The 70325-nt window shown below is 41.2% G+C and overlaps 6 protein-coding genes and 1 long non-coding RNA gene across 29 annotated transcripts in view; 2 read left to right on the top strand and 5 right to left on the bottom strand.

The window, feature by feature from the left end:
- The window catches only part of ptpro (protein tyrosine phosphatase receptor type O), a 29750-nt gene extending 19288 nt beyond the window's left edge, over positions 1 to 10462 (top strand). For 2 of the 5 annotated variants that reach the window (XM_063905950.1, XM_063905951.1), the window contains exons 17-27: positions 2106 to 2189; positions 3735 to 3770; positions 4635 to 4716; positions 6301 to 6391; positions 6479 to 6555; positions 6649 to 6783; positions 7801 to 7923; positions 8786 to 8940; positions 9601 to 9736; positions 9862 to 9983; positions 10171 to 10462. In XM_063905950.1, the coding sequence (XP_063762020.1) occupies positions 2106 to 2189; positions 3735 to 3770; positions 4635 to 4716; positions 6301 to 6391; positions 6479 to 6555; positions 6649 to 6783; positions 7801 to 7923; positions 8786 to 8940; positions 9601 to 9736; positions 9862 to 9966 (1024 nt within the window). In that variant the 3' untranslated portion in view covers positions 9967 to 9983; positions 10171 to 10462. The remainder of the gene's footprint in view (positions 1 to 2105; positions 2190 to 3734; positions 3771 to 4634; positions 4717 to 6300; positions 6392 to 6478; positions 6556 to 6648; positions 6784 to 7800; positions 7924 to 8785; positions 8941 to 9600; positions 9737 to 9861; positions 9984 to 10170) is intronic. The other 3 variants (XM_063905953.1, XM_063905952.1, XM_063905954.1) reach the window with 3 other exon arrangements.
- A 6043-nt stretch (positions 10463 to 16505) lies between these two features.
- Positions 16506 to 45136, bottom strand: eps8a (EGFR pathway substrate 8a, signaling adaptor). Of its 18 annotated transcripts, none has more exons than XM_063905621.1 (25): positions 44970 to 45127; positions 35842 to 35913; positions 34269 to 34336; positions 34078 to 34134; positions 33621 to 33688; positions 33385 to 33546; positions 33087 to 33236; positions 32927 to 33009; positions 32343 to 32479; positions 32065 to 32138; positions 30196 to 30322; positions 28655 to 28743; positions 28462 to 28536; positions 28152 to 28300; positions 27309 to 27531; positions 26654 to 26778; positions 25841 to 25952; positions 24767 to 24907; positions 24241 to 24276; positions 23870 to 23893; positions 23335 to 23548; positions 22812 to 23013; positions 22571 to 22703; positions 21398 to 21450; positions 16506 to 18434 (listed from the first exon to the last, which is right to left on the bottom strand). In XM_063905621.1, exons 2-24 carry the CDS (start codon positions 35904 to 35906, stop codon positions 21439 to 21441), a joined length of 2526 nt encoding a protein of 841 aa, XP_063761691.1. In that variant the 5' UTR covers positions 35907 to 35913; positions 44970 to 45127; the 3' UTR covers positions 16506 to 18434; positions 21398 to 21438. The 18 variants fall into 18 exon arrangements, with proteins under 18 accessions (XP_063761691.1, XP_063761683.1, XP_063761692.1 ...); XM_063905613.1 differs by lacking the exon at positions 21398 to 21450 and having other exon boundaries at positions 27309 to 27401; positions 27432 to 27531; XM_063905622.1 differs by lacking the exon at positions 21398 to 21450 and having other exon boundaries at positions 26744 to 26778; positions 27309 to 27401; positions 27432 to 27531.
- On the top strand, positions 26341 to 27848 carry LOC134879232 (uncharacterized). The gene is made up of 2 exons (XR_010167811.1): positions 26341 to 26753; positions 27315 to 27848. It is a non-coding gene; the product is annotated as an uncharacterized LOC134879232 (long non-coding RNA).
- Positions 45137 to 46383: 1247 nt separating the features above from the next.
- dusp16 (dual specificity phosphatase 16) lies at positions 46384 to 53372 on the bottom strand. The gene is given in 9 exon segments (XM_063906045.1): positions 46384 to 47570; positions 47573 to 47629; positions 47855 to 48138; positions 48344 to 48467; positions 48557 to 48716; positions 49823 to 49986; positions 50265 to 50403; positions 50521 to 50944; positions 53190 to 53372. Coding segments are annotated over 8 exon segments (1542 nt in total). The 5' UTR covers positions 50740 to 50944; positions 53190 to 53372; the 3' UTR covers positions 46384 to 47175.
- A 1408-nt stretch (positions 53373 to 54780) lies between these two features.
- Positions 54781 to 57802, bottom strand: crebl2 (cAMP responsive element binding protein-like 2). Its single transcript, XM_063905786.1, has 3 exons — positions 57430 to 57802; positions 56515 to 56712; positions 54781 to 56117 (listed from the first exon to the last, which is right to left on the bottom strand). Exons 1-3 carry the CDS (start codon positions 57442 to 57444, stop codon positions 55995 to 55997), a joined length of 336 nt encoding a protein of 111 aa, XP_063761856.1. The 5' UTR covers positions 57445 to 57802; the 3' UTR covers positions 54781 to 55994.
- Positions 57803 to 58726: 924 nt separating this feature from the next.
- Positions 58727 to 63545, bottom strand: gpr19 (G protein-coupled receptor 19). Of its 2 annotated transcripts, none has more exons than XM_063905867.1 (2): positions 63455 to 63545; positions 58727 to 60671 (listed from the first exon to the last, which is right to left on the bottom strand). In XM_063905867.1, exon 2 carries the CDS (start codon positions 60643 to 60645, stop codon positions 59398 to 59400), a length of 1248 nt encoding a protein of 415 aa, XP_063761937.1. In that variant the 5' UTR covers positions 60646 to 60671; positions 63455 to 63545; the 3' UTR covers positions 58727 to 59397. The 2 variants fall into 2 exon arrangements, with proteins under 2 accessions (XP_063761937.1, XP_063761938.1); XM_063905868.1 differs by lacking the exon at positions 63455 to 63545 and adding an exon at positions 63298 to 63432.
- Positions 63546 to 65359: 1814 nt separating this feature from the next.
- The window catches only part of tbk1 (TANK-binding kinase 1), a 12419-nt gene continuing 7453 nt past the window's right edge, over positions 65360 to 70325 (bottom strand). Inside the window, 7 exon segments of the mRNA XM_063905581.1 lie at positions 65360 to 66432; positions 66914 to 66985; positions 67074 to 67174; positions 67577 to 67673; positions 67768 to 67869; positions 68087 to 68126; positions 68244 to 68320. Of these exon segments, the coding sequence (XP_063761651.1) occupies positions 66393 to 66432; positions 66914 to 66985; positions 67074 to 67174; positions 67577 to 67673; positions 67768 to 67869; positions 68087 to 68126; positions 68244 to 68320 (529 nt within the window). The 3' untranslated portion in view covers positions 65360 to 66392.

The raw sequence follows: 70325 nt of genomic DNA, 5'->3' as shown, positions 1-70325 counted from the left end.
CCTGATGTCCTCATGTCTTCATGTCCTCGTGTCTTCATGTCCTCATGTCCTGGTGTCCCGGTGTCCTCATGTCCTCGTGTCCTTGTGTCTTCATGTCCTCATGTCCTGATGTCCTCATGTCTTCATGTCCTCGTGTCCTCGTGGGACATAATCCCCAATGTTCACAGTACTGGTAGACATTGGACAGATAACGCATGTCCGATGAGTTCAAGGACACTTCTGTGTGAAGGTGAGCTCTGATTTACGTGTACTTTAAGGACCTTGTATTCAGACCTCAGGGTCTGAAAGATGAAAGGTCACATTTAAGGGACATCTTCAATGAATCGCTAAGAGTTGGTAATGGATAAATCAGGAGTTTAAACTCCAGATTTTCCAGTTTGAGACATGTATGTAAAAACACTTGAAGATGAACCAAATATCAGGAAAAGATGTCTGAGTAGAGAAACCTTGTTTCTGTCCTTATAATCTCCCAGATGTTCTAAACATATTGATATAAAGTAGTAAATTAAAGAAATGTCCATGTAAAACTTATCATACAATTCACTTTTATAGCGTCTCATAGTTTGTCTCTACACAATAATGTAAAACATTTGCTTTTATTTTGAAAGAGCAATTGTCCTGTTAAGAGAGCTCAGAAATACTTACATTTTAAGGGATTTTTTGAGTGTTTTGAGCGCTGTATTTCCAACGTAACACCTGGGGGACAATGTGAAGGATGAAGAATGCTAAAGCTACCCTGAAGAGTTTAATGACAGAAGTCCTGAGAGCTGAGCGGAGATCCCCAGGTTCAGAGGGACTGAGGGGTCAGGGGTTTAAACATGAAGCTTTGTTAGAGACGCTCTGAGTCCCCTTCATCTCAGATTAAACAGGCCTCGTGTTTTTAGGAGGAGCGTTGTGTTAAATCCTGCAGGAAGACTGTTTAAAGGACGAGGATAGAGTGGTTAATATCGAGGCTGAGAGACGGTCACTTAACCCCCCATCACTGAGTGTGACGGCATGACAGCGGGGAGACGGACCACTGAAGCAGAGATACGGGTTGTAGTTGGAGCGGGTTTTTATAAAAGAAATAGTTTGAGATCTGCCTCTGAAATGTTGAGGGGTAGAAGTGTGGAGCAGCTTCAAACAGAAAGTGAACATTTCTTCTCAGGAGTCTGACTTTTTCTCTGAAAACCTCAGGAGTCTGACTTTTTCTCTGAAAACCTCAGGAGTCTGACTTTTTCTCTGAAAACCTCAGGAGTCTGACTTTTTCTCTGAAAACCTCAGGAGTCTGACTTTTTCTCTGAAAACCTCAGGAGTCTGACTTTTTCTCTGAAAACCTCAGGAGTCTGACTTTTTCTCTGAAAACCTCAGAAGTCTGACTTTTTCTCTGAAAACCTCAGAAGTCTGACTTTTTCTCTACATTAAAAAAAATCTCAAAATCTCAAAATGTAACATTTTGCTGAAATTCTCAAAATACTGACTTCATTTCTAAATATCTGAGCTTCTCTCAATGTCTTACACTTTTTGACTTTTTCTCCAATTCTGACTTTTTTCTGGAAATCCTGAATTTTCCAAAAAAAATCCGACTTTTTTTTCTCAAAAACTAAAAACTCGTACTTTGTTTTGAGATGGACCCTGGTCTCTGCTCCAGGCAGCGAGGGTAACTGTCCCCCTGAGCTTTGGTATAGTTCACAGAGTGTGTGTTTACAGGCGTGTTACATGTTTCTGTTACATGTTTAATGTCTGCATACAAACACTAGAAACCATCCCAGAGATGAGAATGGTTTCTGCATCAGGGGGGTCGAGCCCCCGCTGTTAACGAGACCAGTGTGACGTCAGTGGCAGCGCCGTGTTTTATACATGCTGAGTGTTGCAGCGTTGCATTGTGGGACTCGGCTGATGCAGCTAGAGGACACAGAGCGGCCTTTGACGCTGGGGAGCGAACAGACCCCCCGTTGTCCTGCAGAGGAACAACGGGGGGTCTGAGCTGCACGAGCATTAACTGTGTGTTCAGCACTAATGTGGAGCTTTACTAATGGGTGTTCTGTCCCCCTGTCGCCCCCTGGTGTCTGTTTTTACTTTATTACGTGTGTGTGTTTATGGTTTTATTTCCCCCCCCCCTTCAGGCGAAGAAGCCTCTTTGCCTTCCTTACCCTCCTGCCATCCTGCCTTTGGACTGACTATCTTTTGGCTTTTTATATTAATCCTTGGTAAGTAAAGCACTAAAGCCCCCCCGTTTTCACACAGAGCCCCCCCCCCCCCACACACAGGATATCAGAGACACCCTTTACTCCAACCTCAGGAATCACATTGAACACTCAGTCTGGTTTAGCTTTACTGATGTCAACAAATCCCAAATTTCAACCAAAAAGAAGAAATCTCAAATTATGGAAAACTATTAAAAAAGAAACAGACATTTTCATAATATAAGTATACGCTTTGAATCACAGAGAAACGTTTATCTTGTTTGTACATGTTTCAGTTTGGTTTCATGTTTTAAGTCAGTGCAGCTGCTTCCACAGACCTGGGGTGCATGCTTTTATTTTGTTGTGGGATTTATTGACGAGAACAAACACAGGGTATCAACAGAGGACTCTTATTTTGAAATTTAAAAAGAGTCATCTTTAAAGTCCAGTTTGATTGACGGGGAAACAGGAAGTCAGCAGACGTTGAACTTTGTCCTGCGATGCTGTGTCTGTGGTCGCTCTCACCCAGGCCCAGTCAGCTGATTAGCACGATGCTAACTGTGGATGCTAACTGTGGATGCTAACTGTGGATGCTAACTGTGGATGCTAACTGTGGATGCTAACTGTGGATGCTAACTACGCTCTGCTCGGGGTCTGCATGCTGCTGTCTTTCTCTTCTTGTTTTAAACTAGAGACCTCCGTATAGATTTGATATTCTGTCTGATGTGCATGCTCCTGGTTAAAGCTTTATATATGCAGGTGTACTCGGGCCACTGTAGGTACCAATAAATCAATTGGAAAACGAATCTGAATTCCCCCAATTAAAGTTTAATATTTAAGGTTAAAAATGTTGTTGTTTTTTTGGTTAAAGACAATTTTATTGGATTAATTAGCACTAAAATAAATGCTAGTTCCATCAAAGTAAAGTCACAAATGTCGAGGAATCGGACCACTGAGATAAAGTCAGAATTCAGAGAGAAAAATATTCTGAATTTTTCTCAAAACTCTGTTTCTCTCAGAATGTTGAATTTTTGGAGAAAAGTCAACATTCTGAGAGAAAGTCTGAATGGTCTTTCATGATTCAGACTTTGTCTCTAAATGAACCCGAACCCCCGGCCCTGAGACACCTGTGAAATCAACCGATGTTCTCCAGAGACAGAAGCATGTATTTTAAAGCTGCATGATGGGTTCAGAGGAAGCCGAGCATGATTCCTCCCCTGTTAGAGGAAGGGGGTTACATATCTGACATCCGTGTGTTCAGAGGGGTCGACCGATGGGGTTTCATAAGCTCAACTTTTTAATAAATATTAATAAATACATTTTTCTAAACCTTCCAAAAATATGAAATTATTATTTTAAAAAATGAAACTAGAAGAGATTTATTTAGTTATTTTAAGAAAGTTTCTCATTTTTGAAATAAAATAAGGTATAAGGTTACTAACCCTACCTCGGTCTCACCCTGACGTCTGCGGGTTTATTTAACGAGCATGATGCAGTCAATTAATCTTCATGATCATATATTTACACTTCTTCATTCTGTTCGATTTGTACATCGTTTGTTTTGTTTAGGAGCAAGACAGCTTTAAAGAAGCGGAAACTAACCAGGTAACATCACTAACGCTCAGCGGCTCTTCATCCTCCTCTTCCTCTGCTTCACATACTGTGTGTGTGTGTGTGTGTGTGTGTGTGTGTGTGTGTGTGTGTGTGTGTGTGTGTGTGTGTGTGGGAGGTTTTTAAAGTGAAACTGAGCCGTCACATTATTTACAGAGAAATATTTTATTATTTTTATTTTCTCATTATTTAATATTTATTATTTTTATTTTCTCATTATTTAATATTTATTATTATTATTTTCTCATTATTTAATATTTATTATTTCTCATTATTTAATATTTATTATTTCTCATTATTTAATATTTATTTTTTCTCATTATTTAATATTTATTATTATTATTTTCTCATTATTTAATATTTATTATTTCTCATTATTTAATATTTATTATTTCTCATTATTTAATATTTATTTTTTCTCATTATTTAATATTTATTATTTCTCATTATTTAATATTTATTATTTCTCATTATTTAATATTTATTATTTCTCATTATTTAATATTTATTTTTTCTCATTATTTAATATTTATTATTTCTCATTATTTAATATTTATTATTTCTCATTATTTAATATTTATTTTTTCTCATTATTTAATATTTATTATTTCTCATTATTTAATATTTATTATTTCTCATTATTTAATATGTATTATTTCTCATTATTTAATATTTATTATTTCTCATTATTTAATATTTATTATTTCTCATTATTTAATATGTATTATTTCTCATTATTTAATATTTATTATTTCTCATTATTTAATATTTATTATTTCTCATTATTTAATATTTATTATTTCTCATTATTTAATATTTATTATTTCCTGACACATTTATCTAACCCTGTATGTTCAGTCCCGTGCAGCTGGACGACTTCGAGGCGTACTTCAGAGAGATGAGCAAAGACTCTGCCTACAAGTTCTCCCTGCAGTTTGAGGTTCGGCTCGTCCTACCGTTCTGTTCCTCATGTTCCTCATGTTCCTGTTCCTCATGTTCCTCACGTTCCTTTTCCTCATGTTCCTGTTCCTCATGTTCCTGTTCCTCATGTTCCTCATGTTCCTGTTCCTCATGTTCCTGTTCCTCATGTTCCTCATGTTTCTGTTCCTCATGTTTCTGATCCTCATGTTCCTCATGTTTCTGATCCTCATGTTCCTCATGTTCCTGTTCCTCATGTTCCTCATGTTTCTGATCCTCATGTTCCTGTTCCTCATGTTCCTGTTCCTCATGTTCCTTTTCCTCATGTTTCTCATGTTCCTCATGTTCCTGTTCCTCATGTTCCTCATGTTCCTGTTCCTCATGTTCCTCATGTTCATGTTTCTGTTCCTCATGTTTCTGTTCCTCATGTTCCTGTTCCTCATGTTCCTCATGTTTCTGATCCTCATGTTCCTCATGTTCCTGTTCCTCATGTTCCTCATGTTTCTGATCCTCATGTTCCTCATGTTCCTCATGTTCCTGTTCCTCATGTTCCTCATGTTCCTGTTCCTCATGTTCCTGTTCCTCATGTTCCTTTTCCTCATGTTCCTCATGTTTCTGATCCTCATGTTCCTCATGTTCCTGTTCCTCATGTTCCTGTTCCTCATGTTCCTGTTCCTCATGTTCCTCATGTTCCTGTTCCTCATGTTCATGTTCCTCATGTTCCTGTTCCTCATGTTCCTGTTCCTCATGTTCCTGTTCCTCATGTTCGTCATGTTCCTGTTCCTCATGTTTCTGTTCCTCATGTTCCTGTTCCTCATGTTCCTCATGTTCCTCATGTTTCTGTTCCTCATGTTCCTCATGTTTCTGTTCCTCATGTTCCTCATGTTCCTGTTCCTCATGTTCCTGTTCCTCGTGTTCCTCATGTTCCTGTTCCTCATGTTTATGTTCCTCATGTTCCTGTTCCTCATGTTCCTCATGTTCCTGTTCCTCATGTTTCTGTTCCTCATGTTCCTATTCCTCATGTTTCTGATCCTCATGTTCCTCATGTTCCTGTTCCTCATGTTCCTGTTCCTCATGTTCCTCATGTTCCTGTTCCTCATGTTTCTGTTCCTCATGTTCCTCATGTTCCTGTTCCTCATGTTTCTTTTCCTCATGTTCCTGTTCCTCATGTTCCTGTTCCTCATGTTCCTCATGTTCCTGTTCCTCATGTTTCTGTTCCTCATGTTCCTCATGTTCCTGTTCCTCATGTTCCTGTTCCTCATGTTTCTGTTCCTCATGTTCCTGTTCCTCATGTTTCTTTTCCTCATGTTCCTCATGTTTCTGTTCCTCATGTTCCTCATGTTCCTGTTCCTCATGTTTCTGTTCCTCATGTTCCTCATGTTTCTGTTCCTCATGTTCCTCATGTTCCTGTTCCTCATGTTTCTGTTCCTCATGTTCCTCATGTTCATGTTCCTGTTCCTCATGTTTATGTTCCTCGTGTTCCTGTTCCTCATGTTCCTCATGTTCCTGTTCCTCATGTTCCTCATGTTCCTCATGTTCCTGTTCCTCATGTTCCTCATGTTTCTGTTCCTCATGTTCCTCATGTTCCGGTGTTCCTGTTCTCCAGGAGCTGAAGAGCGTGGGTCTTGATCTGTCCCATGATGCAGCTGACCTGCCCGTCAACCGTCCGAAGAACCGATACACAAACATCCTGCCCTGTGAGAGCCTCAGTATTAGAACGTTCTGCCGGTGAGAGGACGGGCTCTGGAACATCTGTAATAATGAACCCATGTTCTCCTCCTCAGACGACTTCAGCCGTGTGAAGCTGATCTCGCTGCACAACGACGAAGGGTCGGACTACATCAACGCCAACTACATCCCCGTCAGTCCCTCTTCACTGTTGTTGTTGTTGTTGTTGTTGTTGTTTATCCACACATGTTTTTTTATGATGTATATATTGTATTTCCCCCCTCAGGGCTATAAGACCACCCAGGAGTACATCGCCACGCAGGGGCCGCTGCCGGAGACCCGTAATGATTTCTGGAGGATGGTCCTGCAGCAGAAGAGCGCCATCATCGTGATGCTGACGCAGTGCAGCGAGCGCCGCCGGGTCAGTGCCACAGATCTACTGTGCTGTACATATACACACTGCCCGGCCAAAAAACAGGTCCCCAGCCTGGGGGCGCAGGGCTATGATCTGGGGCTGCTGCAGTTGGTCTGGTCTAGGTTCAGCAACCCAAAGAATGAGGTCAGCTGACTCCCTGAATATCCTGAAGGACAGGTTATTCCATCCATGGATCTCTTCTCCCCTGATGGAGCGGGCATGTTCCAAGAGGACAAGGCCAGGATCCATCGGCTCAGACTGTGAGAGAGTGATTCAGGGAGCATGAGACATCATTTCACACATGGATCGGCCCCCCCAGAGTCCAGACCTGAACCCGATGGAGAATCTTTGGGATGTGCTGGAGAAGACTTTGATCAGTGGTCTGAATCTCCCGTCATCAAAACAAGATCAAAACTAATGCAGGACAGAAATAAATGTTGAGACGTTGCAGAAGCTCGTGGAAACGATGCCTCAGAGAATGCGTGATCAAAGCTGAAGGCGGTCCAACGGATATCAGAGGGGACCTTTTTTTGGCCGGGCAGTGTATATATATATATATACTGTATACATACTACAGAGTCCTATAAGTTTTCACATATTTTCTGTAAATTGGAAACTTTTCAGCACACAGTTAAGATACATAGAATAATTGTAAAAAAAATGACCTAAAAAAAAAGAGATTTGATTTTTGATTTTTTTACCAAAATGGAAAAATAAATACTTAATGTTATTTATTTTTTAAATGTTGCTGTTCGTCACTCTATGTTGCAGCTGGTAAAGGAGGAGCTGATTTTGATCCCTTTAACCTCTGATAAAACTCCATTGTTTGATAGTGTTTTTGTATTTTTAGTAATTTTCTAAAGCACATTTAATAATAGACCCTCTTTCTCCAAGTCTCTGCTGCCCCCTGCTGGACGGCAGCAAGACTGCAGCTTCCTGTCTGCTGAATATGTATTTGTAGAGCTCAAAAAAAGCAGGAGTGTAAATAATACAGGTGTTTTATTAATATTGACCTTGTCTCAGGTGAAGTGCGATCACTACTGGCCGTTCACAGACGAGCCGGTGATGTACGGCGAGGTCAGCGTGGAGATGCTGTCGGAGAGTGAGGCTCCGGAGTGGATCATCCGCAAGTTCAGGCTGGGATACGTGAGTCTCTGGGGGGGGGGGGGTCAGCTCAGAGGTTTAGGAGCCTAATGTGTTTCAGGACTGCAGGGCTTCAGTGAAAACCGTCCTCCAGGGGGCGCCGACCACATAAGATAACATGTTGGTTTAGGTTTATTTACTTTACTTTATATATGTATTTATGACATGATTGCAGCATTTAAAAAGAGAACAATCTTAAGGTGCCTAAACTTAGACATGTTTTGCTTTGCTTTTTTTTGTTAAATGTCATAAAAACTCATATTTTTTAACCATAACCCTTTTTAACCCTAAACCTAACCCTTTTTAACCCTAACCCCGAACCCTTTTTAACCCTAAACCCCGAACCCTAAACCTAACCCTTTTTAACCCTAACCCTTTTTAACCCTAACCCCGAACCCTAAACCCCTAACCCTTTTTAACCCTAACCCTAACCCTTTTTAACCCTAACCCCGAACCCTAAACCCCTAACCCTTTTTAACCCTAACCCTAAACCCCTAACCCCGAACCCTAAACCTAAACCTAACCCCGAACCCTAAACCTAACCCGAACCCGAACCCGAACCTGAACCCGAACCCGAACCCGAACCTGAACCCTAAACCTAACCCTTTTTTCATACTTTTACCAATTGGTATGTTTTTTACTTACTTACACATTCATCTGCACAGGTTTGAGGGATTGAGTTCACTTAAAGATATTCCAAAACATACAACTTAAATAAGCAACAATGACTTCAATGGTACCGCTATGAACTCAAGAGGCAGCAGAACCAAAGCGAGGCACAGGTAGAGAAGAATCAGCCTGTGAATATATATCTACTTATTTCTGAATATTAATCTACCCCCCCCCCACCCCCCCACCCTTGCAGGCGGACGAGTCTCAGGACGTGCTGCACCTGAACTACACCTCGTGGCCGGATCACGGCGTGCCGACGGTGAACGCCATCGAGAGCATCCTGCAGTTCGTGCACATCGTGCGTCAGCAGGCCAACCGCAGCAAGCAGCCCGTCATCGTGCACTGCAGGTACCAGCTGCAGGGTTCTGTGTGTTCTGTGTGTTCTGTGTGTGTTCTGTGTGTTCTGTGTGTGTTCTGTGTGTGTTCTGTGTTCTGTGTGTTCTGTGTTCTGTGTGTTCTGTGTGTTAGGGTCAGTGGTACTGCCGGTCACACAGCTGAATGATGTTGTCTCGGTCTTTGTTCCTGACTCCGTCCTGCAGTTCTACAAAAAAAATCATAAATAAAACAAAAGCAAACGATGAGAGAGAGAGCAAACTCACACACAGAGACACACACATTAAAGTACACACTGCGTCTGTCTGTGGAGGGCTTTAACGGACAGTCCGGACCCTTCAGTCTCTTCAGGGTCCCTGAGTCGTTGAGTCTCTGTTTCTCTCTAAGGTTTCTGGGTAATGAAGGGTCAGGGTTTTACCATCATGTGCACAGCAGTGGAGTTATGGTGATGAACATCTGAGGCGCCGAGCTCCTCCAACACTGCAGCATATTATAAAAGGACATGAGACAATTCCATAAAGACGACAAAGTCGAACTAAAGAAGGGTGCGAAATGAAACGGCCGTTTGAATGAGAGTGTGTTAGTGCAGGTATGTTGTGAGACCGGTCCGGAGTAGTGCAGATGAAGTCTGTACATAATAAAATAGATAAACCCGATGTGTGTTCTGTGTTTCAGTGCAGGGGTGGGCCGGACCGGCACCTTCATGGCTCTGGACCGCCTCATGCAGCACATCAGAGAGCACGAGTTCGCCGACATCCTGGGGATGGTCTCTGAGATGAGGTCGCACCGGCTGTCCATGGTGCAGACCGAGGTACTCCCAGAGGAACGGGTCCTGGAGCAGGCTCTAACTGTCTATAGAGAGGGGTGTTAAACTGTGTGTGTGTGTGTGTGTGTGTGTGTGTGTGTGTGTGTTTGTGTGTGTGTGTGTGCGCGCAGGAGCAGTACGTGTTCATCCATCAGTGTGTGCTGCTGATGTGGCAGAAGAAGAAGCAGCAGAGCCTCACCTCCGACGTGATCTACGAGAACGCCAGCAAGACATAGACCTGGAGCCCTGCAACGTGAGTCCCTGAAGTCTGCCTAGCAACACACGGAAAGTCCGCCTAGCAACACACGGAAAGACCGCCTAGCAACACACGGAAAGACGTTTTTCTTTAAACTGTTTTAACTAAATAGTTTAACTAACTAAAACAGATCCTGCTCTACGTCCCTCCCCCGTGTCTAACATCCCTCCCCCTTGTCTTACAGGCTGCGATCACGCCCCCCCTCCTGAGCTTCAGGCCTCCATCCCTCCATCATCACAGACTCAACGGCCACAAAAAGAAAAAAATAATCCAGTTTTTGGTTTTGGTGTCAGAGCATGGGATGGAATTTTGCCTTAAGGAGCCTGACTGACCGCTGCCGGGGGGGTCAGAGGATAACGAGCTCCGTCCTGTGATTGGATGTTCGTCCTCTCAGCGAGACGAGTCGGTGTGAGTCAGCAGTTTTTCATTCCTACGTCTTTTTTTTGTTGCCCCCCCCCCCCCCTCCAGCTGCAGCCACCCCCCCCCCCCCCCCCCCCCCCCCGCTCCAGCTGCAGCTGTCCTGGCGAGTCGATGCGGTGGATTACGCAACACACTGCCGAGCTACAACACGTGGATCCTTACAGAACCTGCTGACAGACCGCCAGGACCGCTGCACACACCCAGCAAGCATTCAGCCGGGAGGGGGGGTCCGGGGATCTGAGGGTCTGGGGTTTTGCACAACAGTTTGTTGAAGCTGCTTTTTAATGATTGCTGTTTCTTTTATTAAACCCTAAAAACATTCCGTCAGAACTCGTTCTCGCTGCCGGTCTCCGGACGGTTTCTCTCGCCCGGTGAACGCCTGAATGTTTGCTCACTTCCTGTTGGAGCTGCTTTGCAATGATTGGTTCTTTGTTCAAACAATGAAAACATTTCACCGTCAGAGACCATGCCTCATCTCCGCTGCAGGTTCTGAGCTCCTGGACCCCCCCCCCCCCCCCCCCCCCCCCCCCCCCCCCGCTGAACGCTTGAATATTTGCTGGGTCTGCACAAGAACTGGAGGGCACAAACACTGGGAGGTAGGGGTCTCCTTTCCTCATGCTGCGTCCCGTCGCTGTCGGGGGTCAGAGGTCAGAGACTGGGATTCATCGTAGTGCTGTAGTTTGTTTTGGCACTGGAAGCTGAGGAGGACCGGATCTCTGGAGGACTGAGTCTGAGCGTCCTGCTGGGAAACCAGAAGGATCCGACAGTCTGCCAAAACCAACAAGGAGTTATATCAGATTATTTGTCCACGATTTTGGGGAGGAACATATCTGCAGGCCGGCCCGAGCCGTCACCAGTCTCAGACTGGGAACCATCATAACGCTGTGATTCAAGAAGGAACAAATACATAACGTTCAAACCGTTTCCAGTCTCTGCTTTGGTTACAGCGCCAAATCTGTTATTTGTATTTAAACTCAAATTTGGTTTCAACTTTCTCAAAATTTGGGAAATGGAAATATAATATTTTACACTCGAAATTTATGCTGAATTATAAATAATATTATAAAAAACATTTTGATTTTTCAACAGTGACAGCGCCAACGTTCATTAGCCAAATGAAAGACTTTTGCCGCTTTGATTTTTCTATTGAACCTCAAATTTTGTACAAAATATGTTGTGGAATAAATCCCGTAAAATTTCAATTAATCACAAAAATTTGGAACATTTGGTAAAACGTTAATATTTTATTCTGCACTGGAAATTTAAGAGAAAATTGTAAATAATATTATCCTTTTACAATGGAAATAACGGTTTTGCACATCATTGGTTTGTGCGTTAAACTCTAAATTGTTTTCGTTTCCATAAAAAAGGTAAAAATTGCCAAATTTGGTTCAAATTTAGGTTGAAAAAACACAAATAAAATATTTAATGGTGCAATTTTTTGGGCGTTGTAACAAAATCGTTGAGTTAACATTAAATCACAATTGAACAATAACCTGTCTGGGGCTCGGCCGGCTGCATCACATGAACAGGAAATAACGATCAAGGCGTTTCTGAAGCATCACTTTGATTATTTACAGTCATTTTAGTCACTTTCCATCTTTCTACAGAGGGTTTTTGACTTAGGGAACTGAGCGGTCGCTTCTTCGATGAACAGAAGAAGCTCAACCTGTCACATTCAGGAAGGACAGGGTGTCACCAAAATAAGAGCGGGAAGCAGAACTGCTTTTCTATTGGTTTGTACAGGTTTGTCATTTCCTGCCAACAATTAGCTTCCAATTTAAAATCCTACAAAAGCGCCTCAAATAATATAAAGCTGTGTGCGTTATTTTGATGACACCCTGTATCCAGGTTGGTATAAAATGAATGGAGGTGTTAAAAGGTTAATTCCCTAAACATCTGGTAAAAATGTATAACCTACTGAATCCAATTTCAAGACACATTTGATTAAGCACCTCAAAAAAAAGTTCCACCTAACATCCAATTGCTTTGCTTAGACCACTTTCCTAAAGTGCTGACTCACTGAATGTGAGTAAACGCAGCGTCATGGTGGCCTTGTGCTTCAACACTCAGACTCTCTCTGTCCCTGTCACTGTTAGATATCAAGCGTTCTGTAAATACTAACTGCTTAATACTCTGTTTCTACTCGTCTTTACAAAGTCGTGGAAATGTTGCTTTAGAGGTCTGTTTTTTAAAAGTCGTTGTGTAAGTATCATCGTGACCTGAGCCAGAGGTTCTCCGAGAGTCGGGGAACCGAAAGACTTGGGGAGCGGACTCAGAAGCGCACTCTTCTTCTTCTCTGATTCTTTCTCTTGCTTGGTGTGTGTCGGTCAAACGTCTTGGTGCCATTCTGTGCGTTGTGTCACTTAAAGTTTGAGGGCGATCCTCGTCACGAAGTTTTAATGTGTGTGTGTTGAACAAATAAACAGTTGCAGACACATCCTGCGTTTATCTCTGTCGAAATACAAAGACGTGAAGTCCTACCCCGGGACCGTCTGAACTCTGAAGGCTTATTTATGGTTCAACGTCGACGTACCGCTGTGTGGACGCAGCCGTGAACATGTATAGTTCTGCGTCGGGTTTCTGTGACGCAATGCAATTCATCGCCACAACGGTAGGGGGCGCAATGTTTTTTGCAAAAACTGCCCAAGATTCTTCTGACGTCTATCGTCGTCGCTCGTTGTACTTGTTCACCAGACGTTCTTCTGCTTGGTCCATTCTAGCATATTTTTTTTTAAATGGCGGTCTTTGTGGATTGTAGCAAAGCCCGTCTACGGAAAGCCCCTTCACTCTCTATTCACCCCCATTGTACCGAATTTGGCTGCAGTTCACCTAGGGGGCGATCGCGGGCGAGTGCAGAATACATGGACCCCTATGGAGCTAGGCGGCTAGCGACATCATTCTCCTAGCATATCGTCTACAAAATCCAAAATACTACTGTGGTTTCCGAGAGGTCGACAGGGATTTTTCGTCAAAAGTGGAATAATCTGGGGGTCATAGCCTTTTGTTTTCTTACAGGTTGGGCAGTTGCGACCCAGGTTCTGCTAGCATCTGGCTAATGAAAGCCGATTGGTCAATGAAGAACTCACGACTGGTTACGACCGAAGAATACGCTTTGTGGTACCTGTCCACAGAACATCAACAACGATTTGTAAATTATGAGTATCAAATAATGTCACACCTTTTCAAAACATGTAGAGCCGAGTTCAAATCAGTCCCACGGAGCCAAATCAGCTGCGATCGTATGCAGCTGTTGCTGCGAGGGAAAGGAAAGGGAAGGAGAGACACAAGGTGCCGTAAAGCAATTTATCACGCATGACGTCATCCGATTTACAAAAACCTAATTTTAGTCAAAATCAAGCGAATATAAAATACTAGCTATGTGTCGTTTGTGAGGATTATCCATTCCATGTTTAAAAAACTATAGCAGTGATTTAAAAAAAAATTATATCCAAAGAAATGTAGGAATCTATGGGTGGGGCTCCATAGGACCACATTCATTCTGCACTGGCCCACCAGCGCCCCCCAGGTGCAGTACCATACCGGAACGGTTTTGAGAGTGAACGTTCTCGTCAATATTAAAAGTTCTCTGATTGTAGGAATTGAAAACCGGGGAAAAGCGAAATGACGGAAATGATGTTTGTCGTTTCAGCGGACCAATCACAGCCCTTATGGCTGCGTCGCCTCGACGCTAGCTACGACGCAACGGGTCCGTAAGGTACCTTGCGTTACGTCGACGTTGAACCATATCAGCAATCCACAAAGCAGCCATTTAAAAAAAAAAAGCTAGAATGGACCAAGCAGAAGAACGTCTGGTGAACAACTCATTCATTTTACAAACAACATAGGAGATAACTGAGGATCAATGTGGCTGCATTTTAGATGTGATGAATACAACTTCCCGTTTCTTCTGTCATTGTAACTGTAGGCTTTTTACACCTCGCCAGTGCTATAGAGCTCCTGCAGATGATGTCATATATGCTGGTCACGTGACGAGATACGACAGGGGCAGCCATTTTGGCAGTCATCGCGGCAGTAAATTGACAGGCACTGGCAGACTGTCAAGGATGGTGGATAACTGCTGTGCACCAGGTTGCACAAATAGGCGTGGGAAAAAGAAAGGTGTATCGTATTATCGCATTCCTAAAGACGCGGAGAGGAGGGAGAAGTGGATTGGAGCGATTAAAAGAGCCAGGAGCCTTCAGAAAAAGACTGAAAGATGGGACCCCCCGGCCGTTGGCTTTCGCTTATGCAGTGATCACTTCATATCAGGTGGGTGAAGGAATACAGTACAACGCTACAAAAAGTTTCTGGTCAGTTTAATTAAATTTAATTAGTTTAATTTAAGAAGTAGCACCCAGTTATTATAGCTAACGGACAATGTGATGTCCCTTTTTAACTCAACAAGTGTGGCTCTGGCGCAGCCTAGCCAGTTAGCAAGTTAGCTTGTAGCAAGCTAGTGGTAAACAAACCCGTGTTGAAATATTCCTTCTTATTTTGTAGGGAGAAAGAGTGATAATCCGTTGAGTCCGGATTTTATCCCCTCAATTTTCGATTACCTTCCATCTCCAGAGAAGAGGAGACATAAAACGAGACTGGAGGTTTTTAACAGAAGGCAGAAGGCTAAACTGCACAAAGTAGAGCAGGCAAAGATATCTGCAGAAGCCATCCGTCAAAGGTGGGTAGATCAAACTCCTGTCTGATTACATGTTGGGTCTACTTGTGATCGGTGTGTTATTCAGATTATTTTATGTGTGATTAACCTATATGAAATTCCAAAACAGATAAATAAAGGTAAAAAACGCCAGCCACTTTGGTTGAGTACGATCAAAAATACAAACTAGCAAGTTACAGATGCACTGCAGTAGCTATCCAAGCTAAAAAACATGCTAACGTGACACTTCCGTAGCTAGCCAAGCTAATAAACAAACAATGCTAACGTGACACTGCCTATCAAACTGGAATAATTTAATACTTACCCTTGCAGTGATGATGCCGAAGTTTTTGGATGTAAGACTCCACAGTTGAATGTTGTTTACGAAGCCGGACTGACACCATTGTAAGCCTCCAAGCTTTTGTACGCTCTGAGGGAGTCTCCTGAGTACACTGATGGAAAGCTTACAAGATAGCTGTGGATGTCTGCGTAGCGCAAGTCGGGTACATCGTCTTCAGAGCAGGAGGTTATGCTCTTGAAAAGCACACCGGGTGAATTATATGGGTCGCTTATATTTAATCTCTCTAATTTTGTACTATAAAGCCGAATTTCACTTGAATTAAAATGAGAAGTATACTCGCTCGGTAAGAAAACACTGGCACCGGTGGTCATGTTGACTGCCAAAATGGTGGCTCCCAACCAAAAGTCACGTGACCGCAGGAGCTCGCGGAGCCGGAAGGTAAACACTCAACGTCTTTCACTACAGACGTCGAGAGGTGAGGTCATGTTGCGTAGCGACGCCTACTGATCGGGCGGGGAATTGCATTGCGTATCCGACATCCCCACGGAGAACCTCGAAGGGTTCACGAGCCTCTGCGTGATTACGGAGTCGGATTGACGGATGGCTACGGAGTAGTATAATGAGCTCTTCAGGCGCTAACGTCACTTCCTGTCTAAATTAAGCCCCGCCCACTTTTAGATGTAAATCCTGCATCAGAGCAAAGCTGAAAAATAATAGTGTCTTCACGTCTGAAAGCTGCTGAGTCATATATCGCACCTCCAACAACAAATAGATCCAGACTCCGGTTCCTTTACTTCCTCTCCAGAAAAAAGGAGAGTAAAGAAAGGATCAGAAATCTCAGTCTCAGTGTCAGCCTGCTGCCTGCCACTCGTCCCCCGCAGACCCACCGGACATCCATCCCCTATTTATTCTCCGTAAGCTGTCTCTGCCGTCTGACCAGACATCTGACCCCCTCTCCATATCTCTGGACTCAGTAAACCCTTTCTCACCAACAGAGAGATTGTTTCCTGGCATCATTTGAACATTTCACGCCCCCAGAGAGAGGAGCAGAGACCCTGAGACCTTTAGACTACAGCCTGATATTCCATGACTTTGAACTTCCAGCAGAGTTTGATCTTGAGGTAAACAAACTGAGTTCACGACATGCTTTTTATAAATGCTTTATTGCAGAATGAGCAGATTTATATGGAAAAGGCACCATGAAAACTAAACACGTACAAATACACTTTGTAGTGAAGTATTTCTGATTGGCTTCTAGAACATTCCAGTAAATACAGACGTCAGGCCGCCTTCACTCACAGATGAATCTCATTATTATACCCGGCTGCGACCTTCACATCCGAACACCTGAAACCTTAAAGTGTAAATTAAATCGGGACCATCAGTCCACGTGACAGTGTCTGTATATCGAGCGTGTTCTGTAATGTCGCAGCTAGAGGGTAACCAGATGAAAACAGTCGTCGGTTAAATTTAACAAACTTTACGGCGACTTTCAGTTTATCGTAAATTCTCAAATAATTCTCCATTAAGAAAAAGGACCAAGCGTTAAACTAAGAGACTTCAGACCCGTACTCAGCCCTCTGCAGCTCGGTTTAGAGTTCTGAAGTATTTATGAAAATGTGGAGAAAAAAAGTCCGAATTATTTGTGGTTTTTAATCCAGGCTTTTTTTCCGACTCGTTTCAGAAAAAGTCCGAATTATTTGTTAAATCTTTTACCACAAAATTCTGAAAGTCAGAATTTTTGGTAAAAATAGTCGGACTTTTCTCTGGAAACTTTTCCTTTTTTTGTAGTTTTCAGGAAAAGGTCAGATTTGTTCCATCACTTTTATCTCTAAATGTTAGAACATTCCTTTGATGAAACCTGTCTGCGTTGGAACACACTGGAAATAATGAGTGAGTGAGGTCATAGACCTGAAAACAGTGACGTCACTAACTGGGTTAAAGCTGTTAATTAGGAATACAAAAAACTCAAATAAAAATACAAAAGCAATCCAGAAATATAGAGTCACTTTTTTTATGGAGCACCTATTTGAGAATGTAGGTAACCTCAGAAACAGCAGCAGTATGTTCGGGTGGAGCTAACACTTTAAAGCAGACTACGTTCATTTCAGCTTTAACGCACATTTCCACGTTCAGATACAACTCTTGATTTTTCTTCCTTTCAGCTTCAGAAACAGCTTTAATATTTATTGTGCAAACATGCTAAATCCCCTGCAGGAATCACTAACGCTGAATCCACAAACCATCATGAAGGTTTTGTGCATTCTGTGGATCAGTTCTTTATACTTATATTAAGTTAACATTTGATTTAAGGAATAACATTTGATATATTACGATACTCTGTCTTATAATTATTAATGACTTTTCTAGATGATCTTTAATCACTAAGGCAGTTTAATGAACTACAAGCTGCAGTTGTGCTTTTTATCATTGTATTGATATTAGATTGAATCAGACTTCTGGAAGATCAGTCCGGCTTTAAAGGTGTTTCTAAATCCTCGAAGACTCCAAAGGTGTCCCAAATGATATCGAAGTTTGATCAATGACCCTCTTAAACAAAAGATGTACCCCCAATAGGTTTGATGCTGATGCTTTTTAGGGTTAAACTCGACTGAAAACAAATCAAATCATTAGTTTAGAGTATTTGTTTCTTGTCTTGGAGGACGTAAACCAAATGGGAACTGATCATATTAAATGTGTGGGGTTCATCGTGAGGCGTTAATACTGCGTCACTTTGGAGAATCAGCAGCTTGTCCTATTCTCCAAACAGCAGAAACTCAGAGTCCCACAGTTCAGCAAACAATCTTTCCGGGTTTAAACCCTACGGAGACGAGCTGAGGAGTTCCTGTCGGCGCCGCATGATCTCCAGGAACTGGTCGTAGTCGGCCGCCGCCTGAGGAGGAAGAGAGCGGGAAAACAAGGAGGAAGGAGATAAGTGAAGAAGGAAGGAAGCAGGAAGCGATCAGTGGTTGCTTCCTTCGTCAAACGACTCGACGCCTGAGTCACAGGTGAGCGCCGCCAGCTTCTCCTGGCGCCGCCGCATGATCTCCTGAAGCTCAGAGCCTGAACGCCTCTGCAGAGACAGACAGGAGACAGGGAGGGAGACAGACAGGAGACAAGGAGACAGAGAGAGAGAGACGGGAGACAGACAGACAGAGACAGAGAGACGGGAGACAGAGAGAGAGAGAGAGAGAGAGACAGAGAGACAGCAAAGAAAGACAAAAGGAAATGAGATAGAAGGAGAGGGAAAGGGGAGGAAACAAACACCGGGTTAGACATGAAACCAAAAACTAAACTGCCTTTAATAGTTTTGATTGTCACCTTAATTTAGAGCTCCTACAGCGCTGTACGGGCCGTACCAAATCTGTAAATCAACGTTAGCTCTACAAACAGGTCGATCCTGTTGAGCCTCAAACACATTTTGCACTGACTCTTTTTCAGACTTCAGACTTCTTCATGTTCTTTATATTAAACCTCTTTTAGTTTTTGGCAACATTTTTGGGAAATTCTTCGAATACATCTTTCTAAGGGTACTTTCCCAGAGGCTTCATTAAAGAACACCTGAAAATAAATCTATCATCCGGTGCTGCCCTGCTTTCTTTCCTCCTGTAAATCAGAAGGTTTCCAGCTTTATGGGACACTCAGACGGTGCTGCTCTATAACTCTGTGTAACTCAGCCAGTGAACCGACCTCAGGAAGCCTCTGCTGCAGCTGGGTCAGGGGCATGCTGGGTAACGTAGTTGACAGCTGCTCACTCAAAGATCTGCCGAGTCATGATTTAGAAAATAGCAAAATAAAATGATTTGCTGCAACCTGATTGGAGGATCGCCATTAAAAGATATACAGTGGGGCAGAAAAGTATTTAGTCAGCCACCAATTGTGCAAGTTCTCCCATTTCAAAAGATGAGAGAGGCCTGTAATTTTTATCATAGGTATACTTCAACTATGAGAGACAGAATGAGGAAACAATCCAGGAAATCACATTGTAGGATTTTAATGAATTCATTTCAAATGATTGTGGAAAATAAGTATTTGGTCAATAACAAAAGTTCATCTCAATACTTTGTTATATACCCTTTGTTGGCAATGACAGAGGTCAAACGTTTTCTGTAAGTCTTCACAAGGTTTCCACACTGTTGCTGGTATTTTGGCCCATTCCTCCATGCAGATCTCCTCTAAAGCAGGGATGTTTTGGGGCTGTCGCTGGGCAACACGGACTTTCAACTCCCTCCAAAGATTTTCTATGGGGTTGAGATCTGGAGACTGGCTAGGCCACTCCAGGACCTTGAAATGCTTCTTACGAAGCCACTCCTTCGTTGCCCTGGCGGTGTGTTTGGGATCATTGTCATGCTGAAAGACCCAGCCACGCTTCATCTTCAGTGCCCTTGCTGATGGAAGGAGGTTTTCACTCAAAATCTCACGATACATGGCCCCATTCATTCTTTCCTTTACACGGATCAGTCGTCCTGGTCCCTTTGCAGAAAAACAGCCCCAGAGCATGATGTTTCCACCCCCATGCTTCACAGTAGGTATGGTGTTCTTTGGAGGCAACTCTGCAGTCTTTCTCCTCCAAACACGACGAGTTGAGTTTTTACCAAAAAGTTCTATTTTGGTTTCATCTGACCATATGACATTCTCCCAATCCTCTTCTGGATCATCCAAATGCCCTCTAGCAAACTTCAGACGGGCCTGGACATGTACTGGCTTAAGCAGGGGGACACGTCTGGAACTGCAGGATTTAAGTCCCTGGCGGCGTAGTGTGTTACTGATGGTAGCCTCTGTTACTTTGGTCCCAGCTCTCTGCAGGTCATTCACTAGGTCCCCCCGTGCGGTTCTGGCATTTTTGCTCACCGTTCTTGTGATCATTTTGACCCCACGGGGTGAGATCTTGCGTGGAGCCCCAGATCGAGGGAGATTAGCAGTGGTCTTGTATGTCTTCCATTTTCTAATAATTGCTCCCACAGTTGATTTCTTCCCACCAAGCTGCTTACCTATTGCACATTCAGTTTTCCCAGCCTGGTGCAGGTCTACAATGTTGTGTCTGGTCTCCTTTGACAGCTCTTTGGTCTTGGCCATAGTGGAGTTTGGAGTATGACTGTTTGAGGTTGTGGACAGGTGTCTTTTATACTGATAACGAGTTCAAAAAGGTGCCATTAATACAGGTAACGAGTGGAGGACAGAGGAGCCTCTTAAAGAAGAAGTTACAGGTCTGTGAGAGCCAGAAATCTTGCTTGTTTGTAGGTGACCCAATACTTATTTTACCGAGGAATTTACAATGAATTCATTAAAATCCTACGATGTGATTTCCTGGATTGTTTCCCCCATTCTGTCTCTCATAGTTGAAGTGTACCTATGATGAAAATTACAGGCCTCTCTCATCTTCTTAAATGGGAGAACTTGCACAATTGGTGGCTGACTAAATACTTTTTTGCCCCACTGTACATAAATAAAAGATACTAAAAGAATATTACAGAACACATTATTCTTATTCATCGTACTGCCAGGCGTTTGTTGACTTTTGTGCGAGCAGCTGCAGGTGAAACGTTACTCTGTCCTCATGTTGCAGCCGACGCTACGATTAGCTGCATGCTAACCAAAGCTAAGCTAGCATCATAACACACGTCGTCTCTAACTCCAGCCACGAGAAGATCTACATCCTGGTCTCTACAGGTGAGGTTGGGGTGAGGTCTAACAGGAAGTGGTTCATTCTGTGATATAAGGAGGTTTACAGCGGGGGGGGGGGGGGGGGGGGATGCTGGCACTACCTTAAAACGCTGCTACACAGGAAACGTCCAACGCCTCGTTCTGACCGACACATCAGGAGATAACAGCACCTCTGTTCACCCTCTGTCTAATACCAGAGCCCAGTCTGCTCTGATTTGTCAACTAGCTTAGAGATGTCCCGCCCCTTAGCCCATCATGTACAATGTGTGCTAGCCAATAGGATCATGAGTGTTCCGTAGTGATGTCACTCAATGGATTGCTCCTCAGTGTGTGTGGCAGAACGAGGAGCGGACAAGGGTTTTTACACAATACCTGAGAAATGTCTGACAGATTCAGAAGATCGGGGGGGGGGGTCAGAAGAAAACCTGCAAGCGGAAATAAACACCAACACAACCTTTGGGGGGGCAGAAAGAGCACACACACACACACACACACACACACACACACACACACACACACACACACACACACACACACACACACACACACACACACACACACACACACACACACACACACACACACACACACACACACACACACACACACACACACACACAATCCTTTGCTGTTCTGGTTCTAGCCTGTAGCACCCCTTGTGTTTCCACCGCTCGGAGGCCGAGTGGAGCTGCGTCATCGTTAACGTGCGCTCTGACTGATTCATATTTACTGTCTGTCACAGCAGCTGATGCATACCCCCCCCCCATCAGTGACTGTGTTCAGTCTGAACTGATGCTGTTTCTTCACAGTGCTGTTCTGAGAGTGTCTCTGTCTTCAGACAGGTGATGTCAGCACAGCTCCTCTGACTTCCTTCACTGCTCTGACATCCTGTTGTGGCAGAAGCCGTTTTCTACTCATTTTACCGGCGTAGTTTTCCTTATGGTTTTGCTTGTGATGGCAGCCTGTGTAGCACATGTACTGATTCCATCCCATAGCTGCAATAATACACAGGAGAACGTCTGCCTGCTCTTCCCAATGCTCACTAACAGAACGGTGATTAAAGTACGGTGAGTAAACAGCACCACACTGACCCGGTTAGTGCTGCCGGACTTTATAAAGTGTGTGTGTATCAGTGTGTGGTCGCGCTGTAGTCCCTGTGCTCAGAGATACTGCTGTTACAACTTGTACTCTCTGTACTCCATGAGCTGTAAGCCCAGGTTAATCCCCCCCCTCTGAGGTAAGCGTGACGTATTGGTTCGTATTGGATCTTGGATCTGGCCGGGCAGCCGAGTGGGGCCAGAAAGATCTGTTTTTTTGGCGCTTAAATCCGGCGCCGCTGCGGTGGAAACACGAAGAACCAGATTTTTATCGGCTCCAGCTCCGGGTTGGTGGAAAAACGGTGTTACAGCCCCTTCAGAATAAAAGCACCTCCTATAACAGGTGTTATACGACAGGTGAAAGGTGTCACATGACCTCCTGTATGACCTAAGGTGTCACATGACCTCCTGTATGACCTAAGGTGTCACATGACTCCGCGTTTCTCACCTCCAGCGCTGCTTTCTGCACGGTCACCTGACTGAAGACTCGGGCTCCGTCGTCGGGACAGACCGTCTTCAGCTCCTCCTTGTTCAGTGAGAACAGCTGAGCCCCCGTCAGGACGCCCAGACTGGTGATGGTGCTGCAACACAACACACACACACACACACACACACACACACTGTGAACCCTGCACACACACCTGCTCCTTCAGCACAGTAAGAAGTCTAATGAATCAACATTAACTCACACAGGACTGAAGCCTTTGTTCTGCAGCCACTCCCGGACGTTCTCCGGCGTGGAGTCGTAGCTGATGCTGCAGGAGGTGGCTGCTGCTCCTCGTGATGAAGAGGAGGAAGAGGAGGAAACCTGCAGCTTCTTCTGAGCGCTGCGACCCAGAGTCAGCCTGTGCATCAACTCGTCCTGCACCTCCTCCATGTTGGACTTTCTGCCTACACACACACACACACACACACACACACACACACACACACACACACACACACACACACACACACACACACACACACACACACACACACACACACACACACACACACACATTGTAGTATTTATGTTTTAAAATGTTAGATTACTCTTAATATAAATAAAAACAAAATAAAAAACCTAAATTATGTTTTGACATTTTGTTGTATAGATTACCTGGACCCTATCAAATTCTACACCATCATCATCATCATCATCATCATCATCAAAGAAAAAAATATGTTCTTATAGATTTCACAAAATGAAACGATGAGATTTAGACTCACGGCTGGCGGGGGGGTGTCTCTGGTTCTCATTGGACGCTGCGCTGTCTCGGCGGATGACGGCTGGCTGGGGTGCCGGGGGGGGCAGCGGGGGGGTGGGGAGTCTGGCGGGGGCCGGTGCTGGGGGGGGCGCCGTCGGAGGAGGAGGCGTGGGGGGCGGAGGCATCGAAGTCACTACGGGTTTACTGGGCAGGAAGTCGGTCCTGGCGGTCTGCTTCTGTGAGGAGAAGAGAGGCTTTTATTTTGAAAATATTTTTTGAATTTTTCAACCATAATTTTTTTTCTTGGAGCGTACATTAGGTTTAAAGAACACATCAATATAATGCACATTTGAATTATTATTTTTAAATATTTTGGCAGTTTTTCTGACTTAAGAAAATAACAAAAGAAAGAATAGTATTAAGTTCAACATTATCTTCAAAATAAAATCGATATAAAAAGGAAATGTTTTAAAGTGCAGATTTATAAAAAATAACAGAAATGATGTCACTGCTCCAATATCTAAAGATGTATGTTAGTGATTTAATGTGTCGTTTACCTCGTTCAACTCTCCCAGTAATTGCTTGAAAATTCAAAATGAAAACATGAAATATAAAATCTGAAGATGATGAAACAAGAAGCAGCAAACTCACTGCAAAAAACGTACCGAGCTAAAGACTGAACTATGAAAGCCTTAAAGGAACAGTGCGACATTAAACAAGAATTACATTTTTCTTTACGATTTAAGATGTTTTTAGCTTAGCACTGTATGCCTGAAATGAGGGACTGTTCCTTTAAGAGAAGCAGAGGTGGAAGAAGTTCTTAAGTGTGTGAAACATTAAATCACTCTGTGCAGCTCGGTAACCTTCCACCGCTGCACCTTTCATTTATCTACTGAAGGAAACACTGCAGAGTATCATCACGCTTTACCTTGAACAACTCAAACTCCTTCTTTGGCATCATTAGCTTTAGATTTTCAAAATAAAACACATGGATGAAATGAGACAGTGAATCACAGCACGTTTAACCATTAGACATTACTTTCAGACGTTTGAAAATGATGGAAAAAAGGTCAGAACATTAAAAAATGTGGAAATGGTGAAACATTTTCAAAAGACAGCTGGAGTTTATTTCATTGTTTGAAAAGTTCGATTTTTTTTAAATAAAATGTTTTTCAGAAATAATTTATTCTTAATTTTCAAAAAGCGATTAAGAAACATTTGTGAAAAGGATTTTTAGAAATGTTTCAGGGTAAAAAATCAATCTATGGAGAAGACATTTGGAATTAATTGTGAACATTTTCATAAATAAAACATTTGGTAAAACATTGAAAAATGGGTTTTGAAATTTTTAGATGTTTTTTTTTATTTGTAAAGATTTTTTTTTAACGTTTTGAGATTTTTGGGGGAAAATCTGGACACATTTTTTGGAGAAAAACATTTCAAAAATGTGTTACCTGGATAGTATGGCTGTAGATGGGCTCTCCTCTCCCGGTGATGTCCACGGCTCTGGTGATCTCCAGGATGTTGTTCGGTACGTAGCCCGACAACCCCACACCGTTACGCACCTTCCACCACTGCTTCCTGTCGTCCAGCACCTGAAAGACCGAACTCAGGGGTTAGAGACACAGAGTACAACCTGACAGTCCGGACTCAGGGGTTAGAGACACAGAGTACAACCTGACAGTCCGGACTCAGGGGTTAGAGACACAGAGTACAACCTGACAGTCCGGACTCAGGGGTTAGAGAGACAGAGGACAGCCTGATAGACTGGACTCAGGGGTTAGAGAAAACCGAGGACAGCCTGACAGACCGGACTCTGGGGTTAGAGAGACAGAGGATAGCCTGATGGACCACGCTCAGGGGTTAGAGACACAGAGGACAGCCTGACAGACCGGACTCAGGGGTTAGAGAGACAGAAGACAGCCTGACGGACCATGCTCAGGGGTTAGAAACACAGAGGACAGCCTGACGGACCACGCTCAGGGGATAGAGAGACAGAGGACAGCCTGACAGACCACGCTCAGGGGTTAGAGACACAGAGGACAGCCTGACAGACCACGCTCAGGGGTTAGAGAGACAGAGGACAGCCTGACGGACCACACTCATGGGTTAGAGAGACAGAGGACAGCCTGACAGACCACGTTCAGGGGTTAGAGACACAGAGGACAGCCTGACAGACCACGCTCAGGGGTTAGAGACACAGAGGACAGCCTGACGGACCACGCTCAGGGGTTAGAGACACAGAGGACAGCCTGACGGACCATGCTCAGGGGTTAGAGACACAGAGGACAGCCTGACGGACCACGCTCATGGGTTAGAGACACAGAGGACAGCCTGACAGACCCCGCTCAGCGGTTAGAGAGACAGAGGACAGCCTGACAGCCCACGCTCATGGGTTAGAGACACAGAGGACAGCCTGACGGACCACGGTCATGGGTTAGAGAGACAGAGGACAGCCTGACAGACCGGACTCAGCGGTTAGAGAGACAGAGGACAGCCTGACAGACCGGACTCAGGGGACTACGCACCTCCACGACCTCGTCTTTGAGGACCGACAGCTCCGTGTTGTTCCTCGCCACAAAGTCGTATTTAGATTTGGCGAACGGCTTCGGCGTGAGGCTGCTGTCGGCGTCAAAGCTCCTGGAACATCACACCGTCACTCAGATGATTATCAATAATAAACACAACGTGCAGACGACTAAACATCAACATTAACATCACTAACAAGTTAAAATATATTAAAGTTCATTTAAGAAATTATTATTTCAAAATAAAAGCCTACATTAAATTGTCCGACTACTATCTAAATAATAACGGGGTTTGGAGCTGTCCGACAGCCCTGGAGAAACGCTTCAGAGAAAGATACTGAGAGAAAAATGAAGTTTAAAAAGAAGAAATTCAGTAAAATTATTCAGACTTTGAGACTCAATCAGAACAACAACACAGAACGATATCAGAAATAGAGATCAATAAAGATATTATCGGACATAATGAGAATAGAAAGAGAATCTGAGAGCTAAAGGAATTATTAAAGAATACGGAAAAATATTCATCAGTTAAATACTTTAAAAGCTCTGTGTGAACAAATCAATACATCTATTTACAAAGATTAATAAATACTAACAAAAATAAATAATATGAATAGCAAGTTAAAAGTATATTTAGAATATAGAAAATGTTTCCACTGATAATTCTGTATCATATTCATTTCTGCATGTTTTAATTGAAGTTTGTATTTAAGTGTTTTTCTGCTGAATAAAGATCGCTCAGTGAAGCGTTTGGGCACTGTTCTCCAGGGCGTCATGTGACCTCCCGCGTCACGTGACCTCTGTCTCCGTTACCGGTCGACTCGGTGGCTCACGGCGTCTCTAATGGCCGCCACAGCCGAGTCCTGATCCAGGATCTGCAAACGTTTGTAGGAGGAGGCGTACCCGTCGTCAGGTGGGAACCGCTGCACCGCCGACTGCTGCACACAGAGAGAGATGTTGTTATTGTTGTTGTTGTTATTGTTGTTGTTGTTGTTATTATTATTAGTTTACAAGATAACACATCAGAAGGATTTGAAATTTCCCTTCAAGGGATTAATAAAGGGTATGTCCTTCGTTATGGGCAGGAGGGGGAAATAATAATTCATCAATAACAGAATAAGAAAATAAAGGTGTACATTTAAAAGTAGGAACACATTTTAAAGTCTTATGAAAAATGTAAAATATATATTTCTTCCTTAAAGCAAAAGAGATAAGTACAAAAGATAAATAAAATGGGATAATAAATATATGAAATTACAAAATAATGTCACCATATTAATTTATATTTTGTTATTTGTCTCTAAACTTAAAAAAAGATGTAAGTATATTTAAAAAACATTTTACCATTTTCTATTCATTAATAATAAAATGTATCGCCCTTTATTTACATTTGTAATTATTGCAAGGATTTCTCTTTATATTTACACCTTCTGCTCTATTAGTAAATCATGACTCCGCAGTTTCTCACCTCCAGTCTGCTGCTCAGCTCCTCCTGTCTCTGGATCTCTGAGAGATGACTCAGCGTTTCCTGCGCTCTCTGATGCTGACTCAGCGTTTCCTGCGCTCTCTGATGCTGACTCAGCGTTTCCTGTTCTCGCTGCTGATTGGCTGTCGGCAGCAGAGGCGGCTCCCAGCCGTCCCTGAACGTCAGAACGAAGGGCGGGAAGTAATGGTCCTTCGGCCACTCCAACCTGCCGGAGACAAGGAGTAAAACTTAGTAAACAAAGAGTCTAAAATGTGTTTGTTTAATCCTTTACATTAAACTGCACCTCTGACTTCAAAATACAACTTATTTTAACATTTCTATTTTCGGGACATTTCTGGATTATTATTTCTACTTTCACAATTTTATTTTGAATTTTCTTAATGATTGTTTTATTCTAGTTTATGTTTTTATAACAAAATGTATTTCTGAAAAAACTTTCCTTTCTTTAATTCATTTCTTGTATGTATTTCTCAATTTATCGACATTTAAGGCATTTTGGGGATATAAATTATAATACTGTTAGTTTTGTTTTCTAATTCTTTTCTTCATTTATTCTCATTTCTTTTCCCAGAATTTTCTAAAAATGTCATTTGTATTATTTGAGGCATTTTAATGGTAGGAATTGGGTTACTTTTAGTTTTATTTCCACTGTTTTCCGGTAATTGATACACCATTTTCATTATTTAAACACATTTTATTCTTCATACATTTCATTCATTACATTTTCCTTTTTCTATAGATGTGTTAATATTTTACACATTATTACTTTACCCCGGTACATCCTATAACCAGTTAAAGGGGTTCTGTGTGTAAAGGTGAGTTCACCTGCTCTTGGTCCAGCCCTCCCCCAGAGTGACCCACAGGTGTCTCTCCTCTGGACTCCCTGCTGAATGGAGGAAGTCCACAGCGTCTCTGGAGAGGAGAGGGACCAGCACGGAGCGGGGGAGGTCGCCGCCCCCCGAGGACTGCACCACCTGGATGACCACGTTAATATTATAAGGAAATAAATGTGAGCTCAAAGCTGATTAATAAATCATCCTTTAAAGAACACAAAATAATAAGTAGAGAATATCTCAAACAAATGTCAGCGTATTCAAGTAAAACATAAATATATGAAAGAATGAAAGAGTCTGACCATCCTGAGGGGGGAGAACAGGAAGTGCAGCAGGTCCTCAGCACTCGGGTTCTGGATGTGATCCCTCAGCTTCCCCTGAACAGAGTCAACAGTTAGATAACAGGAGGAGGAGGAGGAGGAGGAGCAGAGGAGGAGGAGGAGGAGGAGGAGGAGGAGGAGGAGGAGGAGGAGCAGAGGAGGAAGAGTAGGCTACCAGCTGGTTGAAGGCCTGTTTGAATTTCTGCAGACAGTCGATGAACTCCTCCTCTGACGGGGGCTTCGACCTCAGGGTCAGCACGCCCTCTGGACACAATAAATACAGTACATACTTATCCATTGGTTTCATCAGATTTCCATCAGGGTTTATTTAAGAACACCCTTCTTTAAAGTAAGTTAGTATTTTTGTTTTACTAAAACATTGAAATGTGTTTATTTATTCTTTGATTAATTCTCTATATATTTTCACAATTTGTATTAATATATATTTATAATTCCTCCTTAAATAAAGAACTATGAAGGACAGGAAACACGTGTCTGATCCCTGCCTGTTTAGTTTACCCACTTACAAAGAACTGAACAGTCTGTCATTTTTATGGGAGGTTTATCTTCACAGTCAGAGACAGAATACCAAAAAGAAAATCCAGAAATGTAGATTAAAAAAAGATATATATTAATGTGCATTTAATTGGGGGAAATCAGTATCTGATCCTCCTGCAACCAACAAGGATTCTGGCTCCCAGGGGCCGGTTAAAGAAGTCCTCTGGCTTTAAGAAAGTACTCCTGAGGTCACCTGGATAAAGGACACCTGTCCACAGTCAATACATCAGATAACAACCTCTCCTCGAGGACCAGAGACAGGTCTGTGATCATGGTGGAACTAATGTCTAAGGACATCAGGGACAAGACTGTAGACCTGCACAAGACTGGAATAGAAGACAAGACCAGCAGCAGCAGCCTGGTGAGAGAGAGACACCTGGTCTGATTTTTGGAAGATGGAAGAAGCACCAAATGACCACCAATCTCCCTCGGTCTGGGGCTCCACGATCAGTGATCCTGAGAAAGGTGAGGGGTCAGACGAGAACTACAGGAGGGACTGGTTAATGATCTGAAGGCAGCTGGGACCACAGTCCCCAAGAACACTACTGGTAACACACTGCGCCGTAATGGATTAAAATCCTGCAGCGCCTCAAGGTCCCCTGCTGAAGAAGGCACATGTACAGGCCGTCTGAAGTCTGCCAGGGATCCTCTGAAGGGTCCAGAGGAGGCTGATGAGAAGGGGAGGAGCTCAGAGGAGACCCATCAAGATCTTTGGGATCAACTCCACATGTCGTGTTTGGAGGAAGAGAAATGCTGCCTATGACCCAAGAACACCATCCCCAGCGTCCAGCGTACATGATGCTCTGGGGGGGGGGGGGGGAACCGGCCCTCTGTGCTGTCCATCAAGGCTTTCTCCACCAAGAACTGAGGCCTGTTCTGGGATCAGATACTGATTTCCCCCACTGTGTGTGTGTGTGTGTGTGTGTGTGTGTGTGTGTGTGTGTGTGTGTGTGTGTGTGTGTGTGTGTGTGTGTGTGTGTGTGTGTGTGTGTGTGTGTGTGAATATATACATAGTAAACTATTTAAATTCCTAATGTGGCCCTAATCATCTTCTTTATAAAAATTCACACTTGTTGGCTCCTCATCTTGTTTCCTCTGATTATCAAACTTCAGATTTTTTCTTTTATCATCTATAAATAGATCGAGGGAGGGTCTCACCCCCCGGTCCCCTCTTCTTGCCCTTCTTGTTCTTCTTCCTCTTGGAGAGCTCGTTGAACGCCTCCGTAGATTTCTGCAGCTTCATCACGAAGAACTCCACGTCGTCCAGGATGTGGTTCAGGATTTGCTGCCAAAATAAAAGACTGTTATAACTCCTCTTTCAAAATAAAAGCCTGTTATAACTCCTCTTTCAAAATAAAAGTCTGTTATATCACCTCTTTCAAAATAAAAGCCTGTTATATCAACTCTTTCAAAATAAAAGTCTGTTATAACTCCTCTTTCAAAATAAAAGCCTGTTATATCAACTCTTTCAAAATAAAAGCCTGTTATATCACCTCTTTCAAAATAAGAGCCTGTTATAACTCCTCTTTCAAAATAAGAGCCTGTTATAACTCCTCTTTCAAAATAAAAGCCTGTTATAACTCCTCTTTCAAAATAAAAGCCTTATAACTCCTCTTTCAAAATAAAAGCCTGTTATAACTCCTCTTTCAAAATAAAAGCCTGTGATAACTCCTCTTTCAAAATAAAAGCCTGTGATAACTCCTCTTTCAAAATAAAAGCCTGTTATATCACCTCTTTCAAAATAAAAGCCTGTTATAACTCCTCTTTCAAAATAAAAGCCTGTTATATCACCTCTTTCAAAATAAAAGGCTGTTATAACTCCTCTTTCAAAATAAAAGCCTTATAACTCCTCTTTCAAAATAAGAGCCTGTTATAACTCCTCTTTCAAAATAAAAGCCTTATAACTCCTCTTTCAAAATAAAAGCCTGTGATAACTCCTCTTTCAAAATAAGAGCCTGTTATAACTCCTCTTTCAAAATAAAAGCCTGTTATAACTCCTCTTTCAAAATAAGAGCCTGTTATAACTCCTCTTTCAAAATACAAGACTGTTATAACTCCTCTTTCAAAATAAGAGCCTGTTATAACGCCTCCTTCAAAATAAAAGCCTGTTATAACTCCTTTTTCAAAATAAAAGCCTGTTATAACTCCTCTTTCAAAATAAAAGCCTGTTATAACTCCTCTTTCAAAATAAGAGCCTGTTATAACTCCTCTTTCAAAATAAAAGTCTGTTATAACTCTTTCAAAATAAGAGCCTGTTATAATTCCTCTTTCAAAATAAAAGTGTGTTTAAACTCCTCTTTCAAAATAAAAGAGTGTTTAAACTCCTCTTTCAAAATAAAAGCCTGTTATAACTCCTCTTTCAAAATACAAGCCTGTTATAACTCCTCTTTCAAAGTAAGAGCCTGTTATAACTCCTCTTTCAAAATAAAAGACTGTTATAACTCCTCTTTCAAAATACAAGACTGTTATAACTCCTCTTTCAAAATAAGAGCCTGTTATAACTCCTCTTTCAAAATAAAAGTCTGTTATAACTTTCAAAATACGAGCCTGTTATAACTCCTCTTTCAAAATAAAAGCCTTATAACTCCTCTTTCAAAATAAAAGTCTGTTATAACTCTTTCAAAATCAGAGCCTGTTATAACTCCTCTTTCAAAATAAAAGCCTGTTTAAACTCCTCTTTCAAAATAAGAGCCTGTTATAACTCCTCTTTCAAAATAAGAGCCTGTTATAACTCCTCTTTCAAAATAAAGGTTTGTGCTGTCTTGTCTTCTCCTCCAAAATAAAAGCCCATGCTGTCTTTATGTAAGCAGATTTCCTCAGAGACTCTGATTACTTTTCAGTCGTTCAGATTAAGTCTCTCTATTGTCCGGCGGACTCTCTGACCTCAGATTAAACTGCAGCTGCTCAGAGTAACCCTTTATAAATCAAGATATATAATAAAAACCAACTGTGATATATTAAAATAATAATGAATAAAACAATAACACTAAATAATTAAATGAACCATCATAAATAATAAGAGCTCACCACGTCTCGGTCCACTCTGGCTGCAGTCATCTCCCCCACCTCGTCCTCCTCGTAGATGTGCCGCTGCTTCTCATCTGAACGCAGGAAAGATTATCATAAAAATTAAAATACTGGTTTAAATATTCAATTATATTAAATTAATATTTTGAGATAATAACAATAAAATAGATGAAAGTTTAAAGTAAACATAAAGGTTTAAATGAATATTCTAAACTAGTTTTAAGGCTAAGACCCATCCTATCCTGGATATCCCTCCTGCAGTTGATGACATCACTCACAGTCTTGCTGCTCATTGGTCCAGGCCGACCAGGCAGCTGCTCTGCTCTTTACATCCACCTGATTGGTCGAGGCGGGGGGCTCAGGGGCGGGGTTAGCCGGAGGAGGCGGGATCACCCCGTCACTCTTCAGGATCATCCTGAGAAGAGATTGACCAATCAGATGGCAGCATTTTAAATAGACTATGAAATATGTTTTTATGCAGATTAAAATATCAAACATTATATCAAAAAGTGAGTTGGTCGCAAACATTTAAATATATATATTTTGGAGTAAAAACATTTCACTTTAAAAAATAGGCTGCTTTAAATATTTAAATGTATTTTACATAGGGTTTCTTTTTTAGGATTTTTTCTGCGATAAGAACTTTAACTTCACTACATTATTTTACAGCTTTAGGTCCAGACATTTTTATTTCATTTATTATATGTGTTTATGTCAAAACCTCTCAAATGTTAAATATTTGAATTTATTGGTATTAATTTAAACACTTGAAATACCTTTCTCTATGCATACTTCTACTTCTAATGGAGTATTCTAACTGTACTTCTACCGGAGTAAAGGATGTCTATGTGTGTATTTGTACCGTAGTGCCTCGGGTCTCCTCTTCCCCTTCCCTCCTTTAGCGTCCATCACGGCGCTCTCGATGTCGGCCTGGATCAGGTTGGCCTGGGGGGGATCCTCAGTTCACTGAAAGCTTCAACAGGTGAGTATTTATTACTTATATAATATATAATGCGTGTTACCTTGATGTTGTCGCACTGGAACAGGTGCAGGTCCGGTTTGCTCTGCCCGACCTCTCGGACCACCAGAGCCAGCAGGGAGTCGAAGCTGCAGGAGTTCATCACCGCCTGGACCTGCAGCAGCGAGGAGACCGGGAAGTTCTCCAGCTCCTTCTGAGGAACACATAACACAAGAACACATTAAAACTATTCTGATTTATTTTAGGGGGTTTCCCTCTCCTGTAGCGTGTTCTAGAGGTGTGTGTGCATGTGAAGGGTCTGCTGAGGCTAAAATCCCTGGATATTTGATATATCTGTGTACCTGCGTCTCCAGGTCCAGCAGGCTGACGCTGCGCTCCTCCACCTGCAGCAGCATCTCCTGGGTCCACACCTTCCCTTTGGCCTCCAGCAGACGCAGCCGCCGCACCCCATCCTCCACCGACAGCAGCCCGTCCTTACGGTCCACCACGAAGGAGGACAGGTGCTGAGACACAGGGTACAGGTGAACCTCGGTCCACAGCACATGTGACAAGAGTGTGTAAGAGTGTGTGTTCTCACCTCCACCTGATACTGAGACGTGTCCGTCAGGCTGTTGATGCTGGTTCTGGTGAAGTGCTTTCTTTGTTCTGAGGAGCGGAGCGTAATGAAAATATTAAATACAACAAGTCTAAAACTTCAAATGAACGTCAGACCAAAGTGATGAAGACACACACACACCTACAGGTTAGTGCCAACATCCCCTGAAATGTTATTTAAAACCCTTCAACAATGAAGAAGAAGAAGAGGAAGAGGAAGAGGAAGAAGATGAAGATGAAGAAGAAGAAGAAGAGTCCCATAAGAAGGTGTGACCTTACAGAAAAATATAAATCAGGATTTAACAACATGGCTCTTATTTTTTAAGTAAAGCTTTTGGACTTTTGATAAAACATGTTTTCCAACAGAATCATTAGAAAGACTAAAAGTAGGAATAAGAGCCGCTGCTAAAATATCACACAAGTTTCCACTCTGATCTCACTGAGAGGCTTTTTGTTTTTGGCAGACGAGCGCAGGAAGTACATCTCCCCCGGTCCTGCTGACAGGGGGGGGGGGGCGTTAAAGAGGGGAGACATTACCGAGGGAATCAATCACTGACTCTCACCTACAACATGACAGCTTATTGTATATGTATTTATAATAAATAAGATAAAGGATAAGCCCTGAACTCACCGTAGAGAGCTTTGGCACTGGACTTGGCTTTATGGTGAAGAGGCTCCGGAGACTCAGAGCCATGGCCACTGGGAGAGGAACAAATATAAATACTATATATTATGTAAAGGAAGCTGAGAGCCATGGCCTCTAGTATGGGAATATTATATACAGGAGAGAAAGTCGTGGAGAAGAGAGACAAACACAATTCATCTAATTCATTATTTATTGAAATTGTCAGGAACAGTTCACTACCAGTCTCTCTGAATTTCTGTCTGGTGACAATTAATCTCAGTTGTGTTCGTCATATGGTGTGGTCAAGGACTGTGGGAAAGATCAAACACTACTGTTGGTGTTTTTGTCTCGGTGTGAACACGAGAGGTCGAGATGTTTGACAGCTGGACGCGTCGTGTGTCGCTGCAGAGAAACTGGATATTTTCTCACGTTCACACTTTATTATTTATTCTGACTGATGACATCATCAATAATTGATTAACGAGTAGAGAGAGAGGGAGAGAGGGAGAGAGGGAGAGAGGGAGAGAGAGAGGGAGAGGGAGAGGGAGAGGGAGAGGGAGAGGGAGAGGGAGAGAGAGAGAGAGAGAGAGAGGGAGAGAGAGACCAGCAGCTGCTCCTCGGTCTGTAAACACTGACAGGAATGAACGTCTTTTAAATAATAAGCTGTTTATCCGACACTACTTATATTTCTAGTGTTGATATATATTTACTGTGAATAAACTGCACTTTTATTCTGAAAATACTGTGTTTTTCATTCTGAAAATACTGTGTTTTTTATTCTGAAAATACTGTGTTTTTTATTCTGAAAATACTGTGTTTTTTATTCTGAAAATACTGTGTTTTTCAGAATAGAGGTGTGGTAAAATGTTGAGTCTTTCGGTTTAATTTCTTTTTTAAGACATCAGGCAAAGCTCCTAGAACCTGATTAAAACCTTTAAATGAAGTGTGTGTGTGTCACTGCGAGACTCTCGTAAGAGCGCAGTGGAGTGTGTGTCTGAGCTGCAGCTTCACTGACGTTGTGAAATGAGCCGCTCAGATTAAATCAGAGGATCAATTAGAGACGAGCTGCGGTTCCTCTGCGTCAGCGGCTCGGACTCCACACAGCAGGTTTAATAAATACATATCTGCTGAATACATGAGTTTAAACCCCTGAAACTCTCTTTTCATGCGTCATGTTTCCCTCACATGAAGCTGCACGATAGAGTTACACTGATCATTAAACATTAATGAATGTTCTTTAGAGGGACAGACGCAGCAATATTTACTCTGTCATGCTCACAGCCTACAGCTGAGACATACCTTTAATTATTCCTTAATTTAACCTGGAAAACACCTTCATATAATATAGGTTAAGCGGTCTGCTGGTCTGACATGCTTTCAGTTATTTACTAAAGCTCAACATGACTGACCCGTAAATAATGCATTCATCAAGAAGCGAAACTCTTCAGAGAAGCTTTTTAAAAATATGTTTTACTTCAAATATAAAACAGAAAAACCCAGAATAAACAAATGACATGCTAAAATGCTAAGCTAACGTAAAAAGCTAACATGCTAAGCTAACAAGCTAACAGACACTGACTTTGTGTGTGAGCTGTAGGATCCAAAGATTCCCGAGGCGAGAGCCGGAGTTTCATACCCGTTCATCCTGCAGCTGAAACACAAAACAAACATCCTTCATATTCATCTGCTCACCCTCCGTCTGAAATCAGAGCCAGGCCGCTCTGATTGGTCAGCTGATCGGCTCTTTTGTGATTGGTCAACCAGCTTAGAGATGTCCCGCCCCTTCGCCTATCACGCACAATGTGTTGGAGCGCCAGTGTTCCGTAGTGATGTCACCGTGTTCCGGAACTGTGGGGCCTTTTAATGAGCAGTTCTTTATCTTGTGTCTAAATGTTGTTTCAGTACCTGCCGTCTCCCCTGGGGGTCAGTGTGCTCACCCTCAGTGCGCTGGCCACAGTGAGGGTCTCAGTGTAAAGGTTACAGCGTGACGTGAGACGCAGGGCAAACACAGATGATTCATTAATCAGAGGGTAATCTCACTTCCTGTTTGATCTTCAGTTACTCTTTAACGTCTGACTTTCAGAAAAACATCAACAGAGCAGGAAATCTCCCCACAATGAGAGAAAGGACTTTATTCATTAGTAATCAATCCATAGAAACATGTTCTCCTTCAGATTCAAATACAACACCATGTTCTCCTTCAGATTCAAATACAACACCATGTTCTCCTTCAGATTCAAATACAACACCATGTTCTCCTTCAGATTCAAATACAACACCATGTTCTCCTTCAGATTCAAATACAACACCATGTTCTCCTTCAGATTCAAATACAACACCATGTTCTCCTTCAGATTCAAATACAACACCATGTTCTCCTTCAGATTCAAATACAACACCATGTTCTCCTTCAGATTCAAATACAACACCATGTTCTCCTTCAGATTCAAATACAACACCATGTTCTCCTTCAGATTCAAATACAACACCATGTTCTCCTTCAGATTCAAATACAACACCATGTTCTCCTTCAGATTCAAATACAACACCATGTCTCCTTAATCAATGTCTCAAAGTTTCAGGTAAAAGAGGAATTACAATATTTTATTTATCCAGCGGAGTGTGTGTCAAATACAATTAAATACAAACATCATTAAATTAAATAATGAATCAAATAATTAATATAATATGAAATCATAAAAAAGAAAAGTAAAGGAAAGAAAAAGATAAACAAAAGTGTGAAGGTGAAATCTGCATCTTAGTAGTCCTGTGTGTGTGAGGTGTGTGTCCTCTGCAGTGTTTGCTCTGCGTCACATGACCTCTTATCAGCTGGATATTAAACTATACCACACACACACACACACACACACACACACACACACACACACACACACACACACACACACACACACACACACACACACACACACACACACACACACACACACACACACACACACACACACACAGTGACCTTTGACCTCTGGAGGTGTGTGTGAGCTGCTGTTGGTGTGACCAGTGTGTGTGCTAGAGCTGATACCATGCTGTGTGTTCAGATGTCAGCTGTAAATCTCACACACATCTGCAACACAACAAACAGCTTCCCTCTGCTCTGATTGGTCAGCCTGCTCAGAGATGTCCCGCCCCTTAGAGATGTCACACCCCTCAGCCTATCATGTATAATGTGTTGGAGCAGTAGCCAATAGGAGCGCAAGCGTTGAGTGTGTGAGCCGGGACATCAAGTTCTCTCTTTAGGAAAGAAAGAAGTCTCATCGTCCAACGACCCTCTGCACACAAAGCTGTTTACGTGTGTGTGTGTGTGTGTGTGTGTGTGTGTGTGTGTGTGTGTGTGTGTGTGTGTGTGTGTGTGTGTGTGTGTGTGTGTCCTGTATGTACAGTGCAGCCTGATTACTTTTCCCAGGACTCTCTCTCACTGTGTCTCCATGACAACAGCAGGCAGTAATGAGCCTGTGAGGCGACGCTCAGGGAGGAACAACCCTATCCTCAGGAAACATTGAATAAACCATAAATAATATTTATATGTTATGGTTTATTCCGCAGGGGGACGTTGGCTTTCAGAATAATCCTCCTAAAATCACTGCGCTCTTATTTTGAAATAATGCATTGAAACTGTGAGGGGCTCTCCTGATTGGCTGAGCTCAGTTTTAAGGCGGTCAGTATCCAGTCTGATCTTTAACCTACGTACAGAGAAAACATTGTATTATTTTATTTACCCTACATTCACAGAGGTCCCCCGCGGTAAGCCTGCTGTGAAACCTAACAGTCTCCATGCTAACAGTTTCCATCCACTGCCATTGTTTGTGCTAAGCTAGGCTAACGGCGCTGGGTTGATTACCTGAGATCCCCTCTGGCTGTTTGTTAATCTATAACGACCCGCTGTCATATCGACTGGTCTGCAGCAACATGGTCTCTGCTAAATTACACTGCGAAATTCTGCTGCAGTATCTAAATTTGATCTCATAAGTTATGAGATAAAAATTGTAAATTTATACCAGAAAAAACTACTAATTGTGGAGAGGCATGCTGAACATTACGGAAATTCAAATGTTTAGGAATCAAAAAATGAATACAAAATAAAAAAGCTCAAATTTTCCCAAAAAAAATAAAATCTCTGAAAATTTGGAGGAAAAATAAAAACAACAATGTACAAAAAACTACCTAAAATATTCGCGGTTACTTAAATGGAAAACTGCAAAAGAAACAAGAAAAAAAACAAAAATTAAAAACCTGTATTCACAAGAAATAGCTTAATTCTCAGAAGATCATAAAAGGCATATTTTACAAAACAAATAAATAATATTTTTTAAATATTATCACATTATTTTACTAATAAATAAAATAATAAACCATCTCTGTAAAATGTGTTGGTTTGACTGAAAGCTCTGGGTAATAGAAATCTACTCTACAAAATAATGAAGTATTAAATACAAAGGTAAGGAGTTAAAGTTCTGGTTCACCAGTTTAATGAATCATTTCACAACACATAAACCCAGAGTTTACCACTGATCCACACTCAGATTTAAGGGAAACCTCAGGGTCTCTGGACTGCAGAGATAACCCTCTTAATGTTTCACAATAAAAGCTCAGAGCAGCAGCCTGTCTCTATAGATAACAGTCCTGAGAGTTTCACAATAAAAGCTCAGAGCAGCCTGTCTCTATAGATAACAGTCCTGAGAGTTTCACAATAAAAGCTCAGAGCAGCCTGTCTCTATAGATAACAGTCCTGAGAGTTTCACAATAAAAGCTCAGAGCAGCAGCCTGTCTATAGATAACAGTCCTGAGAGTTTCACAATAAAAGCTCAGAGCAGCCTGTCTCTATAGATAACAGTCCTGAGAGTTTCACAATAAAAGCTCAGAGCAGCAGCCTGTCTCTATAGATAACAGTCCTGAGAGTTTCACAATAAAAGCTCAGAGCAGCCTGTCTCTATAGATAACAGTCCTGAGAGTTTCACAATAAAAGCAGCAGCCTGTCTCTATAGATAACAGTCCTGAGAGTTTCACAATAAAAGCTCAGAGCAGCCTGTCTCTATAGATAACAGTCCTGAGAGTTTCACAATAAAAGCAGCAGCCTGTCTCTATAGATAACAGTCCTGAGAGTTTCACAATAAAAGCTCAGAGCAGCCTGTCTCTATGGACAACAGTCCTGAGAGTTTCACAATAAAAGCTCAGAGCAGCAGCCTGTCTCTAGATAACAGTCCTGAGAGTTTCACAATAAAAGCTCAGAGCAGCCTGTCTCTATGGACAAGTCCTGAGAGTTTCACAATAAAAGCTCAGAGCAGCCTGTCTCTATAGATAACAGTCCTGAGAGTTTCACAATAAAAGCAGCAGCCTGTCTCTATAGACAACAGTCCTGAGAGTTTCACAATAAAAGCTCAGAGCAGCAGTCTGTCTATAGATAACAGTCCTCAGAGTTTCACAATAAAAGCTCAGAGCAGCAGCCTGTCTATAGATAACAGTCCTCAGAGTTTCACAATAAAAGCTCTTTATGTGCAGCCGATTGCAGCTCTATGCGAGCCCCTCCCTCGGGGGGGTCGTGACCCAACGTCCTGCAGGAAACGTCCTGACCCACTTTCCACCGACACACCTAACACACATGCAACTCCTTAGATAAAGGGGATGAAAAATGTAATTAATTCAGAATAAAAACATAAACTCCTGGGCCTTATATGGAAATAAAGGCCGGTTGTTGTTTTTTATATAAGCAGGAAATTCCTCATGAAAACAAGCATGGAGATCACTGTTGGATAATGTCGTGGAAATAGTAAAAAATATAGTAAATAAAATATGTAACACTGGAATAACAATGTGTTTTGAACACATTGTGGTATATATTTTTAATGTTTCCATGTAGTTTAAATGCATGTATATATCTAACTAAACATAGGCACATCTAATGGCATAATTCAGCCCAATTTCAGGTTTATTTCTACTTTTTTTGATTGTTTTTCTGTACAATTAAATGTATTTTTTATATATTTGATTTATTTATGTTGTGCTGCTGATAAGTGAGTAAGTTGTACAAATGTAGTACATTCTGTTCAAATGACACAAAATAAATACAGAATTAAAGATTAAACTGAACACAAAAGGCGCCGATAATACATTAAAAAAGAAGGGTTAAAAATAATGTGTTTTAAAAAACTGCAATAAAAGTTTATCCCACGATCGTGATGACGATAAAAGAAGGATATTTTGTGCAGCACGCTGGTGTTTATCGCCGGGTAGATAACGCATAATAAATCTATATTAGATGGCGTACCTGTGAGAGTTTCCTCAGGTGCGTCGGCTGCAGACGTTCCTCCTGACAGACGGATTACTGACCTGCAGGATTTACTGCTGACCAGCTTAAGCTGCTAATCAATGACGGACAGGTGGGGGCGGGGCTTAGAGGTCAGCTAGCAGAGGTGGGCGGGCCTAACAATCCCATTTATATTTACCTGTTTGCACATTTATTCCAGTTCTCAACATTTCTACCTTCATTTTTTTGTAAGTATTTTATTTTTCTTTAATTGTGTTTTTCTTCGATTTCTTCCAGATTTGTATTTTATTTAATTTTACTTCTTTACAATATTTAATTTTATACTACGTATTATTTTACAGTACTTTGATCACATTTAAATCCCTTCCTTTAAATAGTTCTATATGCAGCAATTCACAAAAGCAATGCCTCATGAAAAAAATAACACCACTCTGTTTAGCAACAAACAGAGTGGTGTTACTATTGCCTACATTAAGCAGTTTTCTGAAGCCTCGTCAGCTGTCTAAATATAGGTAATTATATATATATATATCTTCTGTTTGCTGAAGGAACGGCCGCCTCACCCTCAGGGTCCATACACTTTTTATCTGACAGGAATAAAACTATAAAACTTTAGGACTTCTCCTCTGACGCCGAGTTTCTGTTTCAGGATGACACCGTATTCAAACACGTCTCTTAGCAAGAGATTGAATTACATTTTAATTACACTAATTGTTACAGGAACAGTTATTGTTTTACTGCGAACAAGTGTTTTATTTGATTTTGAAATGTGTTTAATTCCCTCAGCATCATAAACATAATGTGCCTAATTATCCTATCAGCGTTTATTAAAAACAGATTAAAAAACCTTTATATTTATATATTGTGTTTTTATTTCATAAAAATAAAATTAACTCCCAAAAAGATTTGAATAAAGTAGATTTCAAATAAACCACAGGAGGAGGTCACCCTGTGTTTTGGCAGGTAGAGGGAAGGTGTGTTTCTGAGAAGAAGCAGGAAGTGTGTGTGATTAAATAATAATGAGGGGAACTCCTGACCGACTCCTGTTTACCGACATCACGCTACGACGGTCCTGACAACAGAAACAGGACAGGAAAGGTCAACCTGGTCCCAGCACAACGATATATATATATATATAATTATATATATATATATATATATAATTATATATATATATATATAATTATATATATAATTATATATATAATTATATATAATTATATATATAATTATATATAATTATATATAATTATATATATATATATATATATATATAATTATATATATATATATTTATATAATTATATATATATATAATTATATATATATATAATTATATATATATCAAAAGGTTTTATATCAAAATAAAATATCCTCACATTTAAAATAGAAATCTAATCATTGATTGATTGATTTATTTATCTGTTGATCTTAATGATTTCATTCTCGGCCTCAATAATCTTTCGAAAGAGAGAACTGGACTCCTGGTTCCGTCCCATAATAATCCTGCAGCATCACACACCTGGCTCTCAGGTACGGTTACATCACACCGTCGTCACGGTGACAGACTGCTACGACACACTCAAACAGGCCGGGTTCTCCCTGGAGGCGCCCCAGCAACCGCCAGTGACAATCAACGGCTAACAGGGAAACTACTTCCTGTTTTAATCTACAATAACAGGAAATACCAATCCAGTATTTTATTAGGAGAATTATTTTCTTAATGTTTTAACTCATTATAATAAATATTCCTCCTTTATTTAAATGTGTTATTCTTGTTCATTTCATTTTGTTTACAGTCATTTTTTTTATTTACATTTGTTTTCATTATTTTAGTTTTCATCATTGACCTTTAATTCTGAGTCATTTTTGGTGTTTTCCTATTTTTATTTGTATTGTTCTTATGTGAAGTTAACAAAACCCCTGGTAGGTTTAATGTGTACTTATTTAATATTATTTATATCTGGAAACAGTTGATTTCTTCCCTGCAGATGTTTTAGCATACAGCTGGTTGTTTGAGGGAACAGAGTCGCAGAGATCTCGGGGGAAACGTCCAGGAATAACTCCCCTCTGAGGCTGCAGGAGTTTCCCATGAAGACGAGCTGACTTTAATCTTCCCTATCGGAAACTGGGACAAAGCCTCAGAAAAAACACTGATTACACAACCGGCTCAAAAGTCCTCCAACAGTTCAGCATCAGCACATCTGAGGAGCCCAGTGACCTCTGACCTCTGGAGGAGGCCGCTGACAGCTGGCTAAGGCGGAGCTCACAGAGAGCTAATGTGGAGCTAACGAACAGCTAACGTGGGGCAAACAGAGAGCTAACGGAGAGCTAACGTGGGGCAAACACAGAGCTAACAGGGTGGTTACTGGGAAGCCAACAGAGAGCTATCGTGGAGCTAATGGCGCAACATTCAAAGAGTATAACGCCTGACGAGAAGGCCACAATAACCATGGAAATATAAACAAAAAGTTGATGTTCTATACTCCTAACTCAAATGTGTGTAAGACAGACTCATTGCTTTCCTTCTTAAACATCCCAAAATGTACCTGAACCTCAGGGTTTCTGAAACCAAACTGGAGTCAACATGTTAAAAAGACAGAAAACCACAAAGACAAAAATAACACAACGCTGTAAACCCACAGATACATTGATCTAAATATTAACCTGTTCTGTCACCTGAGACAGTAGTACTTACTCTAATGGTGCGTACACACCAGACGCGATGCGATTTTTAGGCGCGTTGCGATTACATGTAAAGTCAATGTAAAGACGCGGAGAGGCGCGCATTCGCTCCGGCGGCGCGCATGAAGCGGATGCCGCGGCGCCAATGAAGCGATTGAAGCGACTGAAGGGGGCCGCGATAGTGAGTGGTTAGTTCGGCATTATTATTAAACGTGTGGTACAATCACGGTAAGATATGTTCATTTTGGTATAGTTAGTACCGTAGTATTTGAATGACGCGGGTACACAACTGACAGCCGCGGGGAAACTTGAGCGATAAGAGCGATGCGATAGGAGCGAACGCACCATAAGACACTAATGAGCTATTTACAACCTCTGATTAACAGATTCCACTGTCATTTCACATGAGATTAATTGATATGTGAATAAAATCTAAAAACCAAACAATAACCCACATTATTAACGGGATTTTCCCACTCAAACTAGCTAACCCATCCGGCACAAATCACAGAAATCCTGAACCTTTTGTTTTAACGGCGATAGGACGGCGGAGACTTTCCGGTAACCCCGGAGGAAGCAATGCCGCTATCTCTGTCCTGCCTAGCAACCGGGCCCCATTCAGGCCAAACCAAACAAAGGCACAGCATGTACCAAACTCCAATTCAATTACAGAGTATTTAAGTCTAGCATGCGTATTATTCAAAATAAAAGTTGATTTAAAACAAAACTATATTTATGATGAGCTATTTTGGGTTCTTTGGGTGATTTCGGTATGTATACTATCTACTTTTAAGCCCTTTATTTTGAATAAATTGCCTAATAATCCAACAGACAACCTGTGCGGAATGTGGTAGTCCACCTGCATCTGTCTCACAAGCACACAATGAACCAAACTCCACCTAAATATCTGATTATTTAAGAAAATCTTGAGTATTTATCAAATAAAACATTGATTCAAGACAAATTGAGTTAATAATGAGATGTTTCGGTTAATTCTGGTAAATTCGGCATCTTTTCTGTCCACAATCAAGCCCTTTAATTTGCATAAATCGCCTAATAAACTAACTGACAACCTGTGGGTCTATGCGGAACGTGCTGCTACCCTTCACCTTTGTACCAAACTCCACTCTAATTACTGAGTATTTCAGGAAAACTTTTGTATTCATCAAAAATAAATGTAGATTTAAGACTGAACAAGTACATAATCAGCTGTTTTGGTTACTTATGGTCAATTCGGCATATACTCTATCCACTACTAAGCCCTTTATTTAGCATACATCGCTAAATAAACGTCCCACCCCCTGTTATCTCCTACTACTACGCAACGTTCATTTTCCCCCAAAGAGGACGGGAATAACTGGAGTTGTGGGAATAAAAGTTGTATAAATATTAATATACTAACATGTATGTGTGGTGTGTGTATGCCGAAGTAAAGGTGTGGTCAGGAGGATTCGTTTTAAGAAGATATAGACTGTGTATTTTAATATAAATATCTGCAGCATCATTTAATCCGTGTTTTTCCAATGAGGTCTGGGTTTACAACACCGAAGGGCCACAGAGCATAAGGCAGATCAAGTTGCCTCTTTTTTTCACATTTGCATTTTCTGTTAAAGATGCAACAATAGACCAGATGATAATGAAAAATACAAAACACAATTAGAGACATTTCTCTGTAAAACTTGCACAGACAGATGTGTGTGTCTGCAGGAGGGTTTAATACAATCATTAAAAAACGAGCTTACCTGCATCAAGTGATCCGTCAGAAAAACATGGCACATATAACCGGGGATTCCTCAGGGACCGGGCTCCTCTGGGAGGTTTGTATCCGATAATCAGAACTGTTTTCCGGCTGCAGATGTGTGTGTTTTCTGCCCCTGTGGTTGGAGATGTGACTCCTTTAAAACTTGACTTTGAATTAAACAGCAGATTCAACCTGCAGAAAGGGGCGGGGCCTGCCCTGACCAGTGACTGACAGGAGGAGGCGAGGCAGCCCTCAGTGCTGACTGACAGGCAGGCCTCAGTACTACACTACAAATGGATAAATAATTAATTAATCAGTCGAAGGTGATGTGTTTGAATGTCAAAAGATATATCAATTAATAATAAGTATTTTGTTTATTGATACCCTAGGTCTCCACTATCAACCAGCGGAAAAATACATCAAACTCCAATAATAAAAATATGAATTCAAAAACTATTGTTATTTATTTTAAAAATCACTTTTGCAAATAAATAATAAATAATTTAAAATAAATAAATACAGAAAATAGTATTCTATAAACTGTACGAATAATTAATTAAAACAGTTACGAATAAGCTGTCAAAAATGGCATAAAATTCCCCGAAAATAAGAAGATTAATTAAAAAAACTGCACTTCTTTTATTCAGACTTGTTATTTCTTTAAAATAGAATAATCCCGTTTCTTGGATATTTTTTACAAATAAATACAGAAAGAAGTGAAAATATGTTGAGGTAATATCCAATTATCTAATAATAAAATAAAACATAATTATCATTTCTTCTCGTTTGTCCAGCAGAGGGGGCAGAGGGGGCAGAGGGGGCAGTGGGATCAAAGCTCATTCCACTTTTTTTTGTAATATATTTTTTATTAAATACTGTGAGATTTTTGTTTCTCTCAAACTTAAGATTTTATAATATACAAAGTATTATTGCAAATTTCGAGCTGTATTCTTATATCTTCTCTGAATAGTAATCCCTCCCCTCTGGCTTCAAAACCAAAATAATCTGAGATTAAATTCAAAAATGGATAAATAAAAATGGACCTTTTCAGGTTTTCACAAGAAAAGGAATCCAAAGATGCTGAATTCTGAGAATATATTTTGAAACCTTTTTCTGAAAATCCCCGAATCATTATTTCTTTAATCAGAATTCTTAGATTTTCAACAACATTTTGAAACTTTCAACAAAAACTCCTAATTTTGAGATTTGCAAAACAAGTCCACATTTTAAGAATTAGTAAGAATTATAACATTTTTTGATTTAAAGAAAAAAGTCAGACATTAGAGATGTCCCACCCGTCACATAAAACCTTTTGGAGCGCGAGAAGCCAGAGCTTTGGGATTCTATCCTTTGCAGACCCTTTACATGCACACAAACCTATAGAGCACACTACACGAGAGGGAACACCACAGAAGAAGAATAGGGACTCTTTAATATTTAAAAACCAACTCAGAATTAGGATCTGTTCCGTTTGTATATTTTTTAATCATCAAATCCATTCTGCTTTAGTGCAAGATGATCTGTGAGAGGATTCAAAGAGTCTCAGATCCTCCTCTGCAAAGACACAAGAGACACAAAGTGAGTCCAGAAATAAAAATCTGAAAAATAAAATGAGAACAAATCTTCTGCTGCACAAACACCGCGAGGCGTTCAAAGACCTCGAGGCATTCAAAGACATTCAGAAAGTCCGGGGAAACGTCAGTTTCTACAGCGACACACACCGGGCGCTTTGGAGACTAAACACTTTCACATTTGACTCAAAGACTAATTTAGTTTGAATTACAACATTGTGTTGAGTCTTCAAATCAGGTTTTTATCAAACAGGATATCTTTTACATTTGTAGTTTTTAGTGGAAATAAATATCAATATGTTTAAATCAATACAACGTTTTGTTTCTGCAAAAACAACGATTTAGAAAATCTATATCTTTATTAAAAATAACAAAAACATCATATTTATCAGGAACTGATTCATTTATTTGTGACGTTTTTTTGCTAAAAGATGATTTTAGAAATCATGTTTTTAATGAGAGCACCTCCTCCTCTTCCTCTTCCTCCATAAGGAGGTGAGGTGTCCGGTGTGTGTTGCTGCTCTGCAGGACGTCTGACTGTCCTTCAACAGTTCCTGCTCCTCCTGATCTGGGTCTGAGTCCCTCCTGATATAAAGGGTCCCTCCTCAGGAGACCTGTTTGACCCCCCGATGTCTCTCAGGAGACCTGTATGACCTCCATGCTGCCGGAAAAGCCTCCTCCTCTTCCTCCTCTTCCCCCCGCCTCCTCCCCCCGGCCCTCCCCTCTGCCCCCCCCAAGCTCCATGTGACAGCTCCGTCTCTTCAGCTGCTTCTCAAAGCTGCTCTCCTCATGCCAGCTCCGCCGTGAGGCCCCCCCGCCGTCCCCCGTCCTACTGCGCCGCCGCTGCACTGTGAGGCCCCCCTGCACCGTGAGGCCCCCCAGGGAGGAGGACGAGGAGAGGAACCAGGGAGAGGAGACAGGACCCAGCAGGAGGTCTGAGTGCCAGCCCTTCAACAGGAAGCTGCTCCCCTCTGTGTTGGGGGGTCTGCTGGACAACTCCTCTTTATCCGGACTCTGCTCCGACACCTCTCCACCGGGGAGAACTGACAGGGCTTCACAGCCCCCTCCTGCAGGAGAGGAGGGGCAGTGAATGTGATGAGAAGTAAAACTGTTTCTAATATTTATAAAAATAAAGAAGTTAAAATAATTTAGAACAAAAATATGTACATAAATTAAAATGTAAGACTAATACTTTTATAAACATTGGTAGTTAAAGTAAAATGTGAAAAATATAATAAATCAAAGATATAAATACCAGATTATTGAAGCCGGACGGTTTGAAGAACTCCTCCCCCGCCCCCCCCTCGGTGAGGAGCTCCTCCCCCCTGCTCTCCGTAGGCTTTGATGTCCAATGAGAAGGAGCGCTTCATGCGGGCGCTGTCCTCGGGGGGGTCGCTGAGCTGCAGTGCCTGCAGACGCTCCTCGGGCGGGGGGGCCAGAATGCATGGGAGGGTGAGGGGGGGGGGGGCCGTCTCCTGCACTTCCTCCCTCCCCCCTCCGGACCGCACCTCTGGACTCTTTATCCTCCGCTCAAAGTCCAGCAGCTGACCCAGGAAGTTAAAGTTGGGAGAGATGGTCGGACGCTTCTCCTTCACAAACCTGAGGAGGAGGAGGAGGAGGAGGAGGAGGAGGAGGAGGAGGAGAGGAACAGTTTCTCAATTACCCAAAAATCTCCAATAAGAAAAAAATAACTCACAAATGTATTTATAAAAAAACGTTTGTAAATAATAACTTTTTACATACAAATAAATCAAAACCTGAGGAGTTAGAGAGGGGAGGGGCTTGTACACCTGTGTGGTCTCACCTGTAGGCCTCGTCCAGAGACAGGTCCATCCTCTTCATGATGTAGGCGATGGCGATGGTGGCCGAGCGAGAGATCCCCGCCAGACAGTGGACCAGGACCCGGGAGTTACAGGCCTTAGCCTTCTCTGGAACACAGGAAGATAATAAGTATAAAGACTCATACAGGAACGTCTCTGAAACACTCAGGGTTTAGAAATCCAAACATGTTTCTGACCGATGAAGTCGAGCGAGCGGTCGAGCCACGGCAGGATCTTCTCGCCGAACGAGTCGTTGACGGGAACTCGCAGGAAGTGAGACTCTGGGATGAAGTCGGGTTTGGGACACGAGTTGCTGGCGTTCAGGACGTACACGATGTCGATCTGCTGCATCAGGTCCTGAGGCAAAGGGTAGACGAGGGGGGTTAGGGTAAGGGAATAATACCACAAACCCTGTCCATCCCTCCCCTTGTTAGTCCCTCACCTTGTTAGTCCCTCACCTTGTTAGTCCCTCACCTTGTTGGTCCCTCACCTTGTTAGTCCCTCACCTTGTTAGTCCCTCCCCTTGTTGATCCCTCCCCTTGTTAGTCCCTCACCTTGTTAGTCCCTCACCTTGTTAGTCCCTCACCTTGTTAGTCCCTCCCCTTGTTGATCCCTCCCCTTGTTAGTCCCTCACCTTGTTAGTCCCTCACCTTGTTGGTCCCTCACCTTGTTAGTCCCTCCCCTTGTTGATCTCTCACCTTGTTAGTCCCTCACCTTGTTGGTCCCTCACCTTGTTAGTCCCTCACCTTGTTGATCCCTCACCTTGTTAGTCCCTCACCTTGTTAGTCCCTCACCTTGTTAGTCCCTCCCCTTTAGTCCCTCCCCTTGTTGGTCCCTCACCTTGTTGGTCCCTCCCCTTGTTAGTCCCTCCCCTTGTTAGTCCCTCCCCTTGTTGATCCCTCACCTTGTTAGTCCCTCACCTTGTTGATCCCTCACCTTGTTAGTCCCTCCCCTTGTTAGTCCCTCCCCTTGTTAGTCCCTCCCCTTGTTGATCCCTCACCTTGTTAGTCCCTCACCTTGTTGATCCCTCACCTTGTTAGTCCCTCCCCTTGTTAGTCCCTCACCTTGTTAGTCCCTCCCCTTGTTAGTCCCTCCCCTTGTTAGTCCCTCCCCTTGTTAGTCCCTCCCCTTGTTGATCCCTCACCTTGTTAGTCCCTCACCTTGTTGATCCCTCACCTTGTTAGTCCCTCACCTTGTTAGTCCCTCCCCTTGTTAGTCCCTCCCCTTGTTAGTCCCTCCCCTTGTTAGTCCCTCACCTTGTTAGTCCCTCCCCTTGTTAGTCCCTCACCTTGTTAGTCCCTCCCCTTGTTAGTCCCTCCCCTTGTTAGTCCCTCCCCTTGTTAGTCCCTCCCTTTGTCTAATCCTGTACCTTGTCGATTTCTTATCTTGTTGATCCCTGAAAGTTTTCTCAGATCTGTAACCTGAGTCTGGTTTGTTATATATAAAGTTAAATATTAGTTCACCTTGTTGAGCACGTCCCTCTGGCAGCCCAGGTAAAGGTGAGGCAGGATGCGAGTGGGCCCGGTGTTGGACACAGGTAAACAGGGCTGAGATATGCAGGAGGGAACCAGGGAGGAGAACCCTTCACACAGAGCAGGGAAGACAGAGGAGAAACCGGAGAACCCTCCTGGGGGGGGGGGGGGGTACACAACACCATATTTTAGACTTTTATTTATGTTTACACTTCCAGAACATAGTGACATCACTATGGAACACTAGCGCACCTATTGGCTAGTGTTCCAACACATTATATGTGACATCTCTAAGGGGTTGATCAATCACAACAGAGCAGATCGGCCTCTGGTTTCAGACAGAGGGTGTGGTGTGGTGTGTGTGTGTGTGTGTGTGTGTGTGTGTGTGTGTGTGTGTGTGTGTGTGTGTGTGTGTGTGTGTGTGTGTGTGTACCTGACAGCAGGTGTACGGAGGTGAAGCTGCTCCTCAGTTTGATCAGCAGGACGTTGAGGAAGGACTCAGCGCTGAGAGAGGACGGGTCTGAAGAACTCTGATCGTAAACCACCACCTCCACATCGCCCTGTAGGTCCAACTGACACACACACACACACACACACATACATTTATCTGTGTGTGTGTGTGTGTGTGTGTGTGTGTGTGTGTGTGTGTGTGTGTGTGTGTGTGTGTGTGTGTGTGTGTGTGTGTGTACCTGCTGGTTGGAGCTGTGCAGCAGCAGCTCTCTGATGGTCACCTTGTCCTGCTGCAGCCTCCTCTTCATCAGCTTCGAACAGTTCACATTGACGGCCTCCAGGATGTGGGCGGAGTTAAAGTCCACAAAGGGCCGGCTGTCAATCAGCACCAGCTGCCCGCCCCCCTCCAGCAGCGCCACCAGACCCTCGGCCCCGATGACCCCCCCGAGCCCCGACATCACCCCCCTCCCCCCCCTTCAGAGGATGAAGAGCAGCATGTTGTTGGGTGAGGTCATCCTGATGGGGGAGAGGTCTCTCTCTGCTCTGAGATCCAGGAACCAGATGATCTCTGTGAGACGGTTAGCAGTTGAGTCCTTTGGGTCTCATTCACAGCGCTGTGAAGAAGAGGAGCTCCTGCAGCTTCATCGTCCACTACAGGAAGCACTGAGGGACAAAAACCAGAAAAAAGAGTCAGAGTTTGTTACTTTGAACTTAAGTCACAGAAACACCTGATTATTATGGGATGAATCCAGCCTCAGGGGAGCAGGAAAACACCTCCTCAGACCCCAGCCCGTCGTTAGGTTTTAAATTAAAGTGAAACTCCTCCGAAGGAAATTCCCTCCTGCTGTCAAACCGCCATTTAGAAAATCCCCAGAGTTACAGGTTCCTCCTACTGCAGCCCCCCCCACACACACACACAGTCACTGACTACAAACCTAAATGATCATGAATTAATTACATTTTTATTAAATAATAAATATATATTTGTAATTTTATTTTCATAAAATTCTGCAACAAAAGGAAATCAACACGTCCATATTTAAGGAACAGAACAAATCAGTCAAATGGATCAGTGCGTCCCGTCAGCAGCCCGAGGCTAACAGCGTGTTTCCCTCTCACATTAAACTGAATGAAGAGGATTTAATTATACTCATAACACGGGACGTTCCTGCAGAGATCTGGGAATAAATCACCTCTGAAACTCTGAACTCATCACACACGTCTGCAGACGTGATGCACAGATCCTGCAGACCATAAATCCGCACTGAATAAAAAGAGGTGATTTTGTTTCATTTCTGCTTCTTCTTTAAACTTCCTTCTACCCGACGGCACAATAACAACACTGTTTGCATATCAGACAACATGTGGAAGTTTATTGACTCATTCTGGTGTGTTTACTTCCTCAAATGTTCCAGTCAACAAAGGTAGAGTTAGTTTAAAGATGTCCAAAAAGATGGACTTTATATCAGAATATTTTACCTGTTTTATTTCCTTTATTTATGGGACATATGATGCCCCGTAAACAACAACAATAATACAAAAACTGCACTTTTAAAGCTGTGTTTTATCAGAGAAACCTGTGTGTGTTTATCCTGAGGAGAGGCATCTGCTTCCTGTCTCACCTGCACAGGTGACTTTACCCCAAAACGCGCTAACGCTTTACCTGAATTACTTCATATGCTATACCCTGGTTGATGTTTTTTAGTATTCTGATTATTGACTTTAAAAAATCTGAATATTAATCTGTTAAGAAGAAGTTGAACAGAGCAGATAGCTGGGGTTTCCTGATGTAATTCATAAATATAAACACCTGGGAGTTGTTGACCAACAGATCCTGCTGATCAGGAAGAGGAAAAACAACTTCCTCACCGAGACCACGCTACAACCACGACCTCTCATTGGCTAACGCTCAGACACATTGTACGTGATAGGGTAAGGGGCGGGACAGCTCTGATTGGTTGACCAATCACAACAGAGCCGGCCAGCTAACCAATCAGAGCAGACTGGGCTCTGGTTTCAGACACAGGGGGAACAGAGGAGCTCAGGCACAGGCAGTATGAGAAACATGAAGAGCTTTCTGAACAACATAATATTATATGAATACACATCACTAAATACAGATCAACACTGCCGGAAAGTGGAAGTAAAAATATCCCTTTGTTAAGAGACGTTTTGAGCCTTGCTGTCAGCATTTATGACCATAAAACTCTTGTGGAGAAGTAAAACACCTTCAACGACCACAAATCCTTATTTCAACTTCCTATGTCATGTTATATTATCAAGGGGTTTGTTTAAGATGGTCTCAGAACATCTAATACAACCTGCTGTGTTGTAAAGGAGGTTTGGGAGCGGAAGAGATTTGACTTCTGAATAATAATTGTATATTTATATTCACTTATTTACTGGTGATTAGAAATAATAATAACTCGTTCAATTCAAGATAATCTCCTCAGACATAACGCCATTACAGGCAGCAGTTTGAAGGATCAATAAGCTGTAAATCAAATGGTTTATAAAATAGTTTGAGTCGTAAAAGAGATTTATCATCCAGTAGCAATATCCTAAGATCTCGCGAGGCTTGGTTCTACGGTGAGACGTGAGATTTTACCTTAGTGTTTAAGTATTAATTAAAGAGTAAAAGTGAACTTTAGGCCACATTTACAGATGTTACGTAACGTTTTCCTCCCTCTCTCTCTCTCTCTCTCTCACACACTCACTCTCTCTCTCTCACACACTCACACTCTCTCACTCACACACACACACACACACACACACACACACACACACACACACACACACACACACACACACACACACACACACACACACACACACACACACACACACACACACACACACCAGCATAACTAACTTTAGACCCCATTGACTTTACCGTCGGTTAACTCACCGGTAACTCGACTCCAGACGGTTGTTGTTGCTGGGTGTGTTGTTGTTGTTGTTGTCGAACAGTTGTGAGACGGGAGATTTGAAAGTAGAAGAAGAGAAAGTAGAAGCGGCGAAGTTGGAGCAGCAGAAGAAGGAGCTGCCGTCAGATGATGAGGTCATCGCGTTAAAAATAAAGCCATGTCGTCATCGCTCCAGTCGGGCTCTTAAAGGCGCAGGCACCGCGGAGAGGAGGGAGTGAGCCGAGAGAAACACCGGCCTTAAAGGGGAGGTTCACTTTCTCAGGGAATAACTAGATTTAATGTGAAAAATAATAATATTAAATAACACATTTAATGTGAAAATGATAAATAAATAGAATTAATGTGAAAAATAATAATATTAAATAATACATTTAATGTGAAAATGATAAATAAATAGATTTGAAATAAATAATATGTACTTTCAATGTTAAATAATAATAAATAAATACATCAACTTCTTAAATACTGAAGATATGAGTCGATAAAACACACCAGTACTGCTTTAAAAAAAAGACAACAAAATAAATGATTAAATATCAAGAAACATTTAGAAAAATCATGTATTTGAATTTAAAATTGTGCACATCCCATAACCTGTCTTTAGAGTATTTGTATTTATAGTATTTTAAAAATAAATGTTTTGTAATTTTTCCATTTTGTATTTCTATTCTCCTCCTTTTTAATCTGTATAAATATGTGTATTGTTTGCAAACACAAAGTCCTTGTAAATAATCCTTCAAAGCACCTTCCGCACTTTCTGATATTATGTGATTGCAAACTTTAGTTCCTGCAGCAATTTGATTCCTGGAGCTGCAGGAGGAAGGACAAAGGTTTCTCATTCTGGAGCAATCATCCCGCACCGCTGCCTCCAAATGAAGAGACGTAGAGGCTCTGCGGAGAAGACCCTCATCGCCAGATCTGCCGGAAATACCAACTAGTGTAAAGGGGCCTTTTCTGCTGACGTTCAGGTTGGTATTACATGTCGTTAAATTCTGAGAAAACTTGTTAAAGGAAAAACGAAACATTTTAACATAAAAAATAACAAAATCTAAAAATCAGGAATTTCTGGGAAAAAACTGAACTTCAAAAAAATATTGAAATTAAGAAAAGTCAAAATCTGAAAAAAGTAACATTTGAAAAAACGTGAAATTCTGAAAGAAATTATCTAATGACAAAAAAGTCCAAAATTTGAGAAAAAAAGTGAAAATCCGGGAAGAATTCAAATAAAAATAAAATGATGAAGTTAAAGTGAAATTATGCATCTCGGATTTGGAGTCCTCAAACGTACAATTAAAAATAAGTGAACTATCAGATAGCACCATTAAACGGACCCTCTTCATCTCTGACGTTAGGATCAGGTGAATTATGAAATCAGACACACACAGAAAGCTGAAATAAACTCCGGGATGGTTTTTCTCCACTCTGAAATAAAACACTTTATGGAAGATATAGATGAACATCTTTACATTTCAGGGCCGGAACAACATGTTTTCACCCGTCATTTCTGAATCAAACAGATCTAAACCCAGTTACAGTGACCTCAGCAGCCTCTCCAGGAAATAAACACACATGTATTTTTAACACGTTCATTTATTGATCGTTGCAAAGCTTCAAACTACATTGTCTAACAAAGTGCTTCTGCCAAAGAGAAGAAAGTGCACAGTTTCTCACCTCACGGACAACAAGGCGACGTTTACAGAGATTTATACGCAAGGAAAACACAAACTTCTGAACTGAATAATAATAATCTATATTTCGTCCTCATTTACAATCGTCTCTCTGGAGAAGCCGGAGCGCTCACCCTCGGTATAAAGTAGAAAAATATATCAACAACACTGTACAGGTTTATCATCGCTACAGCAGGACGGCCAGAAACACCTGCACACCTTTCAGTCAAATATCAACTAAATATATAAATACCAGGAGAGAAGCACGGGAGTTTATAGGGGCTCTACACCCAGTTTATTCACCAGACACGGGGCTTAATTAATCACCAATTAGGACTTTCAAAAGGTTCATTATGAATTGTTTTGACACTAAAATGTGTTATTTATTTAGGTGAGTTCGGTCCTTACGTTATCCCAAATTGTTGCCCTAGTTTTTTGGTAATTTTAAACACGGTGAGTTTGGTTGAAAGTGGTCTTAAGGCCATTGTAGGTAGGAAAACAATACCTACTTCAAATGAAAAAATCATGGAGTTTGAATTCGGAGAAAAAAGTGAAATAAATAAAAAACGTCGAATTCTGAGAAAAGAAATGGTGAAAATGTCAAAGTGTAAGATGCTAAATTCTGAGGTTAAAATTGTGATTTTTTGAGTCCCTGTCCTACTGATGTTCAGGTGTACTTAGTATTTAGTGTCTCCATGCTTTTTTACATTTCACATCAAACCAAAGCTGATTATGGAGAATAAATGCACACATTTACTAAAGAAAATCTGGATATTCTGGGATAAAAGTTAGATCCTGGTGGTTTGTAGGTCTATATTTGAACCAAGCTAAGGATTTTAGGTGTCTACCATGAATCAATGCTTGATAGATGAATGTATTACAATAACACAGCCATTATTCAAGCTAAATAAATCCTGTTTTTAAGAATACAAGCTTCCAGTAAAGCCTGGCAGGCACGCAGATTTAGAAATCCTTCAGAAATCTATTAAAGTATGAATGATGTCTGAACCGCAGAAACTCCCAGAGCATTAACAGGAGAACATCTAAAAGAACGTTAGGGGTTACTCAGCTCCATGGCTGGGAGATATACGACTGAATAATAATAAGGTTATATTTGTTTCACATGCTGATGCTGTTCTTCTTCTTGGAGCTCTGAGACGTTTTCTGCTCGTCTCCGGTCAGCAGGGCTTTAATCTCCGACGGGATTTTCCCCGCGTCCATCGCAGAACACCACTGCTTATACTGAAACACAGACGCAAATATATGTAAATAACTTCACTTTAGGGAAGGAAGACATGCGTTTACCTTCTTAATAAAGCTGAATACTTCCCTTCAGAGCCTTACAGAAAAGTTCATCATCTTGTGAATTATTTATTCAATACATGTTGGGTTTAGCACATTTTTACTCTCTGGATTTTGGAATTAGTTCAATAAAAATGTTTTTAAAATGCTTGAAAAAAACAGATAAAGTGTGAAAATATTAAAAAGTGTAAAATAAAAAGAGGTTACAATAAAATATGTGAGAGTCAAAAAACTGCGAAGAAAATGAAATATGCTTCCTATAATGTTTCCCGTCAGCCTTAGAAAAACAACAACATTAAATATAAAGTATATATAATGTATACAAAGAGTATTATACCATCTCCAGCTCCTCCCTCAGGGCACAGATGGCCCTCTCCTTGCTGGACACCAGCTCCTCCAGGTACTGGTATCGGAGCTTCTTCCGGGCCCGGCACTCTCTGGCGCTCTGCCGGCTGCGCTCCAGTTTGGCCTTCAGGTCGATCTTCGCCGGTTTGCGGCCACGCTTCCCCGGCTTCTTCACTTTACCCGCCACCATCTGACAAACAACAGCGGATTATTCACTCTGCAGGATCGCCCGAATCATTCAGAAAACAAAAGTGAAAAATGGTGAAGTTGTCTCCTCAATAATGTGTAATCAGGATCAATTCAGTTTGAAGATCTTTTCAAGCACTTTCAAACTCTGTTAGATAACAAAGACTCACTATACATTTGAAAAAAGATGAAATAAGGGAGAAATCATGAACATGTGTAAAATTGTTTGTTCAACAATAACATATTTATTTTCCGAGGTATCTAACCAATAACATCCTGACTCAAAAAGCCCTTAATTGATTAATACAGTTACAAAAACAAGAATTAATTTGTAACCACATAAATAAATCTGTATTCACATACTAAAAATATTCTATCTGTGATAACTTACTTTACAGATACAGATAATTACTACAAAATCTAAAAAGCATTTTCATAAATTAAAACTACCCATCCATATAAATAAAAACACTCACATTAAAACCAGTAATCAAACATTCAGTAAAATATCTGAAGCTAACGCTATCCTATATCCAATACAAGCTAACGTTAGCTGCATTAGCGGCACCATTATCAGCCGTGAGTGACAGTTAGCTTCACACACTGCATGTTTACAGTTAAAGACGTTATGAACTTTACAAACACCGATTTAATAAACCTGTAAAAGTGATTTCAATGTCAACATTTTTCCGTTGTTCTCAGTTAGCCGTTAGCTTCTCACCTTGTTTTCATCCATTTCTGCTCCTTTAGCTTCAGCTAGCTCGCAGATCCGCTGCAGGATGACCAGCTCGGGTTTAAGACGGTAATATCAGAGAAGAAATATTAGGTGAAGAGCTTAAAGTTATCAGGAAACAGAGGAACAGAAGTTTAACACTTAGCGATGTTTGTCTTTGTTTACATCGTGGTTCCTGTCAGTGCCCGATCCGTTCCCCCCCGGCTGCACATGCGCGTAATGACGTAGGCGGAAACTCAACGTTTTCCTGCCCGATTTGTACCACTCTTGTCTACATTTTACGGTACTTGACGGAAGCCAGTTAGTTTACTAACCCCAAACAGCTGGTAGTTCACAGAGACTGTGTAGAGTTCATTGCTTGATATTGGCGATCGGAAACAGTTTGTTTTTTCGCGCATGTGCAGCCGGGGGGGGGGGGGGGGGGGGGGGGGGGGGGGGGGGGGGGGGGGGGCGGATGGGCACTGACAGCTCCTGTTGCCCTCCTCCTCCTCTTCTTCTTTGGTGTTTGTGTCTGGTGCGCGCCACCTGCTGTCCGGAGGGTACTGCAGGGGTGACGTCACCGAATAATCCTATACCTGAGTTATATATCTTAAATCATTAAGTTAATTAAACACTAAAAATAAATAACTACAAATAACTAATACATGTATGTTGTAATGGCTGTCTTAATGTATAAATGCCTTTTTGTTTTCATTTAAAAATTAATTAAAAAAACATTTAAAATATTTATATTGTACTTCAGTAAAGTAGAAGTACTCAGATCTTGTACTTGAGTAAAGTAGAAGTACTCAGATCTTGTACTTGAGTAAAGTAGAAGTACTCAGGTCTTGTACTTGAGTAAAGTAGAAGTACTCAGATCTTGTACTTGAGTAAAGTAGAAGTACTCAGATCTTGTACTTGAGTAAAGTAGAAGTACTCAGATCTTGTTCTTGAGTAAAGTAGAAGTACCAGAGTGTAGGAATACTCTGTCACAGTAAAAGTATTCTAAATGTTCCTCCAGTGAAAGTAGAAAGTACTCTCCTCTAAATGTACTTAAAGTAGCGACAGTAAAAGTAGTCATTGTCTGATTGGTCCATTTCAGAATAATATCTCTGATATGTTTTATAATGATTGATCATTAAAGTGTCTCAGAGCTGGTAAAGGTGCAGCTAGTTTGAATGCTTTGTATACTGCAGGGTAGCTGCTGGATGTACTGCAGGTGAACTACAGTCTGATTTAAGGGGTTATATTTACCTTCAGTAATCGCGTTCACATTTGGCTCACCTTTAATTTCCAAAACCCTGAACACAGCTCTCTTCTCCATGAGTCTTTATTAGACAACAACCATCGAGACAGACTGGAGATCCCCCCCTAATGTAGCTTAGCAGATAATGTCCACAAACGGCTAGTAGCCACCAATAACGTTAGCTTCTACCACAGACCTTACGGCAGGAAATCAGATACAACACTGAGAGAGGACATCGGACGGAAACACAAATCTGATGCAGAAAAAACAACCCGTCAAAAAACAGCACGGAAATAAATAGAGGTTAGTATCTGAAGTATAAAAAAGGCCAGCTGTTCGCCCCTAAAATGGCCAGAGAAAAAGCCCTTTATAAAAACTCAAATCTGTCGTAGCCGAACGCAGGGTCAACACGTTAGCCCTGAGCTAGCTCTACCCGCCAACACTGATGTTGTTAACCCTCCTGTCGGCTGTTACTACTTTCATTATAAATAAAGGTTGTGTTTTACATTCAACTGCCTCAAACCACAAATCAACAAAGGGTTCATTTAGAAACACATTTTCAGCGTCTATTCTTTGTACTTCTGCTGCAGTTCTTCATGGGAACCAGTATCTACGACATTGTTCACATTAAAGGGTTTTAATGACATGTGGTGATGATTCAGGTAAATCTGACTGGGAACAGAAAGTCAGGCGGAGGAACGACCAGGACAGGAGGGTCAAAAGTTCCTTTTTTACACAAAAGTGTTGGGGGGGTTGGCGTTCGTGCTCCAGGCGACCTTCTTCCCCTTCGCCTCTCGGCCGAATGCATCGTACACCGAGTCCTTGCCGACCGTCTTGGCCTGCACGGGGATCTCCACCACCCCGATGTAGTTCTTCTTGGCAACCCGGGAGCTGGCGGTGATGGTGTAGGCGTTACTGCGGTAGCACTTCATGGAGGACATGCAGAAGGTCTCCCTCATGCCCCTCCTGAAGTTGGCGTTGTAGACGGAGTAAAGTGTGGGTTTGGATGCCGTGGAGCTGAAGGAGATCCAGGCGATTGCGGTGAAGAAGAGCAGCCCCTGCCGACTTGGTCCGTCAGACTCCCTCGGGTGCCACAGCTGGGCAACATAGAAGGGCGTCCAGGTGAGGAAGAACACCGAGTTCAGCATCAGGAACATCTTGATGGTCTTGACTTTAGTCCGCGGGACGATGTTCATCGTGCGGCGAACTGTGTGTCCGTCGGCGCTGATCCTCCAGATGTAGCGCACCACCCGTTGGTAGAACGACACGATCAGCGCCACGGGAACCAGGAAACCAAACAGCAGGTGCACCGCAGCGTAAGCTAAACCACCCCAGCTGTCCGGGAGGAAAAAGTCACAGTGCCGGCTGTCGGTGGAGCCGTAGAAGAAGAGGCAGGGCGACACGAAGGCGGCGTCGAACAGCCACGAGGCCGCGATCATCTTCTTGGCTTTCTCCCGGGACACCTTGAAGCTGAGCGGGTACAGGATGGTGTAGAACCGGTCCACGGAGATGCTCAGCAGGACGTACACCTGCACGCCGGGGCAAAGGTGCTGCAGGTATCGCACTGCCTTGCAGGCAGCTGTGCTCAGCGGCCATCCACCCGACGCGACCTGCAGGAGGATGAATGGCGCCCAGCCGAGGCTCATCAGCAGGTCGGCGCACGCCATCGACACCACAAAGTAGTTGGTGGTCGACTGAGTCCGGCGGCTGCGGTGGATGACCAAACAGACAAGCGCATTTCCCAAGATGGAGATCAACCAGAGGACCCCGAACACCAGACTCAGGACGGCGACCTCGCCTGACGTTAACTCATCGGCGGCGGCGGTGCTGTTGCCCTGGAGGCTGCAGAGGGGCGTTGTGGGTAAGGTTGCCAGGACAGTCGCGTTCTCCCTCTCAGAAAAGACGGACATCTGATAGGTGAGATAGGGAGAGTACAGGGAGGGGTTCACACTGACAGAGTTTGAAGAGGCGAACACCATCGCTACACGGCTGCACCCGAGAGGAGCTGAGGACAGAAAACAGATTCAGCATCAGGACCATCTCTGGTGGACCGGCACAAACCTCACAAAGAAGGGATAATAAACCCTGGACATCTGACCACAAACAGAAACCGGATCGGGAAGGTTGTTTGAAGATAATAAGGCTGAGAGCGATTGGTTAAGCGGTTGTTTGTAGGAAGCTGGTTGGTCATTGATTGGTTGGTTTTGTAAACAGTATGAAATGGGTTGTGATAGGATAGGTGGTGGATCAAGGTAGATTATTTGGTTGATTGTATTTTAGTTCGTTGATATGGTGGGTTGGTTATCATTGGTTGGTAAAAGGAAGATGGTTTTTTGGTTGTAGCAGGTGTTTGTAATTTGGTCGTTTATTGAAGTTGGTTGGGGGGTAGTAGTTTTAGAAGTGGTCATGTTTATTGGTGTAGTTTAGGTCAGTAGAAAGGAAGGTGGAGTTTTTGTGGTGTTTGAAATGTGGATGTGGAGTTGATGGTTATTGTTAATGTAGTTGAAGGTAGAAGGTTAAATTGTTGATTGTAGTTTTGCTTATTTGTTGGTTGGTTCTTTTTCAGCTCAAAGCTGCCTGTCGTTTATCTCTAATGAAGATCTAACATGGGCGACAGAAACATCTTCAGGTGTCGAGGAATTTAACTGGATCTACATTTTCATTCAGCAGCAGGCAGAGTGTGGTTTTAAAACCAGCCTCTAAATATGAGTCTTCCTCGGGTGATCATGGAGCTGCAGGTAATTGAATTAATCTGTTCAGGGAACTGATCCTCGTCCTCAGAGACCCTCCGTCCTCCAAGGACAAACATTACAGACGGGAGGAAAACGCTGGGTTTGAGTTTCCTCTGAACAGCTACCTGAGATATTCTCACTGACGGAGAGAAACCAGAGCATCATCACCTGTTACAGTACAAATCCTGCATTCAAAATTCTATTTAAGCAAAAGTATGATCAGCTTAAATGACTCAATGCAGAACAAATTAAAATAAAATGCTCACAAGCATTAACTAAATATATTTAAGAGGAAAAGTAGAAGAACCTCACGGAGAGACAGAGAGACAGGGACAGAGAGAGCGACAGAGAGACAGAGAGACAGGGACAGAGAGAGAGACAGAGAGAGAGACAGAGAGACAGAGAGAGAGAGAGAGACAGAGAGACAGAGAGAAAGAGAGACAGAGAGACAGAGAGAGAGACAGAGACAGAGAGACAGGGACAGAGAGAGAGACAGAGAGACAGAGACAGAGAGACAGTGAAAGGTGTGTCCTTATCCAACACGCCAGCCACCGCCATCTGTTGTTCCGTCCGACGACGTTTATAATCAAAAGTATCCGTGATGAAGTTTGACCTGAGCTCTATAGGCTGCGAGCACAATAGAACTTCCGGTTACCTCCCGTGTGTTGAGTGTAGCTCGACTACTTCCGGTAGGTTGTGTCGTTGTGGAGATTGGAGACGCTAGTTTAGAGTGGCTGCTAATAATCTGGTTGACAAAGTTTAAATATGAGTGGATTTTGGGTGAAAGAGAGGCGGTTGGCGTATCAACGCGTGTAAAGACCGCGCTCCACTGCTGTGTACCACTTAGTAATCATTGGTGGAGGTACAACAGCACCATAAGCTTCCAGAGCTTTCCAGTGGATGTGTCGGAGAGAGCCGAATGGATGGTAAGAGTACGGCGGGACGACTTCACCCCAAGCAACACCAGTCGTGTTCGCAGCAGACAAACATCTACTGACTTATATTTCAATTAATAAATGATTTATTTGAAATCTATTTTAACTTGGTCTCCCTTCCGGTTGTTTAATTTCCCTCAAGTGGGCCTGACTCTGAATATGAGTTGGTTTTATGGTAGGGCTAACGGTAGGGCTAACGGTAGGGCTAACGGTAGGCTATAGCCCAACCAAGCCCCATACCCTGGCGCCGGCTATGCTCACCTGTGAGAAGCTTTAAAACCATAAAAAAGGCTATTTTTGCAAAACATATGACATGAATGATCTAGGGCTGCAACAGACAAAGCTTTTTTGTATAAAATGTCAGAAAATAGTAGATTATTTCCAACCAGGTCTTGTTTTATCGGCACGATGCCAAAATACAATGCAAAATATTATAAAAACAGATTCAAATAATATAAAATCTGAGTGTTTTCTCCTATTTAAGAAATACGGACCAATTGTCTCAAATGTATACATGACTATAAACATCACAGTGTATTTATCACATTTAAATCCCTTTAACTCTTTAAAACACAACATGAACAAATATCAAATATTAATTAAGGCTCCTTTAAATCTGAAATCTCAGAATGCAAAACCACTGAAAATGAAATCATGCCATCTTAATGGGAAGATGTTAGTTTTATATGCATGATATATATAATGTTATTTGATGCTGAAAAACTACAACAGAATAATGAATATTAATTCAACCAGCGAGCAAAAAGAGAATTCTCCAAAAGTAAATATTGGTAATAACATTTGCTTGATAAATTAAAGGTTATTTTTTACATTTCTTTAACATTAGAGAAACATAAAAATATAAACTCTTATAAATATAATAAATATGTGCCCCCCCCCCTCCATGAATATTCAGGAGGAGAAACAATAAAATAAAACACAGTAAATAAAATAAAGGTATCACCGGGCCCCTCCCCCGGTGTTTACAGGTGATTGATCCGGGATTAGACGCTAAAAATCGGCCGCTGATCTCTGCAGGTGTCGCTGATTTTTCTGTTTTACCGTCCGGAGGATTTGTTCTTCCCCCGGAAGGTTACCGTGAGAGAACGAGGAGGACTCACCGGGGCTCTGCGAGGCGGGAAGAGAGGCTTCATTTTGGGGTTTTTCCGTCAAACAGAGCGGGCAGGAGAACCGGAGGAGGAGGATGAAGAAGAGGAGGAAGAGGAGGAGGATGTTTTCTGACGGACAGGGGCGGACATACCGGATCCCGCCCCCCCCCCCCCCCCCCAATGCAATTTCTTTGCAAATATTTGCCCCCTGAATTATACGCAGGCCAACGAAGGCAACACTTTAAAAAACGACCTAATATATTTATATAATACAAAATGTGAGCGCATTTTTTACATACTTTTATTAAATGGAATATCCGTCAATTTCATAATATTTCATTAAAACATTTGTTTAAACATGAAAACGTTTAATTGTATTCCATTTAATACAGCTTCATTTCCTTAAATATAAGAAGGATGGATGTTGTACAAACACCGCTCTTTAACGTTGCAGTTCTCTTTAAATATCATAAAGTAGATACATAAAATGTTTACTTTAATTGAATCAAACGTTTGATTTGATTAAATATAACAGCATTGTATTTAATTAAGTGTGATACAGTTGAAATGTATGAAATAAGACATTGAGCTGAATATAGCTTTATTTATTTCTGAATCATTGTTCTCTTAACGCCTGATATTCTAATACATTAAATATCTTATTTCAATCAATTATATCATATCTCTTAATCCTGCCCTTCCGCAGTCCTCTCATGTGTGCTATCATAGTTTAATTCCTCTCGTATTTCATTCAACCTGCAGCAGCGCTGATGGTCGGTATGCCTCCTTCCTCTCAGTGACGCTCTCACTTTCTGACGCAGCACGTCGCCGTGGCAACAACATCACCGGGGAGACGGCTCGGTCACCCCGGCAACCAACAGTGGCGCTGATTGGCGGAGACCAGTTACAGGTTTTAGATGAAATGTGATTCATTCTTTGGTGTTTTAGTATTTTAAATGTAGTAATACAATAAAACAGATCAATATTGTTGACTGCATTTTAAAAGAGATAAATATATAGAGATAAACACAAGAAAGTGACTGTCGAAATATTAACGGCATTATTACACCTTAGTGTCATCATGCACATCTCTGCATTTTGAGTCATACCTTAATGCAGGGATTCCCAAAGTGTGGGTGCGCAGCTGCCACCAGGGGATGCGCGAGCTGCCACCAGGGGGTGCGCGAGCTGCCACCAGGGGGTGCGCAAGATGAAACATGTAATGGTGGTCTGGTATACAAATATTACAGTTTTTAACTGGGATTGTTCCAATACAAGAAAACACAGGAACCATAAACACTTCGTTTGTAATCCCTTTTATTTTAAATCAGAATCTATAATTCATTAGTTTTTGATAGAACCGTAGAAGAAGACAGCCGCTGGACCGTCTCATGACAAAGTTATGGCGATAAAACAAAGCTGTCGCGTTTTTTGGGGTTGCGTCAACCCGGTGGGGACGTAGAAGGGGGTGCGCCGCAAGAAAAGTTTGGGAACCGCTGCCTTAATGAATAACCTCTTACTCAGATCTATTTTAATCTGATTAAACCTCTGAAATAAATGTGACAAAATACATTTCGTACTTATGAAACACTAAAATACTTGTCATTTTATTGTATTCATTTCGACTAAATTGCATTATATAAATGTTGACTTTACTGTATTATAACTTAATTTTACTATGTTGATTTTGATTTATACATCTTCATATCTTATTTAATACACGCCTCACTTTTGAAAAACATCGTCACATCACTACACTGGCGCTTCTATTGGCCAACGCGCCATCACATTGCACCTGATACGCTAAGGGGCGGGACATCTCTTAGCTGGTTGACCATTCACAACAGAGCCGCCCAGCCATCCAATCAGAGCAGCAGACTGGGCTCTGGTTTCAGACAGAGGGTGAACAGAGGACGATTTTTGATAGGACACATTTTTATTTATTTACAAGTTGTTCCATCTGTGAGCGTTTTGAACGCTGATATCGACAGAAATAAAACATGAACATGTTTCTAAAAGTAAAAGGTGGAGGTTATACTGACCTGCTATGATTAAATAATACATGATTAACCTCGTTCATTATTGATCGGCCTTTAAGAACAATAACTAAAAACCAAATGTAATCAACATTTTAAACTAAACCCCCTTAATATTTTCACTTTCACAGGCCATCAGTCTACACAATATTGGTGAAGTAATTACGGTTTTTAAAGACATAATTAAGGGTTTTATATTTAAGGTATTTTTAACATCTTTTCTGCACAGTAAGGCCTTTTTTAAGGGTTCAAAACCTCCTAAAATCGGACCAAATAGCATCAAAACTAACCCTTACCTTATTTTTACCAACTAAAGAAAGATGCGAAAAAAACTTTAAAATATCTCAATTTATAATAACCCAGATACAATAACCCTTAAAATACTTTAAATAGTCCTCAATTTACCCCGAAATCTCCACCATGTTTGTAGAATGTGTTTTATTTAATTTCTTTGAATATAAAACATATACAGATTATTATTAATGTAAAGTCAATAATGGATGCTTTAAATTGAAGTTGCTTATCTAATTGAATTATTTCTGATATTTAAGGGTTTAACATAAATCATTTCCAAAAATCCCTTACTCTTAATAATACCTTACAGCTTATAATTCCTGTCCTCATGAAATGTTTATTTCAATTAAAATAACTTCTTCAACCTTAGCCTGTGTTTTAAGGGGTAAATTAAGGATTAATTGAAGTATTAAAGTATTTCAAGGGATTTCTTTACAGCATTTGAAGCGTGTTGAAGCAGCAGGAGGGTAACACTGTTCAGACACAGGAAGTAGAACGCTTCTCTGAGAGCCGCTTGTTATTATTATGTACAGGAAATAAACTCAGGATATTTACACGCTGCAGCAACCTCCGAAAACACAAATACATGAAGATAATTTTCAGATTTGTTGACGTTCTTTTTATCCTCTCAGACCCCCGTCCAGCGTCAGAGTCCCGAACCTGGAATAAAAACATGAATTCATTAAAATACTTATCATCAGGGACGTTAGCTTAGCTTAGCACAAACACTGGAGTGGAGGGAAACTGTTAGCATAGCTCCTTCTGAAGAGAGGGTTAAAGTTAAGGGAAGATTAACAATAAATCTCTTATATTTCATTAAACCAAATCTCCCTATTAAATAACACTTTAGACACTCATTTGTGTTGATCAATTACTTACATAATACTTTTAACTCTTAAAACTACAGAAAACCCCTTAAACTATTATATTTAAATCACCAAATGTTGATTACATTTCTAACTACTAGATAATAATTTCACCATTACAAAACGCAGAATCAATCAACTTAAGCTAATAAAAAACTCCTTAATGTAAATATAACTCATGTGGGGCCATGCTAGCAGTTTCCCTCCACCCCCAGTGTTTGTGCTAAGCTAAGCTAACCCTGCATAACCCCTGTTAGAGATATGAGGCGTGTGACCTCTCTAGGAAGTGGTTGTTCTCGTTGAGTTCCTTCACCACGCCCTCCATCTCCTCCTTCAGCTTCTTCATCCTGAGGAACAGCAGGGTGTTAGTACATGTGGTTATCATGTTAGACATGTTCCTGTGACATGTGATGATGATGAGGAGGATGAAGGTACCCCAGGGTCATCTCCACCAGCGTGTTCTGACTGAGGAAGGCCTGAGGCTTCATCCCCGAGGAGAGGAGGGGGAGGAGCTTCTGAGGGACGTGCTCCTGTAGCTTTAAGAGCAGAAACACACACAGGGTTAATGAGTGCTTCAATAACAAAGAACACCTTCATTCATAAAGAATGTGGTTATCGATTATTGAACCAACAAATAAAACAAATAACTCGTGAAGAACAAATAAACAACTTCATTATTGATTTACTAAATAATGAAGTTCATAAACAAAAAAGCTAAATATCAACTTCATAAACATGTCAATAATTAGATGAATAAATAGCTTCATTTTTAATAAGTTAAACAACTTCATCATTTACTCACTCAAAAGAAAACTAGCTAATGAACAAATAATTAAATAACTCAATAAAAAACATAAAACTACATGAATAAAAAAACTGTGAGTAATAAATCATAAACATGTTGTTGTTGTTGTTGTTGTTGTTGTTGTTGTCGTCACCTTGAGTGCTCGGTCCATCAGCAGAGTGATCTCCTTCTCGATGTTCATCAGCTGAGAGGAGACTCCCAGGAGCTGCTTCTTCACATGATGCACCTTCCTACACACACACACACACACACACACACACACACACTCGCTTAGCAACCAAGGAGGGAGTCATGGAAATGTGTGATGTCACCTCCTGTTGGTACCTCATCCACTCCTCGCTCTTGGAGATGAAGAGGCGGTACTTCATGGCGCATTCCTCTGTGAAGAGGGAGCGAGCTTTGGTTGCGTGCAGCACCAGCTTCTGCCTGAGGACACAGCCAGCGTTCATATCTATATACCTTTGTTTCTGATTCTTAGTTTCCATGTAAAATCCTCCTATGCAGATTATTTACCCGCAAACAAATCATCAACAAACCCACAAAAAGCAGATTACTGTACTTTAACTCGATGAATGAATTGGCTTTATTGTCTGGCTTTTTCTTTCCTGTAATTAATAACTAAACACATTCATGAGGAACTTACTTGTCAAATTTGTGGATCTGTTCCTCGTTGTACGGCAGACCTGAGCACAGAATATTAAATGTGATTTATATTATAAATGATGATTGTACTAATCCTTGGTAAGACTAGAAAGTATCTTCCGTGTTATCGCAGTGATATAATAAATATAATGACTGACGTCTCTCAGCTTTGTCCTTCTTGAACTGCTGGTAGATCGCTGTGATGGCGTCCAGCAGGACTTTGATTTTCTCCACACTGACGGAAACACAAACAATCAATAATACAATAACTACAAATATATAACTCAATCAATAATACAGTAACTACAAATATATAACTCAATCAATAATACAATAACTACAAATATATAACTCAATCAATAATACAGTAACTACAAATATATAACTCAATCAATAATACAATAACTACAAATATATAACTCAATCAATAATACAATAACTACAAATATACAACTCAATCAATAATACAGTAACTACAAATATATAACTCAATCAATAATACAATAACTACAAATATATAACTCAATCAATAATACAATAACTACAATATATAACTCAATCAATAATACAATAACTACAAATATATAACTCAATCAATAATACAATAACTACAAATATATAACTCAATCAATAATACAATAACTACAAATATATAACTCAATCAATAATACAATAACTACAAATATATAACTCAATCAATAATACAGTAACTACAAATATACAACTCAATCAATAATACAGTAACTACAAATATATAACTCAATCAATAATACAGTAACTACAAATATATAACTCAATCAATAATACAATAACTACAAATATATAACTCAATCAATAATACAATAACTACAAATATATAACTCAATCAATAATACAATAACTACAAATATATAACTCAATCAATAATACAGTAACTACAAATATATAACTCTATCAATAATACAGTAACTACAAATATATAACTCAATCAATAATACAATAACTACAAATATACAACTCAATCAATAATACAGTAACTACAAATATATAACTCAATCAATAATACAGTAACTACAAATATATAACTCAATCAATAATACAGTAACTACAAATATATAACTCAATCAATAATACAATAACTACAAATATACAACTCAATCAATAATACAGTAACTACAAATATATAACTCAATCAATAATACAATAACTACAAATATATAACTCAATCAATAATACAGTAACTACAAATATATAACTCTATCAATAATACAATAACTACAAATATATAACTCAATCAATAATACAATAACTACAAATATATAACTCAATCAATAATACAGTAACTACAAATATATAACTCAATCAATAATACAGTAACTACAAATATATAACTCAATCAATAATACAATAACTACAAATATATAACTCAATCAATAATACAGTAACTACAAATATATAACTCAATCAATAATACAAGTAACTACAAATATATAACTCAATCAATAATACAGTAACTACAAATATATAACTCAATCAATAATACAGTAACTACAAATATATAACTCAATCAATAATACAATAACTACAAATATATAACTCAATCAATAATACAGTAACTACAAATATATAACTCAATCAATAATACAATAACTACAAATATATAACTCAATCAATAATACAATAACTACAAATATATAACTCAATCAATAATACAATAACTACAAATATATAACTCAATCAATAATACAATAACTACAAATATATAACTCAATCAATAATACAAGTAACTACAAATATAATAAATCAAATCTCTTTTACTCAAATAGCACTGAATACTATTTCATATATATATATATAATACTGATCATGAGTAAATTTATTAAATAACAACGTCAATAAGAACATCAATCTCATTTAAAACTTTATGTTATTTTCAATAAGCGCAATAATAAATCAATGCCAAATATAAACATCAATCAGACTAACATCACTTACGCCTCGGATCTCACCCACCTCAGATCAGCTATCGCTGAGCAGACGGACGGAGGAATTGATTCAGGTCTGAGACTCCATCATTGCTCAGAGAACAGTCTGCAACACATTATAGATATTAATACACATCTCATATAACACAGTACACAGTAGTGTGTGTGTGTTGTGGTGTTGTGTGTGGTGTGTGTTGTGTGTGTGTGTGTGTGTGTGGTTAGCTAACTCTGAGATTTCTTGAGATGTACAGAACTCGGTACTCTAGACACATTGCC

The sequence above is a fragment of the Eleginops maclovinus genome, chromosome 17, assembly GCF_036324505.1.
Source record: "Eleginops maclovinus isolate JMC-PN-2008 ecotype Puerto Natales chromosome 17, JC_Emac_rtc_rv5, whole genome shotgun sequence".
NCBI lineage: Eukaryota > Metazoa > Chordata > Actinopteri > Perciformes > Eleginopidae > Eleginops > Eleginops maclovinus.
This window is presented reverse-complemented; position numbering and strand designations above follow the sequence as displayed.

Bases quoted from the DNA above. Each gene is read 5' to 3' on its own strand.
- eps8a (XM_063905609.1), bottom strand. From the start codon at position 35,906: ATGAACGGGTATGAAACTCCGGCTCTCGCCTCGGGAATCTTTGGATCC. The intron at 33,010-33,086 runs GTAACACGCATT...GATCCCCCCCAG, and splicing joins TCCAGTGCGACAACATCAAG to GCCAACCTGATCCAGGCCGA. The intron at 32,480-32,926 runs GTACAAATACAC...ATCTCTTCTCAG, and splicing joins AGGAGACCCGAGGCACTACG to GATGATCCTGAAGAGTGACG.
- crebl2 (XM_063905786.1), bottom strand. The intron at 56,118-56,514 runs GTATAATACTCT...TCTGTGTTTCAG, and splicing joins TGAGGGAGGAGCTGGAGATG to TATAAGCAGTGGTGTTCTGC.
- gpr19 (XM_063905867.1), bottom strand. From the start codon at position 60,645: ATGGTGTTCGCCTCTTCAAACTCTGTCAGTGTGAACCCCTCCCTGTAC.